Raw genomic sequence first — 72089 nt, 5'->3', positions numbered from 1 at the left:
CCTTGTACCGGTCATAGGCCATCACGGCCAGCAGGAGACACTCAGAATCCGCAAAGGTACAGAATACCAAGAATTGCAGATCACAGCCATAGGAGGGGATTACTTTGTTCTTGGAAAATAGGTCCACGATCATCTTGGGATAAACTGCAGTGGAATAGCAGAGGACACAGAAGGAGAGGTGACCAAGGCAAAAGTACACGGGTGTGTGCAGCTGAGGATCCATCTTAATTAAGAATTTCATCCCAAGATTTGCCAAGTGGCCACTGAGATAAACAGTTAGAACCATGGTAAATATGGTCACTTTGTCCTTGGTGTTATCAGTAATTCCCAAGAAAATGAATCCAGTCATGGAGGAGCAACTCCCTCCATCCATTTTTCTTTGTTCTTGTCTAAGCTTTCAGAAAATGATCAAGAAAAGGACAAAGGGATGTGTAACACTTCTGCACATCTGCAATATATCATAAGATAGAACACAATTCTACCTGCAATTGTCTTCATATTCAGAAAATTATACATTCATGCACCCACTCTTGAAAAAGGCATAACTGTTATTGCTCAATAAAACAAATACCTGGTGTAGAACGTTGAGAAACTGAACATCTAAATGTAATTTGTGAGGCATGTTACTTTCTACAATCTTGTCTCTGAACCTTCCTTTCTTTACTTCAGAGAATACATTTGATTAATTTACCTGTCTTCTCCTCTTCAAAGTAATATGGATGAGACTCTAATGTTAGAGATGCCTAGCTGTAAGCATCAGGACTAAGCGTTTTCTATGAATATTCATGTGGATACATGCGGGGAGCCGGCCTGAACAAGGCCCCAAATGTTGGCCCTGGGAATGCCTTGTAAGTGCTGTTCCCTGTCCTGCCACCCCCTAAGAGAGTCATAAAACGTTTACCAGGCCTTATTTGTTCTTCCCTGAGAAAAACAGAGCAAACAATCCTTTGCTAGGTTTCTTGTTTATTCCCCCAGATTTATGTAGGTATGTTTTCCTTATCTCTTAAAATAGATTAAGAATGTACCCCCTAATCTTTATAGCCTGCTGACTAGTTTTTCTTATCTCGTGAGCATTACTCTAAATGCCAAGCTTGTCTTAGAAAGCAAACAAGCCTTTGTAATCTTCTATAGATGCAATAACTAACCTGGTAAATGACTTGGTATTTTTATGTACCCTGTTCCCTGTCTCACTTTGTATAAAAACTCTGGCCCTTTTCAATAAAGTCACTGATTTGCCTCACGAGAATTCAGTCCTCTCGACCCCATTCTTTACTCCTTAATTCTTTTCTCAGGCTTCTACGTCGTTGCGGTCCGGACCTGTTCTCTTTGCCGGCTGGCACCGGCAGATACAAACCAAGATAACAATTTTAATATTTCTCAAAACCATGATTGTTTTAAGAGTATCTGTATCAGTTCCAGAAATAATGAGCATATCATGGATTGATCATAATAAAATAATTATGTTTCTGGTTTTGGTTTATGTTATATTCAGTATTTGGTGAGACATTAAACAAGTATTAATGAACAGTTCTCTAGGTGTGTTTTGTCATAATATTAATTACCTTTATGTGGGAATTGTCTGGTGCCAAAGAAAGAATCTCTTTACTCATGGAAGGGAAACATTTCTACGAACTTATTTAACATATATATTTTTATCTCTTGAGCTACCCTTAGCTCAGCTGGTAAAGAATCAGCCTGCAATACAGGAGACCCTGGTTCGATTCCTATACCAGGAAGATCCCTGAAGAATGGGTAGGCTACCCACTCCAATATTCTTGCGCTTCCCTGGTGGCTCATATGGTAAAGAATCTACCTGTAATGTGGGAGATCTGAGTTCAGTCCCTGAGTTGGGAAGACCCCATGGAGAAAAGAACAGCTACCCACTCCCGTGAAATATAAAAAAGACTTTTTCTTTATAAAATGGAAGTGAGATGAGTGATAATAAATGCTGTGGCCTTCCCTCGTAGCTCAGCTGGTAAAGAATCTGCCTGCAATAAGGGAGACCTGGGTTTGATCCCTGGGTTGGGAATGAGCTCTTGGAGAAGGAACTAGCTATCCACTCCAGTATTCTAGCCTGGAGAATTCCATGGACTGTATAGTTCACGGGATCACAGAGTCAGACATGACTGAGTGACTTTCACTTTCAATTGTTTCTGAAATATATAGACTTATCTCCATTATGTTTGCATGCATTTATATGTGTGTCATGGGGCAGATTCATGTCAATGTATGGCAAAACCAATACAATAATTAGCCTCCAATTAAAAAAAAATTATATGTGTGTCACATGTTTCCATGTGTGTGTGTCTTGGATAATATGTGAATTTGGAATATGAGTGATGTGTATATTTTTTAGACCTAAAAAATATGGCATATTGTTTATATGAAGTTCAGTTTTTCAAAGGTTGTTACTTGTAAGATGGAACCTCAACTACTTTTGAAATAAAGCAACAAGAACCTTCAAACTAATGTTTATACTTGGTTGTTGTTGTTGTTTTGAGACCCCCCCCCGGACTGTAGCCCACCAGGCTCCTCTGTCCATAGGATGCTGTATGGTACAATACTGTCTGACCATGGTCAGTATGAAGAATAACAGAATACAGCCCAGTTATTTAACCTGTGCCATTCTGAGACAGTGGTTATTGAGCAAACGAGAGCTTTAGCAGTGTGAATAGAATATAAGCGGAGGAGAAAATGTGTTGTTCATTATTAATTATTCCTGTTATAATTTTATGAAATCATTTTTATTATTTTATATTTTTATGTAATGCTATGTATTATTATGTAATATAGATCGATGTTAGATTTATAGATGAAGTGAAGAAAATATATGCAAAACATTTTTGCAACAAAGAATTTGTAGCTAAACTATACAAAAATGTTTATAAATAATAAAAACATAACCTAATTAAAAATAGGGACAGGATTTGAACAGATACCTCACCAACAGATATATAAATGGCAATTAAATAATGATATAATAAATAATAATGATGAAAATGATAATAAACAGAAAAAACATAAGTTATAGAAATATATTTTACAATTATACATGTCCTTTTATGTCCAGGCTTCAAGTGCATGTTCTCTGTAGTGCTTCCCAATGTCACGTCAGTTGACTGGCTATTGAAGACACAGGTTATACGCTTAGTAGCTCATTGTGTTTCTGATACCAGAGAAGGATGCTCCATACTTTCAGTAGTACTTTCACACATAAAAATAAAAGATAGGGAGGAAAACAAATACTTTGCTTGCAATTAACCTTTAGTCTACAAGATGCCACTTGGAAAATGTTTTCAAATTAATTTGGATTAGCTTGGGTATAGAAGGTTCTTGACTTGCTATTGGACAGCACTTAAGAAAAGGTATTTGATTTGGTATTATTGCTTTCCTAGCACCCCTGTCTCATATCATCTGGTTGCACTTTATGTATTTTAATTTATTAAAGAAATAGATGTATTTAAGATCTATCAAGTGTTTAAAATGATTCAGGCATGATTCTCAGTATTTAGTCAAACATGTAGCAGTCACTGATGTAGGTATTATACTCTCCTCATTTTACAGGTCAGACAATTGAGACGAAAAAATAACTTGATCAAACTGCAGTTGGCTAGTTGGGTATAAGAGATAGCACAGAAACCAAAGGAATCTGGCTTCCTCCCTAATCCAGTAATTTCATAAATGCAATCTTGTTAATGAGATATTCTACACATGAAAACACACACAGACACAATCTCTGAGGTTCTTACTATATCTTTTAAGACAACTTAATACAATCTGTTCTAGAATTAACTCCCAGCTCCTAATGATTGCAAGTGACAGACTTTATTTTCTTGGGCTCCAAAATGACTGCAGAAGGTGACTGCAGCAATGAAATTAAAAGACGCTTCCTCCATGGAAGAAAAGGTATGACAAACCTAGACAGCATATTAAAAAGCAGAGACATTACTTTAGCAACAAAGGTCTATCGAGTCAAAGCTATAGTTTTTCCAGTGGTCATGTGTGGATATGAAAGATAAACCATAAATAAAGCTGAGTGCCAAAGAATTGATGCTTTTGAACTTTCATGTTGGAGAAGACTCTTGAGAATCCCTTGGCGTGTAAGAAGATCAAACCAGTAAATAATAAAAGAATATTCATTGGAAAGACTGATGCTGAAGCTGAAGCTCCAATACTTTGGTCACCTGATATGAAGAACTGACTCATTGGAAGAGACCTCATAGCTGGGAAAGATTGAAGGCAGGAGAAGGAGACGACAGAGGATGAGATGGTTGAATGGCATCATCAACTCGATGGACATGAGTTTGAACAAGCTCCAGGCGTTGGTGATGGACAGGGAAGCCTGGCATGCTGTAGTCCATAGGGTTGCAAAGAGTCAGGCACAACTGAGTGACTAAACTGAACTGAATAGTTGGAAAGTTATCCAACTATTAGTTTGCAGCAATTTTGAAACTTTTAAACCTTTCTTTTATCTGGGGGCTATGAAATGTGTTTGGCTCTGTGAAAACAAGTGTTTGATAAAATGCTTGTGTGAAAAATGTGTATGCGCTGGCAAGGTTGTTGCAGGTTCTTAGCTACAGTTTGTCCCAGGCATTGCAGGGGTAAAGAATCCATCTGTCAATGCAGGATGAGCAAGAGATACAGGTTTCATCTCTGGGTGGGGAAGATTCACTGGAGGAGGAAATGGCAACCCACTCCAGTATTCTTGTCTGGATAATTCCAAGGACAAAAGCACCTGGTGGGCTATAATCCATGGGGTCGCAAAGAGTTGGACACGACTGAGCATACACACAGCTGGACTTCGTAATCAGGGATTTAGATGAATCCTGGAACCTTATATTTCAGGAGGAATTTATCTTTGGTTTTAAGAGTTTTTTAGCATCGTCTTTTACATCTTTGTTTCTCAAACTATAAATCAGGGGATTCAGCACTGGGATGATGATGGTGTAGAGCACTCAGATGATTTTATCAGTGTTGGGAGAATACAGGTAGCTGGGTCGTGAGTAAATGAAGAGCAGAGTTCTCTGGTAGATGGCCACGAATGTCAGGAGAGAAGCAGATGTAGAGAAGGTCTTCTTCCTCCCACTGGAAGAATGGATCTTTAAGACTGAGAGGAGAATGTAAAAGTAGGAGATGATGATGATGATGATGAACCTGATCATTTCCACTGAGCTGCCGTATGTGGAGAGAAGCCACTCATTAAGTGACGTGTCTTTGCACGATAACTTAAGCAAGGGAGGGAGGTCACAGAAAAAATGATTAATGACATTTTTATCACAGTATTTCAGAATAAACACAAAGGATGTGTGCACCAGGGAACTCATATTTCCTCCAAAGTATGACAAGACGATCAACCATATACAGATGCCCCGAGACATTACACCCATGTACAGTAAAGGGTTACAGATGGCAACATAGTGGTCATATGCCATGGCAGCCAAGATCTGCGAAAGTATAGAAGAAATAAAACTGCAAGGCACAGCCGTGATAGGAAATTGACTTGTTCTGAGAGAGGAAGTTGACAAGCATTTTGGGAATGATGACTGAAGAATAGCAAAGGTCTACAAAGGATAGGTTACTAAGGAAAAAATACATGGGCGTTTGAAGGTGCGGATCAACCTTGATTAGCATCATCAATCCAATGTTCCCCATTAAAATCATAGAGTACAAAGTCAGAAACAGGAGAACAGGAAAATCTGCAGTTCAGGGCGAGCTGGAAACCCTAACAGAAAAAACTTAGTCACCAAGGAATAGCTTCCATCTAAAAAGTCCATATTCTGTGCTGTTTTCTTCTTAGGAGAATTCTAACATCCTAAGATGCTATGTTGATACAGAAAAAAATTAGGTATAATTATAAGGTGATTTTATTATTTCAATAAACAAACAAGCTATCAAGTCAAGAATCCCAGACAAAATCTTCCAAATATAAATTCTGAGAAACATATTTCAAAATTTAGTAGCTTTATCTCATGCTTGATAGTTTTATTTTATTTGTTTGATTAATAGCTAGTTCTTCCACTGGACAGATATGTGCAGATAACATCTCATATTTCTTACTTTTTAAATTTTCAAGTACAGTACTATAGCTAATACAGAGGATAAATGAATAATGAAGCAATAAATGAAATGATGATAAGAGGAAAAATATATCTCTTATTAAAACTGTGATAACTTGAGTACATCTTGCAATGATAACTCTAGAATAATGTACTCCTTCTGTCCAGTATTTAATAGATAGTAGTGTGTTGTACTCTTGACTGTGATCAGTGATGCAATGAAATGTACTTCAGCTATATAAAAATTAAAAACAAAAATAATACTAGTGAAATGAAAGCAAATGTTAATAAACATAAGCTGAGAGCATGTTTTAGACAGGGACAAGTTTAAGTCAAGTCCTTAAATCCTGTCAAGATACTAAGTCAAGGAGATTAAAGTAATTAACTGCTTTTCTCTTTGGCATTCTTTATCATTCTTGGCTTCTTTAAGCACAGCATAAATATTAGATGACTGAGTAAAGTGGGCAAAAAATGAGTATTAACTTCTCATCTTTAAAAATCACTCTATATAGCCTCCTCACTAATTATATATGTGAGCAAACACAAATAGCTGCGTTTAGTTTTTATCCTAGTATAATTCAGGCTGTTGAGGCTAAGAATTTTGTCAATTTCTGTTTCTGTAATTTCAGAAATTTTCTGGAAGCAAGGAGAATTTGAACATGATTTTGAAATATAAGACTTCTTATTGTAACCTTGAAGGATTACCTCAGTTCAGTTCAGTTCATTTCAGTCGCTCAGTCGAGTATGACTCTTTGCGACCCCATGAATCACAGCAAGCTAGGCCTCCCTGTCCATCACCAACACCTGGAGTTCACTCAAACGCATGTCCATCGAGTTGATGATGCCATCCAGCCATCTCATTCTCTGTCATCCCCGTCTCCTCCCTTCCCTAATCCCTCCCAGCATCAGAGTCTTTTGCAGTGAGTCAATTCATCGCATGAGGTGGCCAAAGTATTGGAGTTTCAGCTTTAGCATCAGTCCTTCTAATGAACACCCAGGACTGATCTCCTTTAGAATGGACTGGTTGGATCTCCTTGCAGTCCAAGGGACTCTCAAGAGTCTTCTCCAGCACCAGAGTTCAAATGCATCAATTCTTCGGCAATCAGCTTTCTTCACAGTCCAACTCTCACATCCATACATGACCACGGGAAAAACCATAGCCTTGACTAGATGGACCTTTGTTGGCAAAGTAATGTCTCTGCTTTTTAATATGCTATCTAGGTTGGTCATAACTTTCCTTCCAAGGAGTAAGCGTCTTTTAATTTCAGAGCTGCAGTCAGCATCTGCAGTGATTTTGGAGCCCAAAATATAAAGTCTGACACTGTTTCCACTATTTCCCCATCTATTTCCCATGAAGTGATGGCACCAGATGCCATGATCTTTGTTTTCTGAATGTTGAGCTTCAAGTCAACATTTTCACTCTCCTCTTTCACTTTCATTAAGAGGCTTTTGAGTTCCTCTTCAATTTCTGCCATAAGAGTGGTGTCATCTGCATATCTGAGGTGACTGATATTTCTCCCAGCAATCTTGATTCCAGCTTGTGCTTCTTCCAGCCCAGCGTTCCTCATGATGTACTCTGCATAGAAGTTAAATAAGCAGGGTGACAATATACAACCTTGATGTACTCCGTTTCCTATTTGGAACCAGTGTGTTGTTCCATGTCCAGTTCTAACTGTTGCTTCCTGACCTGCATACAGGTTTCTCAAGAGGCAGGTCAGGTAGTCTGATATTCCCATCTCTTTCAGAATGTTCCACAGTTTATTGTGATCCACACAGTCAAAGGCTTTGGCATAGTCAATGAAGCAGAAAGAGATGTTTTTCTGGAAGTCTTTTGCTTTCTCCATGATCCAGCTGATGTTGACAATTTGATCTCTGGTTCCTCTGCCTTTTCTAAAACCTTCTTGAACATCTGGGAGTTCACGGTTCACATACCGCTGAAGCCTGGCTTGGAGAATTTTGAGCATGACTTTAATAGCATGTGAGATGAGCGCAATTGTGCGGTAGTTTGATCATTCTTTGTCATTGCCCCTCTTTGGTATTGGAATGAAGACTGAACTTTTCCAGTCCTGTGTCCACTGCTGAGTTTTCCAAATTTGCTGGCATATTGAGTGCAGCACTTTCACAGCATCATCTTTCAGGATTTGAAATAGCTCAATTGGAATTCCATCACCTCCACTAGCTTTGTTCGTAGTGATGCTCTCTAAGGCCCACTTGACTTCACATTCCAAGATGTATGGCTCTAGGTGAGTGATCACACCATCGTGATTATCTTGGTCGTTAAGATCTTTTTTGTACAGTCCTTCTGTGTATTCTTGTCACCTCTTCTGAATATCTTCTGCTCTGTTAGGTCCATACCATTTTTGTCCTTTATCGAGCCCATCTTTGCATTAAATGTTCCCTTGATATCTCTAATTTTCTTGAAGAGATATCTTGTTTTTCCTATTCTGTCGTTTTCCTCTATTTCTTTGCATTGATCACTGAGGAAGGCTTTCTTATCTCTCGTTGCTATTCTTTGGAACTTTGCATTCAGATGCAGTGGTTAGGAGTCAAGCTGAAGGATGACTTGGAAATCTATAAAACAAGCAAGTGAAACGTCCAATGAACTTTGTTACTACTGCCAGAGTCGGCTAGAACAAATGGTTGGAGTCATTCTGTCACTTATATAAAATGATTGAGACACTACAGGGCTAAGAACTTCATTGTTGTAATATCATCTAATCATTAAAAGTATGCTGTAACATAGGCACAGAAAAGTCTTAAGAGAATTAGAAGGGTTTGGATGCTGTCTTATGTTATTACCTCAAAGAGTGTGAATGAGATGTAGTACCGTGTTCAGTTCAGTTCAGTAACTCAGTCGTGTCCGACTCTCTGCGAACCGATGAACCACAGCACGCCAGGCCTCCCTATCCATCACCAACACCCGGAGTTCACTCAAACTCATGTCCATCGAGTCGGTGCTGCCGTCCAGCCATCTCATTCTCTGTCATCCCCGTCTCCTCCTACCCACAATCCCTCCCAGCATCAGTCTTTTCCAGTGAGTCAATTCGTCGCATGAGGTGGGCAAAGTATTGGAGTTTCAGCTTTAGCATCAGTCTTTCCAATGAACACCCAGGATTGATCGCCTTTAGAATGGACTGGTTGGATCTCCTTGCAGTCCAAGGGACTCTCAAGAGTCTTCTCCAGCACCAGAGTTCAAATGCATCAATTCTTCAGTGATCAGCTTTCTTCATAGTCCAACTCTCACATCCATACATGACCACGGGAAAAACCATAGCCTTGACTAGACGTACCTTGGTTGGCAAAGTAAGGTCTCTGTTTCTTAATATGCTATTTAGGCTGGTCATAACTTTCCTTCCAAGGAGTAAGCGTCTTTTAATTTCATGGCTGCAATCAGCATCTGCAGTGATTTTGGAGCCCCAAAAAATAAAGTCTGACACTGTTTCCACTGTTTCCCCATCTATTTCCCATGAAGTGATGGGACCAGATGCCATGACCTTCGATTTCTGCATGTTGAGCTTCAAGCCAACCTTTTCACTCTCCTCTTTCACTTTCATCAAGAGGCTTTTGAGTTCCTCTTCACTTTTTGCCATAAGGGTGGTGTCATCTGAATATCTGAGGTGATTGATATTTCTCCCAGCAATCTTGATTCCAGCTTGTGCTTCTTCCAGCCCAGCGTTCCTCGTGATGTACTCTGCATAGAAGTTAAATAAGCAGGGAGACAATATACAACCTTGACGTACTCCTTTTCCTATTTGGAACCAGTCTGTTGTTCCATGTCCAGTTCTAACTGTTGCTTCCTGACCTGCATGCAGGTTTCTCAAGAGGCAGGTCAGGTGGTCTGGTATTCCCATCTCTTTCAGAATGTTCCACAGCTTATTGTGATCCACACAGTCAAAGGCTTTGGCATAGTCAATGAAGCAGAAATAAATGTTTCTCTGGAAGTCTTTTGCTTTCTCCATGATCCAGCGGGTGTTGGCAATTTGATCTCTGGTTCCTCTGCCTTTTCTAAGACCTGCTTGAACATCTGGGAGTTCACGGTTCACACACCGCTGAAGCCTGGCTTGGAGAATTTTGAGCATGACTTTAATAGCGTGGGAGATGAGTGCAGTTGTGCGGTAGTTTGAGCATTCTTTGGCATTCCCTTTCTTTGGGATTGGAATGAAGACTGAACTTTTCCAGTCCTGTGTCCACTGCTGAGTTTTCCAAATTTGCTGTCATATTGAGTGTAGCACTTTCACAGCATCATCTTTCAAGATTTGAAATAGCTCAACTGGAATTCCATCACCTCCACTAGTTTTGTTAGTAGTGATGCTTTCTAAGGCCCACTTGACTTCACATTCCAAGATGTCTGGCTCTAGGTCAGTGATCATGTTATCGTGACTATCTTGGTCGTGAAGATCTTTTTTGTACAGTTCTTCTGTGTATTCTTGCCACCTCTTCTTAATATCTTCTGCTTCTGTTAGGTCCATACCATTTCTGTCCTTTATCGAGCCCATCTTTGCATGAAATGTTCCCTTGATATCTCTAATTTTCTTGAAATGATCTCTTGTTTTTCCTCTTCTGTTGTTTTCCTCTATTTCTTTGCATTGATCGCTGAGGAAGGCTTTCTTATCTCTCCTTTCTATTCTTTGGAACTCTGCATTCAGATGCTTATATCTTTCCTTTTCTCCTTTGCTTTTCACTTCTCTTCTCTTCACAGCTATTTGTAAGGCCTCCTCAGACAGCCATTTTGCTTTTTTGCATTTCTTTTCCATGGGGATAGTCTTGGTCCCTGTCTCCTGTACAATGTCATCAGCCTCCGTCCAGAGTTCATCAGGCACTCTATCTATCAGATCTAGACCCTTAAATCTATTTCGTACTTCCACTGTATAATCATAATGAATTTGATTTAGGTCATATCTGAATGGTCTAGTGGTTTTCCCTGCTTTCTTCAATTTAAGTCTGAATTTGGCAATAAGGAGTTCATGATCTGAGCCACAGTCAGCTTCTGGTCTTGTTTTTGCTGACTGTATACAGCTTCTCTATCTTTGGCTGCAAAAAATATAATCAATCTGATTTCGGTGTTGACCATCTGGTGATATCCATGTGTAGAGTCTTCTCTTGCGTTGTTGGAAGAGGGTGTTTGCTATGACCAGTGCGTTCTCTTGTCCAAACTCTATTAACCTTTGCCCTGCTTCATTCCGTGCTCCAAGGCCAAATTTGCCTGTTACTCCAGGTGTTTCTTGACTTCCTACTTTTGCATTCCAGTCCCCTGTAATGAAAAGGACATCTTTTTGGGGTGTTAGTTCTAAAAGGTCTTGTAGGTCTTCACAGAACTGTTCAACTTCGGCTTCTTCAGCATTACTGGTTGGGGCATAGACTTGGATTACTGTAATATTGAGTGGTTTGCCTTGGAAACGAACAGAAATCATCCTGTCATTTTTAAGATTGCATCCAAGTACTGCATTTTGGACTCTTTTGTTGACCATGATGGCTACTCCATTTCTTCTAAGGGATTCCTGCCCACAGTAGTAGATATAATGGTCATCTGAGTTAAATTCACCCATTCCAGTCCATTTTAATTCACTGATTCCTAGAATGTCAACGTTCACTCTTGCCATCTCCTGTTTGACCATTTCCCATTTGCCTTGATTCATGGACCTAACATTCCAGGTTCCTATGCAATATTACTCTTTACAGCATTGAACCTTCCTTCTAGCATTAGTCACATGCACAAGTGGGTATTTGTTTTGCTTTGGCTCCATTCCTTCATTCTTTCTGGAGTTATTTCTCCGCTGATCTCCAGTAGCATACTGGGCAACTCCCGACCTAGGGAATTCCTCATTCAGTATCCTATCATTTTTGCCTTTTGATACTCTTCATGGGGTTCTCAAGGGAAGTATACTGACGTGGTTTGCCATTCCCTTCTCCAGTGGACCACACTGTGTCAGACCTCTCCACCATGAGGAGATACCCCTCATCCAAGGTAAGGTACAGTGGCTGCACTTTGCTGGAGCAGCTGTGAAGAGATACTCCACAAACAATGCAAGTGAAACCCAAATAAGACGTTAGGTATTGGGAGGGGGCATTAGAGGGCAGACACACTCAAATCATAATCACAGAAAACTAGTTGATCTGATCACATGGGCCACAGGCCTGTCTGACTCAATGAGGCTGAGCCATGCCATGTGGGGCCACCCAAGACGGACGGGTCATGGTGGAGAGGTCTGACAGTACCTTGTTAGGATAGTAATTAATTTATTCTTATTTTGCTTGTTTGCAAGGTAATCAGTGTTCAGAAATGATAAGACCTAAATTGAGAGTTAATAAGCATTTGGTTAGAATGTCATATTAGCCACATGGACTGCATGACCTTGCACAATCATGTGTGTGTGTGTATGTGTGTGTGTGTGTGTGTGTGTGGAGAGAGAGAGAGAGAATCTGCTACACTTAATACATATACCATGTGCATATTATTATATATAACATTATATATATTTTAAATTTTACTATAATGATGACAACAATATTTCACATGGTTTCTCTGCCAGGTTAAATTAGGAAAACTATCTGTCTATACTTCTGTGTTGTCTCACTTTAGATAGACTGGCACATAATAGGTAAAGAGTGAAGATTAGTTTTAATTACTCCACTGCTCTCTGCTCAGCAGTAAAGGATCCATTTGCCAATGCAGGAGATGTGGGTTCAGTCCCTGATCTGGGAAGATCTTCTGGGGAAGGAAATGGGAACCCACTCCAGTATCCTTGCCTGGAGAACCTCATGGACAGAGAAGCCTGACTGGCTACAGTCCATGGGGTCACAAACAGTTGGACACAACTTAATGACTAAACAACAACAGAAACAACCCCACTGCTCTAGCTTCTCCCTAGCTAATAATTAGAACTATGTCACTAGATTTTTTAAATAATAGTTATCATTTATATAATGATTGCAATGTGAAATGCAATATTCTGAGCACTTTACATATAATTTAGGTACTTGTCACACAAAAGTACTGTAACACAGTTTCACAGCAGTTGCTGTCACAGTCGTCTTCCTCTTAGAGTTGAGGGAGCTAACGTACAGAGAGCTGAAGAGCTAAGACGTGATGAAGACAGCACTGGAGCCCGGGCTCCTGCCTCCAAAACTTCAAGACAGATTGGCTGTGTAAGCTAGATTCTCATTACTGATTCCATATGTTGCATGGGAACATTGAAGCTTAATGTTCCGAGTCACTCCACAAGCAGTTGACAGGTATAATTCAAATCCAGATATGTATAAAGTCAAAGCTCACAAGGACAACCATGAAGGTAGTTAGAGAATTAACAGTGTGGCCTCCGTGAGACAGGCTGTGGTGCAGACTTGCTGAAGGCAGGGCAGAATGACTCAGCTATTTCCTAAAAACATAGTCCATTACCCTCAGGGACTCACAGAAAGCATCCTTCCAATAGCCTAAGAAAGGTTTCCCTGGTGGCTCAGACCTTAAATAATCTGCCTACAATGCAGGAGAATGCCTATAATTCAGGAGACCTGGGTTTGATCCCTGGTCAGGAAGATTCCCTGGTGAAAGAAATGGCAACCCATTCTAGTATTCTTACCTGGGAAATTCAATGGACAAAGCAGCTGGGCGGGGCCACATTCCATGGGGTTGCAAAGAGTTGAACACGACTTAGTAACTAAATCACCTCTGCCACCACCACCACCATCCATGTAGGGAAACATGAGAAGAGAACACGAGGGGAAAAGTTGGAGATGTGAGTGAATCTTGGATTCTTGCTTTCAATGGGAATGAATGAAAAGTTTCAATCAAACTGAAATGATTCGCTAAATTTTTCATAAATATATAGCAAAACAATGTTAGAACAGAAAATAAATTAATTGAAAATATCAGGTAGCCAATCATGTTTCAGTTTTTTTCTGTTAACAAAAAAGCTTATTTAAACGAGGTGAGTGTTTCAGATCCCTGTAGAAGCTATAGAAGAATGACACAGGTAGATTTATTTGTGGGTAATATGCTAATACATATGACTTTGTAACTATTTTGACACATGTCCGTGGTCTCAGGTCCATAGAAGTCTATTTTTGCATCAATAATGTCAATCTGGTAAACACAGGAGCTACTTACCAAAGGAGACATTTTCCTATTACCTAGATTAATAATTTCACCAATAGAACCAAGGACTTTTATATATATTCTCAAGTCACTCAGTTCAGTTCAGTCGCTCAGTCGTGTCCAACTCTTTGCAACCCCATGAATCACAGCACAGCAGGCCTCTCTGTCCATCACCAGGGCCTAATAACTGAAGATTCCAAGCATGTTCATTTCCAAGAGACTCCTAGGGGATAATTAGTAGGTTATTGTGACTTATTATTTTGAAACAACTTCATGATTATCATAGCAATTCTGTTAGTTTTGAGAGGCAATTTTTGCTCTCAGTAATATTGTGGTTGTTTTTTTTTTTTTTTTTCTGACACTTGAAATCCCATGAGATTCCTACACTCTAATACTGTAGAGGCTCTTTTAAATAGTTCATATATTTTAACATGTAGCTTTAATTTAAATTATTTCAAAAACCACATGGAAGTTCCTAAAAATGTTACTTGATATCTTCAGCTCTGAAATGTAAAATTTTTTGTTGCACTGAAGGGTGAGACCAGCGGAGGCTACTATAAAACCTATCATAGATGCTTTCTGAGAAGATGAAAGTACTTTATTTCTTAAAGTTATCTATCTATCTATTTACTTTTGGCTGTGCAGGGTCTTCCTTGCTGTGCATGGGCGTTCTCTAGTTGCAGACACTGGGGCTACATTCTGTTGCAGACGATGGGCTCTAATATCACAGGCTCAAAAGTTGCAGTGCATGGTTTAGATGGAATGTGGCTTGTGGTTATCTTCCTGGACCAGGGATTGAACCCACGTCCTCTGTAGTGGCAGGTGGACTCTAAACCACTGGACCACCAGGAAAGTCCCAGAAGGACTTTTAAATAAGAGTCTTATGCCTGAGAGCATCAAAAGGAGGCAAAAATCATCCCAGTAAGGAAATAGTTTTTCATCTTCAACTTGATTGCTCTTATGTGCGTTTTGTATGACAGTTTCACTAAAACAATGGTATTTCAGCTGCTCTCAGAAAAACTTGCAGAACTTTTACTAATTACACAGTACTAGAGTACCCAACAGAGAAGACAATGGCACCCCACTCCAGTACTCTTGCCTGGAAACTTCCATGGATGGAGGAGCCTGGTAGGCTTCAGTCCATGGGGTCGCTAAGAGCCGGACATGACAGAGCGGCTTCACTTTCAATTTTCACTTTCATGCGTTGGAGAAGGAAATGGCAACCCACTCCAATGTTCTTGCCTGGAGAATCCCAGGGACGGGGGAGCCTGGTGGGCTGCCATATATGGGGTCAAACAGAGCTGGACACAACTGAAGCGCCTTAGCAGCAGCAGCAGCAGAGTACCCAAACGGGAAATTTGTATGGCTACAAACACAGACCTGTCTTCCCTTCATAGCATTTGCCAAATTTTAAATTGCTTGGAGTTGGGGGTTAAAAATATATCAAAAACCTCTGAAATACAAGAGTAGACAATTCTATATTACTTTCGTTCTGTACTTATGTGAAAGTCCTAGATCGCTATGCCCTAGTCAGAGGGGTGAAATGGAGATACAGTCAGTCAGTCACTTCAGTTCAGTCGCTCAGTTGTGTCCGACTCTTTGCGACCCCATGAATCACAGCACTCCAGTCCTCCCTGTCCATTACCAACTCCCAGAGTTCACGCAAACTCATGTCCATCGAGTCGGTGATACCATCCAGCCAACTCACTCTCTGCCATCCCCTTCTCCTCCCGACTCCAATCCCTCTCAGCATCAGTCTTTTCCAGTGAGTCAACTCGTTGCATGAGGTGGCCAAAGTATCGGAGTTTCAGCTTTAGCATCAGTCCTTCCAATGAACACCCAGGATTGATCTCCTTTAGAATGAACTGGTTGGATCTCCTTGCAGTCCAAGGGACTCTCAAGACCCTTCTCCAACACCACAATTCAAAAGCATCAATTCTTCGGCGACCAGCTTTCTTCACAGTCCAACTCTCACATCCATACATGACCACGGGAAAAACCATAGGCTTGAATAGACGGACCTTTGTTGGCAAAGTAATGTCTCTGCTTTTTAATATACTATCTAGGCTGGTCATAACTTTCCTTCCAAGGAGTAAGTGTCTTTTAATTTCATGGCTGCAGTCAGCATCCGCAGTGATTTTGGAGCCCAAAAAAATAAAGTCTGTCACTGTTTCCACTGTTTCCCCATCTATTTTCCATGAAGTGATGGGACCAGATGCCATGATCTTTGTTTTCTGAATGTTGAGTTCAAGCCAACCTTTTCATTCTCCTCTTTCACTTTCATCAAGAGGCTTTTGAGTTCCTCTTCACTTTTTGCCATAAGGGTGGTGTCATCTGTATATCTGAGGTGATTGATATTTCTCCCAGCAATCTTGATTCCAGCTTGTGCTTCCTCCAGCCCAGGGTTCCTCATGATGTACTCTGCATAAAAGTTAAATAAGCACGGTGACAGTATACAACCTTAACGTTCTCCTTTTCCTATTTGGAACCAGTCTGCTCTTCCATGTACAGTTCTAACTGTTGCTTCCTGACCTGCATACAGGTTTCTCAAGAGGCAGGTCAGGTGGTCTGGTATTCCCATCTCTTTCAGAATTTTCCACAGTTCGGTGTGATCCACACAGTCAAAGGCTTTGTCATTGTCAATGAAGCAGAAATAGATGTTTTTCTGGAACTCTCTTGCTTTCTCCATGATCCAGTGGATGTTGGCAATTTGATCTCTGGTTCCTCTGCCTTTTCTAAAACCTGCTTGAACATCTGGCGTTTCACGGTTCACATATTGCTGAAGTCTGGCTTGGAGAATTTTGAGCATGACTTTACTAGCGTGTGAGATGAGTGCAATTGTGCGGTAGTTTGAGCATTCTTTGGCATTGCCTTTCTTTGGGATTGGAATGAAGACTGACCTTTTCCAGTTACAGTACATGTTGCCAAAACCTAAAGAATCAGTTTTCTATTGAATGAAGTTTATCTCTCTTAATAGCATCAGAAAAATAATTGAAGCTTCATTGATTGATTTGAGTAATCCTGTAGAACATATTTGTAGTCTGTATGGCATGTAGTAAACAAATTACTAAGCATGATAACAGGAAAGATTTTATGCCCATACAAGAGGGAAAATGCCAAAAGCAAACACACATTGAACCAAAATTGGAGTTGGCAAGCAAGAATTTTAAAATAATTCTAAAAACATCCTAAAGAAAATTGTCCAAAAACAATGAAAATGACAAAAGTTGGGAGACATTCAGCAAATGATTGGAAACCTTAGAAAATAAATTAGAATTGAAAAATGTATATAATTTAACAACTTATTGAATGGATTTATTGATACATTGAATTTTTAAAAGCAAAGAATTGGATGAAAAGTGACAAGGTCAAAAGGGTTTGAATTAAGGATCTTTGGTTTGGAACTTGCAACTAATGTGGTAAAAGAGGTCATCAGGAAAATATATGCTTAGTTCAGTTCAGTTCAGTCGCTCAGTTGTGTCCGACTCTTTGCGACCCCATGAATCACAGCACACCAGGCCTCGCTGTCCATCACCAACTCCCGGAGTTCACTCAAACTCATGTCCATCAAGTCGGTGATACCATCCAGCCATCTCATCCTCTGTCGTCCCCTTCTCCTTCTGTCCCAGTCCCTGCCAGCATCAGAGTCTTTTCCAGTGAGTCAACTTGAAATATATGCGGCTGCTGCTAAGTCACTTCAGTCGTGTCCGACTCTGTGCGACCCCATAGACGGAAGCCCACCAGGCTCCCTCGTCCCTGGGATTCTCCAGGCAAGAATACTGGAGTGGGTTGCCATTTCCTTCTCCAGTGTGTGAAAGTGAAAAGTGGAAGTGAACTCGCTCAGTCGTGTCCCACCCTTAGTGACCCCACGGACTGCAGCCTACCAGGCTCCTTCATCCATTGGATTTTCTAGGCAAGAGTACTGGAGTGGCTTGCCAGTGCCTTCTCCGGAAATATATGCTACTTCCACTCAAATATTTAAATGCTCTCCATGAACCAGCCTTAAGAAAACAGACTTTCCTAGCAAATACTCTTTCACATTGGCACTGCTTGAGAGGAATGAGCTTAAAAAAGTGTTTTCCCATGTAGCATAGAACCTAGAATTCTTCCATCTTTCAGACAATAGATGGTACCAGAGACAACTATCTAAACTAGTTAGTATGCCTCTAAGTCAGTCCTGAAAAATAAACTCTCAGTGTTCATAGAGATTTTTGTGTAGTTGAGATTTCCAAGTATGTTAGTACTCTGTTTCTCACTGTGTATATATATTTTCTTTCAGAAATTTAAATTTTCTTTTAAGAAATTCTCCCACTACTTGGTAAATTGATAACACTCCTCTCTGTGCAGGAAACTGTGACTCTCAGGTTCTAATAAGCCATCATCAAACAAAAAGTCCTGATTCTTCTCATCCTTGGTGTCAATACCCAAATATTCTTGTTGTTTAGTCTCTAAGTCATGTCTGACTCTTTGCAACCCCATGGACTGTAACCCACCAGGCTCCTCTTTCCATAGAATTCTCTAGGCAAGAATATTGGAATGGGTTGCCATTTCCTCCTCCAGGGGATCTTCCTGACCCAGTGATCAAATTTGGGTCTCCTGCACTGTAGGTAAATTCTTTATCACTGAACCACTGGGGAAGCTCTTATACTCCAATAGGTTGAATTAATTTTACAGCAGGTCAGTAAAATACAATTGAATTAAAGTTGAACTCTTTCTAGAATCAGCATCAAACTATGGCTTATAGTCTCACATATAGGGCTTTTCATGGGAAGCTGTGAGACAAGTGGATCTCAATACCCACCACTCAGAAATTCAAATATTTATATAGTGGTCTTAACAAACTTCAAGCATGCACACTGTCCAGGTGGTCTCAACAGCAAGTTGCTCTCTCAAGGCCTCTTGTGACTTTGACAATATCTCTCACTGTAGGAATGCTGGACAGAATGTACATTCAAAAGACAAAGGAGAGGTTGAGGAGCACCCAGGTCCAGTTTGCCAGTCAACCAGATGTCACCTTCTTCAGATGACCTCCTCCCATGGTCCTAAATGAATCTGTCAAATTAATCCCTTTATGTGCATGAGTCCTAAGTTGCTTCAGTCCTGTCCGACTCTTTGTGACCTTCTGGACTGCAGCTCAACAGATTCCTTTGTCTATGGGACTCTGTAGGAAAGAACACTGAAGTGGATTGCTATGCTCTCTCCCAGGGGATCTTCCTGACCCAGGGACTGAACCGGCATCTCCTGCAGCTCAGCAGGCAGACTCTTTACTGCCGAGTCACTAGAGAAGCCTGAATCCATTTATACACAATGTCATATCCATTCCAGAAAGAGTTGAATGCAGTTAATATCTTGAAAAAATTGTATGAGATGGCCGAGCTACTGAGATACCCTATGAGTAGTCAAGTAAAGTATCTTGTGTCCCTTTAGAGGTGAAAGCAAACTCCCTCTGAGAGGCAGTCAAAATAGGCACTGAACAGAGTATATTAGCTAAATCTATGGCTGCAAACGACGAGTTGACTCACTGGAAAAGACTCTGATGCTGGGAAAGGTTGGGGGCAGGAGGAGAAGGGGACGACGGAGAATGAGATGGCTGGATGGCATCACCGACTCTGTGGTCATGAGTTTGAGTGTACTCCGGGAGTTGGTGATGGACAGGGAGGCCTGGCGTGCTGTGATTCATGGGGTCGCGGAGAGTTGGACACGACTGAGCGACTGAACTGAACTGAACTGATGGCTGCAAAACACTTGATACTTGCTAATGGAATGAAGTTGGTAATTTCATTGTTATTGCCTATGGAGCCTTCATAACTGGGGCTATGGCATTAAGGTTGTGATCATATGGTGTCATTCATTATTTTCATTTTATGGACCGGCCTAACTGGGTTGTAAAATGGAGAAATGTTTGGAGCTAATCCCCGCCCCCCCCCTTCCTGAATCAACTTGATCTGGAGAAAGGGGATGGATGAAGGTGGAAGACAAAGCAGGGACACAAACCAAGGGCCCCAGGGCATCGTTCGGCTCCTCACTGCCAGGTGGGTGGATGGGTGGGTGGATGGGTGGGTGGGGGATGAGTCCTTCGTCCCTATTCCCTGCAGATTGTTCCCTGGGACTGGGAAGACGGCCTCTGGACCAGCCTATACTCTCTGAGCCCAGACTGCCTGAGCAGAGGCAAAGCAATGGTCCTTCTGCCTTCCTGAGGAGGCCAGGACTGCTAGGGCCCCCATCATCCCCGACTACAGGAGGATACAGCTTATGGCCATTCTCTCCCAGATGATCCCCAGCCTGAAGCTGGGGCTGTGCAAGGCCAGCCCCCAGGAGGGGGTGTGCAAGGAGCCTGAGGGCAGACAGGTCTGCGCAGGCTCGCTGAGTCCTTGACACCGCAAGCTGCCCAGAGAGTCTGCTCCCCAGGGTCGGGCTGCGGAGGCTGGTGCAGATACAGAAGGAAGGGGAAGGCGAGAAGAAGAAGGAGCTTTCTGGCCCCAATTACTTAAAAAAAAAAAATTCCCCTTCTCTTTCAAATGGTTCTTGTATAATGAGTTTAAGTCTTAGAGGATCCCATTTTATTTTACACTGTGCCATTTCAACTGTTTTAACTGTGTGCTTTAAAAGCTGTCCGCAGTCAAATATCAAATATGGAGTCAGACTCCATGTTACAAGTCTCTTTTCACGAAACATAGCATACATGTGCAGCTGAGCAGTTCTATCAGCTGAATTCCTGCCAGTAAAATTTTTGGATAATGGCTTTCTTTCATTTTGTAATCTGTTAATGAATATTGTTGTTGTTGTTTAGTCCCTAAGTCATGTCTGACTCTTTTGCAACTTCATTTGCAACCTCATGGACTATAGCCCACCAGGCTCCTCTGTCCATGGGATTTCCCAGGCAAGAATACTGGAGTGGATGGCCATTTCCTTCTCCAGGGGATCTTCCCCACCCAAGGATTGAACCCTTATATCCTGCTTGGCAGGTGGATTCTTTACCACTGAGATTCCAAGGAAGCTTGTCAGTGAATATAAACATATATGAATACATATACACTGCATATATTCTTTTTATATTTACATATAAATATATAGAAATCTTAAAACTTCGTAATAAAGAAATCAACAGCACAAGTAAAATGTTAGAAAACAATTTGAACAGATAATTCATCAAAGAAGATATAGAGATGACAAATTACACCATGAAAAACTAAGTGTGAAATTACTGAGATTGATTAGGAAAATCAAAATTAAAAATGAAGTATCACTAGACACATTATAGTTGAAAAAAATCTAATAAAAACAAAACAACAAAAAAAAATAATGCACAGATAATATTTAATGCTGGTGATGATTTAGAACAAGTGAACTTCTGTGCATTTCTCGTAGGAATGGAAAATTGAGACAGTTTCTCTGAAGGTTAGTAGTTTATTATAAAGTTAATTGCACACTTACAAAATACATTTATCCAGAAGTCCCACTTTATAGAAAAATGGAAACTTGTATTTACACAAAAATCTATTACCAAACATTCAGGGCAGCTATAACAGTGAAATTCTGGAAACAGCAACGTGTTCTTCACCCAAGGAATGAGTAAACAAACTCTGGTATATTACATAGTGTGAGACACTACAGAGAAATATAAATAAACAAACTATATTGATGCAGGCAGCAATATGCTAAATGCTCTATGCAAAGTGAAAATTCAGACTTAAAAGGCTTTATGATTCCATTTATATGACATTTTCAAAAAGGCATATGGACAGAGGACTGGTCAGTTCAGTTCAGTTCAGTTCAGTCGCTCAGTTGTGTCCGACTCTCTGTGACCCCATGCTGGTAGCAAATTGGTGGGGTATTAACTAGAGAAACAAAAAATGAGAATTTTGGAGATTCATCAAGCTGTTATGTATTTTGACCATGTTTTTGGTAACATAACTCTGGATTTGTCAGACTTCTCAAAAAGTTTACAACAGAAAAGTGCATTTTAATTTGCATGCAAATTTAAAATATTATAGAATATGTTTTTAAATGCTATCAATTAATGAAAACATCTCTGTAGTATTATACATGGCCATTCCCCTGAACCTTTTATCCTCATTTAACAATCAATTACCTTTGACAACTAGACTGCCATGGTCAGCCTATGGGTTGAGAAGTAATCTCAGTTAGATGCTGGCAGGAGGTCTTTGTCGTTCCTGAGTCACTGTTTTGTCACAGACACTCTCATATACCTAATTGATACAGTTTGCAGACAGGGACACACAGAGGATGACAGTTAAATTTAATGTTAAAACAAAACATGTTTGTATGTCACTGTTGTTTGAATGATACATGCACAATACTGTTAAAATTGTTGTATATTTCAAATACCAGAAAGTGATACTTTCCAGACTAGAGAACAACCCATTCTTCCTGAAAGGCTATTTATAAATATTTAACTATTTAATCTTAATGATAAAATTTTAGTCTTAGGAACTTATTATCATGATTGGTTGAACATTCAAAGGAAAGATAGATTGAAACATAACGATAGGTCAGTACCAATATAGGTATTGTTAATTAGAAGCAGAGCATATCAAGAAAAGGTGGCGAGAATACACAGAAGAACTAAACAAAAAAGATCTTCATGACCCAGATAACCACGATGGTGTGATCACTCACCTAGAACCAGACATCCTGGAATGCGAAGTCAAATGGGCCTTAGGAAGCATCACTATTAACAAAGCTAGTGGAGGTGATGGAATTCCAGTTGAGCTATTTCAAATGCTAAAAGATGATGCTGTGAAAGTGCTGCACTCAATACGCCAGCAAATTTGGAAAACTCATCAGTGGCCACAGGACTGAAAAAGGTCAGCTTTCATTCCAATCCCAAAGAAAGGCAATGCCAAAGATTGTTCAAATTACCGTACAATTGCACTCATCTAACATGCTAGCAAAGTAATCGTCAACATTCTCCAAGCCAGGCTTCAGGAGTACATGAGCCATAAGCTTCCAGATGTTCAAAACTGGATTTAGAAAAGGCAGAGGAACCAGAGATAAAATTGGTAAAAGTTGGATCATTGAAAAAGCAAGAGAGTTCCAGAAAAAATCAACTTCTGCTTTATTGACTACACCAAAGCCTTTGACTGTGTAGATCAAAACACACTGTGGAACATTCTTAAAGAGATGGGAATACCAGACAACCTGACCTGCCTCCCGAGAAATTTATCCAGGACAAAAAGCAACAGTTAGACCTGGGCATGGAACAACAGACTGGTTCCAAATTGGGAAAGGGGCATGTCAAGCCTATATATTGTTACCATGCTTATTTAATTTATATGCGGAGTACATCATGAGAAATGCTGGGCTGGATGAAGCACAAGCTGGAATCAAGATTGCTGAGAGAAATATCAATAACTTCAGATACTCAGATGACACCACTCTTATGGCAGAAAGCAAAGAAAAACTGAAGGGCCTCTTGATGAAAATGAAAGAGGAGAGTGAAAAAGTTGGCTTAAAGCTTAACATTCAGAAAACTAAGATCATGGCATCCCATCCCATCACTTCATGGCAAATAGATGGGGAAACAATAGAAACAGTGACAGACTTTATTTTGAGGGGCTCCAAAATCACTACAGATGGTGACTGCAGCCATGAAATTAAAAGATGCTTGCTCCTTGGATGAAAAGCTATGACCAACCTAGACACCGTATTAAAAAGCAGAGACATTACTTTGCCAACAAAGTTCCTTCTAGTCAAGGCTATGGTTTTTCCAGTGGTCATGTATGGATGTGAAAGTTGGACTATAAAGAAAGCTGAGCCTCAAAGAATTGATGCTTTTGACCTGCGTTGTTGGAGAAGATTCTTGAGAGTCCCTTGGACTGCAAGGAGATCCAATCAGTGAATCCTAAAGGAAATCAGTCCTGAATATTCATTGGAAGAACTGATGCTGAAGGTGAAACTCCAATACTTTGGCCACCTGATGCTAAGAGCTGATTCATTTGAAAAGACCCTGATGCTGGGAAAGATTTAAGGCAGGAGGAGACAAGGATGATAGAGGATGAGATGGTTGGATGGCATCACTGACTTGATGGACCTGAGTTTGAATAAGCTCTGGAGGTTGGTGATGGACAGAGGAGTCTGGCGTGCTGCAGTCCATGGGGTCACAAAGAGTTGGACACAACTGAGTGACTGAACTGAATTGAACTGAATCATAAGCTGTGTAAATAGTTCTCCTGGCTTTGGTTTTATCATGATTTCAAATAATGATGATGCGGTCATATTCTTTGTGAGCCAAATTGTAAATAAAATCTGCAAAGCCTGAATGTTCAACAACGTTTTTTAATGTTAAAATCATATAGGAGTAGCAACAAACTGGATGACAAAATGAAACTTTTTTTTAAATAGTAGATATTTGTGCAAAAATGCTGTCAAATATCTAGCTATAGGATTTTTAATTATGAAATCCACACTTACAGAAGCATGCAATTTTTTTTCTTTACAATAAAACCTCTTTAACTGCTCTCGCATTGATACCATGAGTATATTAAATTCTTGCAAAGTACTAATGAGATGTGTCTGTAGTTACAGTTGATTCTATTCACAGAAGTTCATATAGCAGATGAAGTTGTGTTGAATACATACACAGCAGAGGAAAGCACTGTTTAAACACTGAAGTGCTCAGTCATAACACACAAATTAAAATGCCAAAACCTGCATTTCTGAGAAACATTTCCTACCACAAAAGAGCTTCTGCAACAGCTGAAAAGCTACTAAAAAGGTACTATCTATCACCACCAAACACTGTGAAACATGAATGTGTATTTTCTTCTTTAGAATCATATTCAGGCCTGTGTGACAAAACACGTTTATTCATTTCACACAGCAACACTTCTGGTGGGATGATATGGCTAGCCATGTGCTTATAATAAGCTTCATACTCATTTTAATTTTGTTCTTTAGAAGAACGAAAGGAAAAAATAGTAGCTAAATGACTTGCTCTACATCTGGTAAAGAGAAGATTAAAAACCAGTGATCGAACTCCTGGGACAGCAGTGTTGCAAAATTTTGTAAAAATTTCTTTACTAAGTAATACATATATATGGAATCTAAAAAAATGATACTGATGAACCTATTTGTAGGAAAGGAATGGATACACAGATGTAGGGAATGGACTTACATGTGGGGAGAGAGAGTGTGAGATGAATGGAGAAAGCAACATCAGCATACATACACAATCAGGCGTGAGATGGCTGGCTGGTGGGAAGCTGCTGTGCAGCACAGGGAGCCCAGCCTCAGGTGATGACCCGGAGGGATGGGCGGGGCGGGGAGGGAGGAGACTGAAGGCTGGAGGAGAAGGGGATGACAGAGGAGATGGCTGGATGGCATCATGGACTCAATGGACATGAGTTTGAGCAAACTCCAGGAATTGGTGATGGACAGGGAGGCCTGGCGTGCTGAGGTCCATGGGGTTGCAAAGAGTCAGACATGACTGAGCAACTGAACTGAACTGAAAAATATAGTATAAAAAGAAATGGTTAACTTCTAAACTGGGAAATGTAGACATCTTTAAAAATTTCTCTGATAACCCTGTGGCCAGCATTTAAAGCATTTTAAAATAAACTCATCACATTACTCTTTTTCAATAATAATTTTCTCAATGCTGCAATCACATCCTTGATTGAACATTGGAGTCACCATGGTGTAGAACAGAGAGAGCAGTCTGTCAGTTCCTGCAGAATGTCTGGATTTGGGCCTTAAGTAGGTAATAGCAGCAGATCCAAAGGATAAAAGCACAACCAACAGGTGAGGATAGCATGTGGAGAAGGCTTTGGCTCTTCCTCTGGCTGTTGGAAACCTCAGAATGGTGGAAATGATTTTGCTGCAAGAGGCAAGGATCAGCATAAAACGTACAGTAACAAACAACAGAGCTCCTGCATAGACTGAGAGCTCGTGTGCAAAAGTGTCCCCACAGGCCAGCGTCAGAATGGGGGAAATGTCACAGAAGAAGAGGTGAATCTCCTTCGAATGACAGAGACGCAGAGAGAAGATCCGGCACGTTTGCCCTGTCTACACTGGGATTCCACTGACCCAGGAGCCCACAGCCAGCTGGAGGCACACCTTTGGGGTCATGACCAGGGGATAGTGCAGAGGATCACAGATGGCCACGCAGCGGTCACAAGCCATCACCGCCAGGAGGAGGCATTCAGTGTCTCTGAGGAGTAGAAAGAAATACATTTGGGCAGCACAGTCCAGCACAGAAATGCTTCTGCCCTTAGTCCAAAGGTTCCAGAGTCCTAGGGAGAGTGAAGAACACGTAACAGATTTCCAAGCAGGAAAAGTTTGCCAAGAAAAAATACATGGGTTTGTGCAGTGCTGGGTCAAGCCTGCTGCTGCTGCTGCTAAGTCACTTCAGTCATGTCCAACTCTGTGCGACCCCATAGATAGAAGCCCACCAGGCTCCCCCGTCCCTGGGATTCTTCAGGCAAGAACACTGGAGTGGGTTGCCATTTCCTTCTCCAATGCATGAAAGTGAAAAGTGAAAGTGAAGTCGCTCAGTAGTGTCCGACTCTCAGCGACCCCATGGCCTGCAGCCTACCAGGCTCTTCCGTCAATGGGATTTTCTAGGCAAGAGTACTGGAGTGGGTTGCCATTGTCTTCTCCATGGATCAAGCCTAGTTAGCCTAGTTGGTATTAATATGAGACTATTTCCAGTTAAGATAATGATGTAAATGATGGAGAACACCCCAAAGAATAGCCCTTAAAGGTTTGGAAGGTCAGAAAACGTCAGGAGTACAAATTCCATCACTTTGGATATGTTGTCTCTTGCTTCCATATCTTAATATTTCATCTGTGGGAATGATCCAATCAGAGGTAGTGTAATTTCATTTTTATTAGCTCTTGTTTTCTTATTTATAAAACAGGATGTTACAACTTTCTATTTTTCAATTTCCTATAAAAACCAAACCTATAACACCAGGTGCTTTAAATGTGTGATAAAGTGTGTTTTTCATCATTATTAAATCTATCTGTAAATTTAAAAAAAACTTTAATCTTTTTATTTCTGGTGTATAAAATATTTATTTAGTTCTGAAGACACGTGATTGTAATTTTGCTAATAGTCTGAACACTCAAAAATACAAATTCTGAATTTAAGTTACTTTGTGAAATAACTTGATATTTGCATTTGATGTGTTATTCTTTTCACCTCTCCATTCTGTTTTTCATTATCAATTCAAAATTAATTCTTTTGCTCTTTTAAATGTCTTCAGTTCAGCTCAGTCGTGTCAGTGAGTCAACTCGTCGCATGAGGTGGCCAAAGTATTGGAGTTTTGGCTTTAGCATCAGTCCTTCCAATGAACACCCAGGACTGATCTCCTTTAGAATGGACTGGTTGGATCTCCTTGCAGTCCAAGGGACTCTCCAGAGTCTTCTCCAGCACCACAATTCAAAAGCATCAATTCTTCGGCGATCAGCTTTCTTCACAGTCCAACTCTCACATCCATACATAACCATGCAATATAAAATAGTCTTAGGGATACATACAGTTAATTTTTTAAAATGAGATATTTTCTGTTGTATTTTCAATGTCTTTTTACCTTTGACATTCTGCATATTTAGCTGTTTTATTGTAAAACAAAATTCATCAGCTAACCACTCAATATTTTTGAATGGTATTTAATTTTTAAAAACTGTATATTTCAATATAGTGTCTACAAATCCAGCATTCATAATTTTTATTCAGATTTTTCTGCTCAAAGAATTCTAAGCTGGTCTTCCTGTCCAGGAACTCTCATAAGGGTAAGAGGCAGGTTCATCTAGCATTTATATTCATTAAAGCATTCAAACTAGAATGTTCACCTGTTACACACTTATTGTAAGAAATACATCCACCACAATAGCTATCTCAGAGCCTCCTAAATTACAAAGGACTTCAATAATTGCAACAACTCTGCTGAATACCTCTAATTAATTGTTTTTTGGTGTTTTTTTGTTTGTTTGTTTGTTTGTTTTTTGCCCCTATGTGAGTGTTAGTTCATGCGTGTGAAAGCTTTAGGTTGAGATTGTCCATCTTTAAGTCATCTTTTTTCTTTGCTATATCTAGATTTCAAGCATTTGATCATCAGTGTATCTTTGTATGAAATGTGTATTATGTTTCTTCCGCAAAAAGTGATTTACTAACTTCTTGAATTAATAATTAAAATGAACCAACTTGCTTACTTTGACAAAATAATCCTCAACGTGTAAGCAAGGGTACTTACCCAAAATTCAAACTGGCCACCCTTCCCTCCTGGTCTAGCTCAGCCATGCCTTCTCTGCATATATGTCTGTGTGTGTGTGTGTGTGTGTGTGTGTGTGTGTGTATTTAGAAATTGCACTCTTTTCACTTTTGCAAAATATCAAGTTATTTCATTATTTTCAGTATCTCACACATAGCTCTCATGGTATGTGTTAATTAATTTGGATGTCCACGGAAACAGTCACTGCAAAGCAGAGGCACACCTATATCCATATCTAAGTGTTTTAAGTCATAATGAATGATCAACATTTCAGCTACAGAAATGTAGACAAACATGGGGCAGAAGCAACAGTCCATCAAAGATGTGGGCTTGCCAAGGAATTCTGTGACTTAGAAAAGGAAAGCTAATAACATTTCTCTATTTAATTCAGTGTAGAGTATATTACTGGAACACTGATTAAAAAATTTTTTTAATTAATTCCCAATCTTTTTAGGCTGGCTCCCATCATGCACCTACGTTCAGAAAATCCCACCTGCTTGATTCTCTCTATTGTCTCTGCTCTTTATGTAAGGTCTTCTCTTCTTTGGTCCTGTCTCTCAATTCTTCCTACTATTCAAGTAGGGTAGTACATTTGAAAATAATACTGAATCTAAGGTGCCAAAAAAAAAAAAAGCCAGAAAAATCAAGAATAACAGAATCTGATATTGAGAACGGTGTTCCACATTTACTGAAATCCTTTTTAGCTTCAACTTTTTTTTTTTTGTCAAATGGAACATTTTGTTAATAATCAATGGAATTATCAATGCAAAATCATTTATAATGTAAGACATATTGCAATTATTCAAGTCCCATCCAAATTATACTTAATCTGAACTCAACCTCATCAAATATGCTTTTCTCAAATCTCATAGCATAGCTGCTGGTTTCTGACTTATGGAAACGTTTAGATGCTTTTATTTCTACAACTCAGGAAGAAAAATACTAAATGATCCAGCATACATAGCCACTTTTGTACTTGCTCAAATAATTTATGTTTCTTTTTCTGGCCTTTCCACTGAAATGTTTATCTTTGGTGTGAGATTTATTATTAATATATACACCATCTTCAAAATGTATTCAGTTCAGTTCAGTTCAGTCACTCAGTCGTGTCTTACTCTTTGCAACCCCATGAATTGCAGCACGCCAGGCGTCCCTGTCCATCACCAACTCCCGGAGTTCACTCAAACTCATGTCCATCGAGTCAGAGATGCCATCCAGCCATCTCATCCTCTGTTATCCCCTTCTCCTCCTGCCCCCAATCCCTCCCAGCATTACAGTATAGGCAAGTTTAAAAAATCAAATTGAAGACAGGAAATAAAAATCTAGAATTTGTGACTAAAATTCAGCAGCCTGTATCATTAGGATAAGCATGTAAATATAAAAATGAAAGCATTTCAATGTCTCATTATTATTTTCCATTTCATTTACCATAAAATTTAAATTTAACAAATATAAAGTCTCTTTAATAATACGATGCAAACCCATTTTAGGAAAGTTCATTTATTATTTTTCTCTTTGCTGCTGCTGCTGCTACTGCTAAGTAACTTCAGTCGTGTCAGACTCTGTGTGACCCCATAGACGGAAGCCCATCAGGCTCCCCCGTCCCTGGGATTCTCCAGGCAAGAACACTGGAGTAGGTTGTCATTTCCTTCTCCAATGCATGAAAGTGAAAAGTGAAAGTGAAGTCACTCAGTCGTGTCCGACCCATAGCGACCCCACGGACTGCAGCCTACCAGGCTCCTCCATCCATGGGATTTTCTAGGAAATAGTACTGGAGTGGCTTGCAATTGTCTTCTCCAATTTTTCTCTTTAGTTATATACAATTAATTTTAATGGAATAGCCCCAGATTTAATACATGAAAACTACCTAAATATATGTGTAACAAAAAATCACTACAAGTGTTAGCATTTAAAAAGATTATAAATGACAAAAATGTTAAAGAGGTCAGTAATCATTGGAATATTAGCCCAGCTATTACAAAGTATTTTATTATTTCTCATTTGATAATATAATGATGACAATCAAAAAAGCATCAAAATGTTATCTGAATTTGGTTTGAAATTAAATAGCAACAATTACTTTTTTTTAAATTTTCCAAAATGAATATTCTCTTGCTGATGTTAAATACCTACATATATGTGCAAAAATAAGTTGATATTGGACAAAAATGATTCACACTTACCTGTTTGAATTGTGCAGTATAATGCTTCCCCTTATAGGTAGAGTTAAATGACAGAGAAAATGACAAAGATTTTTTGTTGTTGTTTATTTTGACAGTTGAGAAATTCACATTCACTCGAAATGAGGATCACTTCAGCTCAGTTCAGTTGCTCAGTCGTGTCCGACTCTTTGCGACCCCATGAATCACAGCACTCCAGGCCTCCCTGTCCATCACCAACTCCCAGAGTTCACTCAAACTCATGTCCATCGAGTCGGTGATGCCATCCAGCCATCTCATTCTCTGTCGTCCCCTTCTCCTCCTGCCCCCAATCCCTCCCAGCATCAGAGTCTTTTCCAGTGAGTCAACTCGTCGCATGAGGTGGCCAATGTATTGGAGTTGTAGCTTCAGCATCAGTCCTTCCAACACCAGGATGAACACCCAGGATTGAACTCCTTTAGAATGGACTGATTGGATCTTCTTGCAGTCCAAGGGACTCCCAAGATTCTTCTCCCACACCACAGTTCAAAAGCATCAATTCTTCGGTGCTCAGCTTTCCTCACAGTCCAACTCTCACATCCATACATGACCACTGGAAAAACCATAGCCTTGACTAGACGGACCTTTGTTGGCAAAGTAATGTTTCTGCTTTTTAATATGCTGTCTAGGTTGGTCGTAACTTTCCTTCCAAGGAGTAAGCGTCTTTTAATTTCATGAATGCAATCACCATCTGCAGTGGTTTTGAAGCCCCCCAAAATAAAGTCTGACACTCTTTCCACTGTTTCCCCATCTATATCCCATGAAGTGATGGGACCAGGTGCCACGATCTTTGTTTTCTGAATGTTGAACTTCAAGCCAACCTTTTCACTCTCCTCTTTCACTTTCATCAAGAGGCTTTTTAGTTCCTCTTCACTTTCTGCCATAAGGGTGGTGTCATCTGCATATCTGAGGTTATTTCTATTTCTCCCGGCAGTCTTGATTCCAGCTTATGCTTCCTCCAGCCCAGCATTCCTCATGATGTTCTCTGCATAGAAGTTAAATAAGCAGGGTGACAATATACAGCCTTGACATACTCCTTTTCCTATTTGGAACCAATCTGTTATTCCATTTCCAGTTCTAACTGTTGCTTCCTGATCTGCATACATATTTCTCAAGAGGCAGGTCAGGTAGTCTGGTATTCCTATCTCTTTCAGAATTTTCCACAGTTTTGTGTGATCCACACAGTCAAAGGCTTTGGCATAGTCAATAAAGCATAAATAGATGATCTTCTGGAACTCTCCTGCTTTTTCCATGATCCAGTGGATGTTGCCAATTTGATCTCTGGTTCCTCTGCCTTTTTTAAAACCAGCTTGAACATCTGCAAGTTCACGGTTCACATATTACTGAAGCCTGGCTTAGAGAATTTTGAGCATGACTTTACTAGCGTGTGAGATGAGTGCAATTTTGTGGTAGTTTGAGCATTCTTTGGCATTGCCTTTCTTTGGGATTGGAATGAAAACTGACCTTTTCCTGTCCTGTGGCCACTTCTGAGTTTTCCAAATTTCCTGGCATATTGAGTGCAGCACTTTCACAGCATCATTTTTCAGGATTTTGAAATAGCTCAACTGGAAAATGTATTACACTGACATATTAAATAGAGCCCTTTAAGTAGGAGATATTATTTGCTCTTGGGAAGAGCTCCTTTCCAAGCTCACTTTCTAATTGAATAAAGCAATTTTTCCTGCCACTCAAGAAGTTTGGAGACGGCAATGGCAACCCACTCCAGTACTCTTGCCTGGAAAATCCCATGGACGGAGGAGTCTGGTAGGCTGCAGTCCATGGGGTCACTAAGAGTCAGGCATGACTGAGCGACTTCATTTTCACTTTTCACTTTCATGCATTGGAGAAGGAAATGGCAACCCACTCCAGTGTTCTTGCCTGGAGAATCCCAGGGACGGGGGAGCCTAGTGGGCTGCCGTCTATAGGGTCGCACAGAGTCGGACACGACTGAAGCGACTCAGCAGCAGCAGAAAGAAGTTTAGTATAACAACCAAAATCATATCTGTGCACACCACACCTTTTCAAAACTCTCTACTTCTCTAACAGCGTTTTGTGATTGTTAAGGAAGATAAACATTGTAAAAGCAGACATTTATGTATTACTTATGATATAAAATAAAGATTTCTTAAAAATACAATTGCACAATGTCTCAAATTAAAGAGAAATTTACTTTTCTGTCATTAAAATTTTAGAAATAAGAGTCTTCCCTTGTAGTAGAGTGGATAAGAAACTGCCTATCGATGAGGGAAATACAGGTTCGATCCCTGGTCCCAGAAGATTCCACATGCCACAGAACAGCTAAGCCCGCACCTCAACTACTGAGCCTAAACTCTAGAACCTGCAAGCTGCAACTGTTGAAGCCCATGCTCCACAGAAACAGAGAGACCACCACAGTGACAAGCCCCATGACGCACACATACACAAACACACATAGACACTCACTCACAGAATACAATGGAAAACAATGTTATATTTAACTATAAAAAGCAGGAATACTGCTATACTTAAAAAGATTAATGATCAGAAAGATGAAAAACGTATTTTAGAAACATTATGTCCATACATGGAATGATATCACTGTTCAACGTTTATATATTTACTCACAAATTTTGTTATATTATTTTGAGATTTTTTAATTTTAATTCTAGCCATTAAAGTACATGCGTATCATAATTTTACTTTAATTTTAATTTGCATTTCAAAATGCAAATTCTGAAGATGGTGAGCAAGTTTTATGCTATTATTTGAATTCTGTGTATCCTTTTAGTAAAGTATCTATCAAAGAGTTTTGTATGTTTGTTGATTAGGTTGCTTCTTCTCTTGCTACTGATCTTCGGAAGTTTTTGTATTATCTATATACATTTCACTTTTTTGAATATGTGATTCACAAATACTTCCACACCTCAGTTTTATATTAATATTTTATTGAGACAAGAAGACAACTTATTTTCTCCTTATGAGTCCCTTTTACGTATTTAGCATATAGGAACTTACTATGACTCGTTGATTGTTCAAAGGAAAGACATTGAAATAACCACAGATCAGTACTGATGTAGCTACTATTAAACACAAGCTCTTGAACTAGTTTCCACTATTTTGGGATGCTATTTCAAATAGTCGTGAAAGTGTCGTACTTGCTGTGAGCCAAGTTTTAAGGAATCTGCAAAGCCTACATATTTAACAATGATTCTTAATATCAAAGATCATGTAACAGCAGAACAATGTTGATGGCAAAGTTAAATATTATTTTAAAAATAAGGAATTTTCCTAAAAAAAAAAAACTTTTAGATCATCAAATGTATGATTGTAAAAAACTACATTTATGAAAAACAAAGTAACAGAAACATGCAACACTTTTCTTTAAAATATCAATGATCGATAGGTCTTTCTAAAGTTAGACCTTTCTTGCTAATCTCCCATTGACTCTGGAAGCATATTAAACTATTACAAAATAATAGTGAACCGTGTCTGTATCCTCAGCAGTTCATATCCCAAGAAGTTCATATATCAATTGAAAGTGTTTTGATTACACGCATACCAAAGCAAAGCATCCTTGAAACACCTGAAGTACTCAGCGACAATACACACATGATCATCATTAAAATCTACAAACAATAAATGCTGGAGAGAATGTAGAGAAAAGGGAACACTGTTGCACAGTTGGTAGGAATGCACGTTGGTATAGCCACTATGGAGAATAGTATGGAGAATTCTTAAAATAAAAAAAAAGTAGTAATAAAACTACAATATTGTTGCTCAGTCACTCAGTATGTCCAACTCTTTGAGACACCATGGACTGCAGCACACCAGGCTACCCTGTCCTTCACTATCTCGTGGAGCTTGTTCAAGCTCATGTCCATTGAGTTGGTGATGCCATCCAATCATCTTGTCCTCTGTCGTCCCCTTCTCCTGCCTTCAGTCTTTCCCAGGAACAGGGTATTTTCTAATGAGTCAGTGCTTCACATCAGGTAGCTAAAGTATTGGAACTTCAGCTTCAGTATCAGTCCTTCTGATGAATATTGAATACAACAATCATTGGGAGCTGTGGAATACTTTTGAAGGTCACCATACTGTCATTACCCCTACCATGTGCCAAACTACAGGGAGGGAACACAGCCTCACCCATCAGTAGAAAAGTGGATTAAAGATTTACTGAGCATGGCCCCGCCCATCAGAGTAAGATCCAAATTTCCCCACAGCCAGTACCTCCCAGCAAGAAGCTTCCACAAGCCTCTTACCCTTATCCATCAGAGGGCAGACAGAATGAAAACCACAATCACAGAAAACTAACCAAACTTACCACATGGACCACAGTCTTTTCTCACTTAATGGAACTATGAGCCGTGCCCTGTAGGCCCACCTAAGATGGAGAGGTAATGGTGGAGATTTCTGACAAAGTGTGGTACAATGGACAAGGAACTAGAAACCACTTCAGCATTCTTGCCTTGAGAACCCCATGAACAGTATGGAAAGGAAAAAAAATATGACACTGAAAGATGAATTTTCCAGGTAGGTAGGTACCCAATATGCTACTGAAGAGTGAAGAAATAGCTCCAGAAGGAATGAAGAGGCTGAGCCAAAGTGGAAACAATACTCAGCTGTGGGTGTGTCTGGTGGTGAAAGTAAAGTCCGATGCTGTACGGAACAATATTGCCTAGGAACCTGGAATGTTAGGTCCATAAATCAAGGTAAACTAGAAGTGGTTAAACAGGAGATTGCAAGAGTGAACATTGACATTTTAGGAATCAGTGAATAAAATGGATGGGAATGGGTAAATTTAATTCAGATGATCATTATATCTATTACTGTGGGCAAGAATCGCTGAGAAGAAATGGAGTAGCCCTCATAGTCAACGAAAGAATCTGAAATGCAGTACTTGGGTGCAATCTCAAAAATGACAGGTGTCTGTTTGTTTCCAAGGCAAACCATTCGATATCACAGTAATCCAAGGCTATGCTCCAACCACTAATGCCAAAGAAGCTGAAATTGAATGGTTCTATTATGACCTCCAATAAACTGTGGAAAATTCTGAAAGAGATGGGAATACCAGACCACCTGACCTGCCTCTTGAGAAACCTGTATGCAGGTCAGGAAGCAACAGTTAGAACTGGACATGGAACAAGAGACTGGTTCCAAATAGGAAAAGGAGTACATCAAGGTTGTATATTGTCACCGTGTTATTTAATTTCTATGCAGAGTACATCATGAGGAACGCTGGGCTGGAGGAAGCACAAGCTGGAATCAAGATTGCAGGGAGAAATATCAATAACCTCAGATATGCAGATGACACCACCCTTATTCAGAAAGTGAAGAGGAACTAAAGAGCCTCTTGATGAAAGTGAAAGAGGAGAAAGGTTGGCTTGAAGCTCAATCAGAAAACAAAGATCATGGCATCTGGTCCCATCACTTCATGGGAAATAGATGGGGAAACAGTGGAAACAGTGTCAGATTTTATTTTTGGGAGCTCCAAAATCACTGCAGATGCTGACTGCAGCCATGAAATTAAAAGATGCTTACTTCTTGGAAGGAAAGTTATGACCAACCTGCTGCTGCTGCAGATAAGTCACTTCAGTCGTGTCCGACTCTGTGTGACCCCCATAGACGGAAGCCCACCAGGCTCCCCCGTCCCTGGGATTCTCCAGGCAAGAACACTGGAGTGGGTTGCCATTTCCTACTCCAATGTGTGAAAGTGAAAAGTGAAAGTGAAGTAGCTCAGTCGTGTCCGACCCTTAGCGACCCTACGGACTGCAGCCTACCAGGCTCCTCCATCCATGGGATTTTCTAGGCAAGAGTACTAGAGTGGCTTGTCATTGCCTTCTAGATAGCATATTAAAAAGCAGAGATATTACTTTGCCAACCAAGGTCCGTCTAGTCAAGGCTATGGTTTTTCCTGTGGTCATGTGTGGATGTGAGAGTTGGACTGTGAAGAAAGCTGATCGCCGAAGAATTGATGCTTTTGAATTGTGGTGCTGGAGAAGACTCTGGAGAGTCCCTTGGACTGCAAGGAGATCCAACCAGTCCATTCTAAAGGAGATAAGTCCCGGGTGTTCATTGGAAAGACTGATGCTAAAGCTGAAGCTCTAATACTTTGGCCACCTCATGCGAAGAGTTGACTCACTGGAAAAGACTCTGATGCTGGGAGGGATTGGAAGCAGGAGGATAAGGGGACGACAGAGAATGAGATGGCTGGATGACATCACTGACTCGATGGACATGAGTTTGAGTTATCTCCGGGAGTTGGTGATGGACAGGGAGGCCTGGCCTGCTGTGATTCATGGGGTCACAAAGAGTCAGACACAACTGAGCGACTGAACTGAACTGAACTGATTATGGCCTCCAAGACTTTCTAGAACTAACACACCCAATATATGTCCTTTTCATCATAGGGGACTGAAATGCAAAAGTAGGATGTCAAGAGATACCTGGAGTAACAGGTAAGTTTGGTCTTTGAGCACAAAATTAAGCAGGGCAAAGACAAACAGAGTTTTGCAAGAGAATGCACTGGTCATAGCCAACACCCTCTTCCAACAACACAAGAGACAACTCTACACATGGACATCACCAGACAGTCAATGCTAAAATCAGATTGACTATATTCTTTGCAGCCAAAGATGGAGAAGCTGTATACAGTCAGCAGAAACAAGATGTGACTGTAGGTCTAATCATGAACACTTCATTGCAAAATTCAGACTTAAACTGAAGAAAGTAGCGAAAACCACGAGGCCATTCAGGTAAGACCTAAATCAAATCCCTTATGATTATACAATAGAAGTGACAAATCAATTCAAGGGATTAGATCTGATAGAGTGCCTAAAGAAATATAAATGGAGGTCTGTAATGTTGTATAGGAGGTGGTAATCAAAATCATCCCCATGAAAATTTCCATAATACCCAGCAATCCCACTCCTGGGTATATACCCTGAGAAAACCGTAATTCAAAGAGATATGCAGCACTATTTACAATACCCAGGACATTGGAGCAACCTAGATGTACGCTGACAGGTGAATGGATAAAGAAGTAGCAGTATATATATTTAATGGAATGTTGCTCAGTCACAGAAAGTAATGAATTTGTGTCAGTTCTAATTAGGTGGATGAATCTAGAGCATGCTATATAGAGTGAAGTAAGTCAGAATGAGAAAAACAAATATTGTGTATTAATGCAAATAAAATGGAATCTAGAAAAATAGTACTGGTGAATCTATTTGCAGGGCATGATTAGAAAGGTGGACATGGAGAACAGACTTGTGAACATAGCAGGGGAAGGAGAGGGTGGGGAAAATTGAGAGAGCAGCACTGAATCATTTACATTACCATGTGCAAAGCAGATCTAACGGGAAGTTGCTCTGTAACAGAGCTCAGCCTAGTGCTGTAAGACAACCTAGAGAGGTGGGGTGGGGTGGAGAATGGGAGGGAAGTTCAAGAGAGAGGGGATATGTGTATCCTTAGGGTTGATCCACCTTGTTGTGTAGCAAAAACCAATACAACATTGTAAAGCAATTATCCTCCAGTTAAAAAAATAAAAAAGCACCAAAATCTACATTCCTGAGAAACATTTCCTGCCACAATACAGATTTTCACCAGATGAACAGACACAAAAGAGGTACTATCTACTACCACAAAACATTGTGAAACATTAATATGTATGCAGATATATTCTCCTTTAGAATTTTATTTAAGCCTGTAAAATAAAACACATTTATTTACTTCACAGAGCACTTCTGGTGAGGTGATATGACTAGTATTATACTTTAAAAATAAAGACATTGGAGTGTCAGGTTCCTTACGCTTTCCTGCTCTTAGATATGACTTCTGCACCCTTCCAAGGATGAAAGATGGAGAAGGAAATGGCAACCCACTCCAGTATCCTTGCCTGGAAAACCCCATGGACAGAGGAGCCTGGTGGGCTGCAAAGAGTTGGGTATGACTGAGTGACTAACAATAAGGATGAAAGCAGTGGAAACAAAAGACAACGCTTGTTGACATCTATCTTCATGTTATTAGCCAAAATTGAGTCATCGCTTCATTCTCAGCTGAAAAAGAGGCTAAGAAATTGGATATTTCAAATCCTCATAGTACAGCTAAATTGGTTATGAGATTGAAGTTTTGAATTTGTATATCCTGAGCAGGTGTGCGCCATCTCTTATATTATTTTCTGCGAACATCATTATCTTCTGTGTATTAGTTGTCTCTTGCAGTTTTAGTAAATTACCACAAACTGAGTGCCTTAAAATTTGTTATCTTAGAGTTCTGTAGATGATAGGTCAAAAGTGTTGGGAGGGCCACATTCCTTTTTTATGCTCTAGTGAGTATTCCATCTTTCTTGTTCAATTAAATTATTGGAAGAATTTACTTCCTTGAGGTTGTGGGACAGAGTACTGATTTCTTGCGAGCGACTGGTCAAATGCCATGCTCACTTTCTAGAGATCAGGACAGTCCTTGCTCTTTGTCCCAACAGACTTTGGAGTCAACAATGACAAAAATGAGCCCTCCTTTTCTTGGCTCCATCTGTGGTAACCTATTTTTTGAATATTGCTTTTCTTTCTTTTTTGTTTTTAAAGCTTATGTGATCAGATTGGTTCTACCTGAATAATCTCCCAATCTCAATGATTTATGATATTAATCATATCTCTAAAGCCCATTTTGTCAACTAATGTACTGTACTTGTTTCCAGGGATTCTAGTTCATCTCACCTGGAGAGATATGTATCACAATCTCCCAATGAAATAGCATGACTGGCTTATGTGGTCTTCATTTGATTGAACCATTAACTTCCATAAATTATTCTCTGATACATCATATGATAGTACATCCCAGGATAAAGCCAGTTAGGTTATAATTAAAACTAAAACTGCTGCTGCTTCTGCTAAGTCACTTCAGGCATGTCCGATTCTGTGGGACCCCATAGACGGCAGCCCACCAGGCTCCCCTGTCCCTGGGATTCTCCAGGCAAGAACACTGGAGTGGGTTTCTATTTCCTTCTCCAATGAATGAAAGTGAAAAGTGAAAGTGAAGTCGCTCAGTCGTGTCTGACTCTTAGCTACCCTGTGGACTGCAGCCCACTAGGCTCCTCCATCTGTGGGATTTTCCAGGCAAGAGTAATGGAATGGGGTGCCATTGCCTTCTCTGAAACTAAAACTGGAGAATGGAATAATTTTCAAAAGAACTGTAGCAGAAGTTCTCAGGGACGGCTACACCAAATCATCTCTTAATGTTGCTGAATTTGAGGATGGAATTGGGAAGATGGGCATTAATAATCCTAGTGAAATATGTTCACTTTCCTTGATTATATCAGTCAATGATTTAAAATTTTCAACACTAAAGGAGGGGATAAAGACATGGAAAGTGAGTCCAGACACACTAATGTAATGCAATTGTATGGACTGTGGGTAATTCTGAAAACAACTTCTAAAACTTTTCTTCACCTTTATATCCATATATATTTTCTTTTAAAAATTCAAATTGACATAGATTTAGCAGTTAGAATGCAGTTATGTAATGGATGAAATAATGCAAAGCAAATTATTGTGGATCAAATTTGCTAAGTAGAATATGCAAATATGTGCAAAGCAAACCAGTTAAGATGAGTAGGAAGGTACTGTTTTACCATGCACTTAGTCTGTGGGGTCACACAGAGTCGGACACGACTGAAGTGACGCAGCAGCAGGAAGAGAACAAAGTCTATGAATGCTATTCTTTTGGTTTTATGATTGGAGTAATTTCATGTGAGTTTATAGTAGATAAGCAAATATGCTCCCAATACTATTAGCTCTCTGAAAAATCTAGATTTTTTTTTTGCTAGCAGTCGGATGTTGGCACTAGCGATATTCATTTACCCATTCACTCATTCAATCCCTCCTTCAAATATCCAATTTTCAACTGCTAGTGGTCATTTTCTGTGCTATAGAATCAAAGAATGCCAAAAAATACAAGTGTGGAGATACAGATAATTATTTAGATAAGTAAACATATATTTTCCAGTATATTTAAGCCAAAAAATGTAACTGATTCAATTCTGTTTTAATTTTTTTAATATGTAAATTACTATGTAATTCATAAGGAAGGATTATTCTTATGCATGGAGGATTGACGACTCATTTGTCTGGTATATATCCAAGCCCAGTAAATTGTGGATTTGTTTTTTAAAGTATTCGTAAGTGCATCTGAGAAAAGAAGTGGTGAGTCCTTTGGACTGCAAGGAGATCCAACCAGTCCATTCTAAAGGAGATGAGTCTTGGGTGTTCATCGGAAGGACTAATGCTAAAGCTGAAACTCCAATACTTTGGCCACCTCATGCGAAGAGTTGACTCCCTGGAAAAGACTCTGATGCTGGGGAGGACTGGGGGCAGGAGGAGAAGGGGATGACAGAGAATAAGATGGCTGGATGGCATCACCAACTCGATGGACGTGAATTTGAGTGAATTCCGGGAGTTGGTGATGGACAGGGAGGCCTGGCATGCTATGATTCTTGGGATCGCAAAGAGTCAGACACGACTAAGTGACAGAACTGAACTGAACTCCTTAAAAAGGGAAGCTATAAGCTGAAAATATTTCTCTGTTAACTGTTTAGCAAGCAAAACATTTATAATTAAAATCACCAAATTATTTTTTGAGCAATAATTTTCTCAGAGCTGTAATCACATCCTTGCTCTGAAGGCTGTGTATCATGTGTTGAACATTGGAGTCACCATAGTGTAGAACAGAGAGAACAGTTCTTCAGTTCCTGCAGAATGACTGGATTTTGGTATTGAGTAGGAAATGGCCAAAGAAAGGAAATGCCAAAGAATGCTCAAACTACCGCACAATTGCAGTCGTCTCACACGCTAGTAAAGTCATGCTCAAAATTCTCCAAGCCAGGCTTCAGCAGTATGTAAACCGTGAACTCCCAGATGTTCAAGCAGGTTTTAGAAAAGGCAGAGGCACCAGAGATCAAATCGCCAACATCCGCTGGATCATGGAGAAAGTAAGAGAGTTTCAGAAAAACATCTATTTCTGCTTCATTGACTTTGCCAAAGCCTTAGACTGTGTGGATCACAATAAACTATGGAACATTCTGAAAGAGATGGGAATCCCAGACCACCTGACCTGCCTCTTGAGAAACCTGTATGCAGGTCAGGAAGCAACAGTTAGAACTGGACATGGAACAACAGACTGGTTCCAAATAGGAAAAGGTGTACATCAAGGTTGTATATTGTCACCTTGCTTATTTAACTTATATGCAGAGTACATCATGAGGAACGCTGGGCTGGAAGAAGCACAAGCTGGAATCAAGATTGCTGGGAGAAATATCAATAACCTCAGATATGCAGATGACACTACCCTTATGGCAGAAAGTGAAGAGGAACTCAAAAGCCTCTTGATGAAAGTGGAAGAGGAGAGTGAAAAGGTTGGCTTGAAGCTCAACTTTCAGAAAACAAAGATCATGGCATCTGGTCCCATCACTTAATGGGAAATAGATGGAAAAGCAGTGGAAACTGTGACAGACTTTACTTTTTTGGGCTCCAAAATCGCTACGGATGCTGATTGCAGCCATGAAATTAAAAGACGCTTCCTCCTTGGAAGGAAAGTTATGACCAACCTAGACAGCATATTAAAAAGCAGAGACATTACTTTGCCAAGCAAGGTCCGTCTAGTCAAGGCTATGGTTTTTCCCGTGGTCATGTATGGATGTGAGAGTTGGATTGTGAAGAAGGCTGATCGCCAAAGAATCGATGCTTTTGAACTGTGGTGTTGGAGAAGACTCTTGAGAGTCCCTTATACTGCAAGGAGATCCAACCAGTCCATTCTAAGGGAGATCAATCCTGGATGTTCACTGGAGGGACTGATGCTAAAGCTGAAACTGCAATACTTTGGCCACCTCATGCGACGAGTTGACTCACTGGAAAAGGCTCTGATGCTGGGAAAGGTTGGGGGCGGGAGGAGAAGGGGACGACGGAGAATGAGATGGCTGGATGGCATCACTGACTCTGTGGACATGAGTTTGAGTGTACTCCGGGAGTTGGTGATGAACAGGGAGGCCTGGCATGCTGTGATTCATGGGGTCGCGGAGAGTCGGACACGACTGAGCGACTGAACTGAACTGAACTGACGTCATGGCAGCAGATCCGAAGAATAAAAGCACAACCATCAGGTGAGGAGAGCATGTGGAGAAGACTTTAGCCTGTCCTCTGGCTGTTGGTGACCTCAGAATAGTGGAAATTATTTGGCTATAGGAGGCAAGGATCGACATAAAAGGTACAGCAACAAACAACAGAGCTACTGCATAGACTGAGAGCTCATGTGCAAAAGTGTCTCCGCAAGCCAGCTTCAGAATGGGCGGGATGTCACAGGAGAAGTGGCTAATCTCGTTCGAATGACAGAAACACAGAAAGAAGATCTGGCACATTTGCCCTATCTTCACTGGGATTCCACTGACCCACAGCCAGCTGGAGGCATACCTTTGGGGTGATAGCCAGGGGTAGTGCAGAGGGTCACAGATGGCCACACAGTGGTTGTAGGCCATCACCACCAGGAGGAAATGCTCAGTGGCTCCAAGGATAAGGAAGAAGCACATTTGGGCAGCACAGTCCAGCACAGAAATGCTTCTGTCCTGAGTCCAAAAGTTCACCAGAATCCTAGGAGAGTAATGGACACGTAACAGATTTCCAAGGAGGGTAAATTTGCCAGGAAAAAATACATGGGTTTGTGCAGTGCAGGGTCAAGCCTAGTTAGTATTATTATAAGACTGTTTCCAATGAAGATTATTATGTAAATAATGGAGAACACCCCAAAGAATAGCCCTTGAAGGTTTGGAAGTTCAGAAAACCCCAGGAGTACAAATTGTATCACTGTGGACATGTTGTCTTCTGCTTCCATCTCTTCATATTTCATCTGTGGTAATGATCCAATCAAAGATACTGTTATTTCACTTTCTTTGGCTTTTGTTTCCTCATCTATATAAAAGATGATACACCATTCATTTTTTCCAATTCCATTAGAAAACAAGCCTATAATTGCTAAGTGTCTAACAGTTTGTGAATTACATTTTTCATCATTATTAAATTAATTTGTAAGAAAAGTTATCCATTTAAACTTTATTTTCTGCCATGAATTATCACTTTTTCTGAAGATATGTGATTATAATTTTGCTCTTCATCTGAAAGCTCAAAAATGCAAAAATTTGAGTTAAGTTCATTTACATAGTTATTTTGCTCTTTCAGGCTGTGTTTTTCTCTTCACCTCTCAATTCTGTGTTTAATTATTATCAATTGAAAGTTAATTTGATTGCATGGTGAAATACATTGTAAGTGACCTAAAATAGTTTTAGGGATGAATATAGTTCATCTTTAAAGTGTTGGTTTTCCTGTGGTATTTCCAAAGTCTTGTTTGGCACTGGCATTCTATATATTTCATTTTTTTCTTATAAATAAAATTGATGAGCTGACTATATAATATTATGGGATATTGCTAGTTTTCAAACATGTGTATTTCAGTGTAAAGTCCATAAATCAGTAGTGATAAGTTCTATTCAGATTTCTCCGTTGAGAGAAAAGGAATTTTAAGCTATTCTTTTGGCCCAGGAACACTCCAGACATAAGAGGCAAATATATCCAGGTTTATGTCCATGAAAGCAGTGCTAGCTAGAATGTTCACCTGTCACTTACTGACTGCATGAAAGAGACACCTTGCACAACTCATCTGTGAGATCTTCCTAAATTACCCACATCCTCAGCAATTCCTGTTTTATTGATGATCCCATTCAACTTATTCATTCTTTCTTTTTTGCATGTGTTTTTGTTAGTCATGTATGTGACTGAGATAGGTTGAGATTACCCAACTTTTTTGCATTTTTCTTTGTATTTTAACTATATTACTAGCTTCTTTTGGTTTTTCTGTAGATCTTTTTTGGCAATGCATAGTATAATTCTTCCACTAAATGTGATTCATTAACTTCTAGAATATATTAAAAATGAATCAATTTGATTGCTTCTTTGGAATTTCCCCCAAGGTATAAGAACCCGATGCTCAGTCAGTAGAGCATCAGACTTTTAGTCTGAGGGTCCAGGGTTCAAGTCCCTGTTCAGGCGGAGGTTATTTTGGGCTTCCCCGATAGCTCAGCTGGTAAAGAATCTCTCTGCAATTCAGGAGACCCCGATTTGATCCTGGTTGGGAAGATCCCCTGGAGAAGGGAAAGGCTACCCACTCCAGTATTCTAGCCTGGAGAATTCCATGGACTGTATAGTCCGTGGGGTCACAAAGAGCCAGACACAACTAGAGACTTTCACTGCACTTCACTTCACTTCACTTCACTTCACTTCCAAAGTATAAACATGGATTCCCACTGAAAAGGTAAATCTCTCCTTCCTCTCTTTCCTGTTAGAGATCAAGCATATTTTTCATGGGGCTTGCATGTGTGTATATTTAGAAATTATACTCTTTTTATTCATTCTTGCAGAAGTAGTAAATTGCTTCATTGTTTTCAGCATGTTATACATGTATTTTTCATATTATGTGCTAACTTATTTAGCCATTCCCCAGTGGCTCAGATGTTAAAGAATCTGCCTACAATGCAGGAGACCCCAGTTCGATCCCTGGGTTGGGAAGATCCTCTGGAGAAGGAAATGGCTACCCACTCCAGTATTCTGGCCTGGAGAATCCCGCAGACAGAGGAGCCTGATGGACTACAGTCCATGGGGTCACAAAGAGTCAGACACGACTGAGCAATTAACACTTTTAGTTAACTTATTTGAAAGCCAATAGAAAATAAGTCACTGAAAATAAGATGCACAACTAAATACATATTCTAAGGGTATTAAGTGAGGACAAAAGTCAAGATTTCTGCTGCAAGGGGAACACATGTACACCCGGGGCAGATTCATGTCAATGTATGACAAAACCAACAAATATAATATTGTAAAGTAACTATCCTCCAATTAAATAAATACATAAATAAATAAAAATGTAGACAGACATGGGGTAGAACCAATAGTCCATACAAAAGCAAGAATACTGGGGTGGGTTGCCATTCCCTTCTCAGGGGATTTTCCCTACCCAGGTGTCAAACCCAGATCTTCTGCATGGCAGGCAGATTCTTAATTGTCTGAGCCATCTGGGAAGCCATACACTATTTATATATGTACTATCTACAATATCTTAAACTACACATTACAGTACTAAAGATATTCAAACTTTTTCCATTATCATACAATTTTGTCAATAAAAATGTCATTGGCAGAAATGCAAAAATGCTATGAATGAGTCATTTAAATTGTCAGAAGCTAGTGGCTGACAGATGCATCATATATGAGTCTATGAAATCATGCCTCCTTTTTTCAATACCTTGTCCCAACACCGTTACCAAATTTTATTCACATACTTAAATCAATGTAGAGTGTAGTACTTGGATACTGATTAAAATTGCTTGCTGAATGAATCATCAGTCTTTTAGCAAGCAGCATGCACCTACATTTGATTGGTGCATCCATTTCACGCAGAAACTGCCATTTGTTTTATTCTTTTTATTGTATCTGCTGTTTATGTATGTAAGGTTTTCTCTCATTTTTTAATCCCCTTTGTAAATTATTCCTTGATGTTCAGGTAGGATAGTGCATTTGAAAAGCATACTGAAACTAAGATGTCAAAGAAAAGCCAGAAAAAGTAAGAAAGCAAAACTTAATATCAAGAATGGAGTGTTCCACATTTATTAAAATATTTTTATCTCTAAAAAAGAATTTTATTAAAAAAGCACAAATGCAAAGAAATGAACAGAGGAAAATTTATGCGTCGAACCTGGACTGGTCACTTATGATAATATACATGCTACAATTCCATTCTCCCCAATCATTCTAAATTCTTTTTTAGAAATAAAAAAAAATTAAAAAAATTTAAAAAATAAAATATTTTTATCTCAACTTTTTATCTGTCAAATGGAAACTTTTTATGAATAGTAAATAGAATTGTCAGTATAAAACCATTTCTAAAATAAGAAATATTATGATTATTCAAATTCTATACAAACTGTATTTATATTCTAAACTCAATCTCACGTTCAAAGATTTCCTCAAATCTTGTGACATATTTTTTGGTTTCTCTGACTTCTGAAAACTGTCAATGCTTCTCTTTATACAATTCAAAGAGAAAATCACTATATAATTCATCTAAATAGAGCCACTTTCGTTTTTGCTAAAATAATTCATGTTTATTGTTCTGGTATTTCCACTGAAATGACAATTTTCTTTGATGTAGGGATTATGATCTCATGTAAATCAGGTATATCACAATGCATGTAATACTGTTTAGAGCAAGTTTATGAAATCAATTTGAAATAGGAAATGAAAACCTAAAATTGGTGAATGCAGTCTGAAGCTTGCTTCCTTTAGGATAAAAAAGAAAACAGGCCAATATTACTTTAATATTTTCTCATTCATTTGCATAGAATTTAATTTTAACAAACAAATGATTCCCTTGGTATTGGATGAGAACACATTTTAATAACTCCTTTTACTGTCGTACAACTTAGTTAAATAATTTAAAAAATTTTTGTGATATATCCTGATTTAATACTACATGCAAACTACTTAAACATATGCTTCAGTTCAGTTCAGTTCAGTTCAGTCGCTCAGTCGTGTCCGACTCTCCGCGACCCCACGAATCACAGCACGCCAGGCCTCCCTGTCCATCACCAACTCCCGGAGTACACTCAAACTCATGTCCACAGAGTCGGTGATGCCATCCAGCCATCTCATTCTCCGTCGTCCCCTTCTCCTCCCGCCCCCAACCTTTCCCAGCATCAGAGTCTTTTCCAGTGAGTCAACTCGTCGCATGAGGTGGCCAAAGTATTGGAGTTTCAGCTTTAGCATCAGTCCCTCCAAGGAACATCCAGGATTGATCTCCTTTAGAATGGACTGGTTGGATCTCCTTGCAGTATAAGGGACTCTCAAGAGTCTTCTCCAACACCACAGTTCAAAAGCATCGATTCTTCGGCGATCAGCTTTCTTCACAGTCCAACTCTCTCATCCATACATGACCACGGGAAAAACCATTGCCTTGACTAGACGGACCTTGGTCGGCAAAGTAATGTCTCTGCTTTTTAATATACTATCAAGGTTGGTCATAACTTTCCTTCCAAGGAGCAAGCGTCTTTTAATTTCATGGCTGCAATCAGCATCTGCAGTGATTTTGGAGCCCAAAAAAACAAAGTCTGACACTGTTTCCACTGTTTTTCCATCTATTTCCCATGAAGTGATGGGACCAGATGCCATGATCTTTGTTTTCTGAATGTTGAGCTTCAAGCCAACCTTTTCACTCTCCTCTTTCACTTTCATCAAGAGGCTTTCGAGTTCCTCTTCACTTTCTGCCATAAGGGTAGTGTCATCTGCATATCTGAGGTTATTGATATTTCTCCCAGCAATCTTGATTCCAGCTTGTGCTTCTTCCAGCCCAGCGTTCCTCATGATGTACTCTGCATATAAGTTAAATAAGCAAGGTGACAATATACAACCTTGACGCACTCCTTTTCCTATTTGGAACCAGTCTGTTGTTCCATGACCGGTTCTAACTGTTGCTTCCTGACCTGCATACAGGTTTCTCAAGAGGCTGTAGTAATCACTTAATAAATCTTAATACTTAAGATGACTGATGATAATGATAATAAGATTGCAATCTTTTATATTTTGGCCAAATATATTACAAGACATTTCCTGGTGGCTCAGTGGTAAAGAATCTGCCTGGAATGTAAGAGATGAGAGACGTGGGTTCAGTCCCTGGGGCAGAAAGATCTCCTACAGAGGGCATGGCAATCCACTCCAGTACTCTTGCCTGGAGAATCCCAAGGACAGAGGAGACTGGTGGACCACAGTCCATAGGTTCCCAAAGAGTCAGACGACTGAAGCGACTGAGTGCACACATGCATATTACAAAGTACTCTGTGATTTCTCACTTGATAATATAATGATGAGAATCAGAAAAGTAAAAAGATCATTTGAATCAGGGTTTTCTAAATTAATTAGCAGTAAGAAGAAAGAACTGAACTGAACTGAAGAAGAAAGGATCTATTTTTAATTCTTCTGAAATGAATGCCTTTTTTGCTGATGCTAAATCTACATAGATATTTGTAAAGCTAAATTTGCTATTGGAAAAAATGATTCATGCTTACCTGTTTGAACTGAAGCTAAATGCAATGCTTACCTTTATAGATAGAGTTAAAAGACAGAAAAAAGTGAGACTTTTCTGTTTTGGCAATTAGGCAATTTACATTTATTTGGAACAGAGGCTAACCACAGTCTATAATATATTCCTTGTCATAAAAATTAGTGCTCTTTAAATAGAAAATATTCTTTACCCTTCAGTTCAGTTCAGTTCAGTTCAGACGTTCAGTCGTGTCCGACTCTGTGACCTGATGAATCACAGCACGCCAGGCCTCCCTGTCCATCACCAAATCCCAGAGTTCACTCAAACTCATGTCCATCGAGTCGGTGATGCCATCCAGCCATCTCATTCTCTGTCGTCCCCTTCTCCTCCTGCCCCCAATCCCTCCCAGCATCAGAGTCTTTTCCAGTGAGTCAACTCTTCATATAAGGTGGCCAAAGTATTGCAGTTTCAGCTTTAGCATCAGTCCTTCCAATGAACACCCAGGACGAATCTCCTTTAGAATGGACTGGTTGGATCTCCTTGCAGTCCAAGGGACTCTCAAGAGTCTTCTCCAACACCACAGTTCAAAAGCATCAATTCTTCGGCCATCAGCTTTCTTCACAGTCTAACTCTCACATCCATACATGACCACGGGAAAAACCATAGCCTTGACTAGACGGACATTTGTTGGCAAAGTAATGTCTCTGCTTTTTAATATGCTGTCTAAAGGAAATGGCAACCCACTCCACTATTCTTGCCTGGAGAATCCCAGGGACAGAGGAGCCTGTTGGGCTGCTGTCTATGGGGTCGCACAGAGTCGGACACGACTGATGCCAATTAGCAACAGCAGCAGGTTGGTCATAACTTGGGATCAGCTTATTCCCCATGTCACTTCTTAATTAAACTAAACCTTTCTGTCTGACACTGGAGGGGTTTGGTACCACAACCAAAATCATATCTGCCCATATTATTCCTTAAAATTTTCGACCTCTTTTCCTGTATTTTGTGATTATTAAGAAATGGAAGTGGTGTAAAATCAGAAAATTATTATTACATATTACTGACTCTATAAAATAAAAATAAAGATGTTCTAAAAAAGATTTAAGTGAATAATGTCTTGAAGAGAATTGTCTTTGTCATTAAAAATTCAAAAGTAAGAATTCCAGAAGACTTGGGACAATTAGATCATGTTCAACAAGAATTTTCCATCTCCACATTCACACTAAGCAGGTAGACCTCACCGTCTCCTAGACTACAGAAAGGGGAGTAAGGGGAAGGGGACACACACTCATTCCTTTTCAGTGAACACGCTGAAAGCAGGAGCCCAGTGGGCTACAGTACAGAATGTCGCACAGACAACTAAGCATGCACACATATGTTGCTGCTGCTGCTGCTGCTGCTGCTAAGTCACTTCAGTCGTGTCCGACTCTGTGTGACCCCATAGACGGAAGCCCACCAGGCTCCCCCGTCCCTGGGATTCTCCAGGCAAGAACACTGGAGTGGGTTGCCATTTCCTTCTCCAATGATGCACACATATAAGCAGGAATAAATAGACTTGTATAAAGAATAATGAAAAGAGAGTTAGAACAATACATTTTAGAAATATTTTGTCCAGGATTTGAGAGATATCACTATTGAAGGTTTATATGTTATGTAATTTTTCAAGTATTTGGTGGTCTTCCTCTTATTGATCTACATTTTTACTTAATATAAATGCAACATATCACAATCTATGAGATGGAGCCAAAGCAGTAGTTAAATAAAATATTATAGTACTGAACACTTAGAATATTAAAATAGCATCTTAAGTCAATAAATTAAATTTTCACCACAATAAATTCTAAAAGTCATAGTAAAATAAATCCAAATCAAACAGAAGGAACAAAAAACAAAAATAATAGAAATCACTCAGTTCAGTGCATTTCAGTCGCCCAGTTGTGTCCAACTCTTTGCGCCTCCATGAATCACAGCACACCAGGCCTCCCTGTTTATCACCGACTCCTGGAGTTCACTCAAACTCATGTCCATCGAGTCGGTGATGCCATCCAGCCATCTCATTCTCTGTCGTCCTCTTCTCTTCCTGCCCCCAATCCCTACCAGCATCAGAGTCTTTTCCAGTGAGTCAACTCGTCGCATGAGGTGGCCAAAGGAATTGGAGTTTTAGCTTTAGCATCAGTCCTTCCAATGAACACCCAGGAATGATCTCCCTTAGAATGGACAGGTTAGATCTCCTTACAGTCAAGGGACTCTCAAGAGTCCTCTCCAGCACCACAGTTCAAAAGCATCAATTCTTTGGCCATCAGCTATCTTCACAGTCCAACTCTCACGTCCAAACATGACCACTGGAAAAACCATAGCCTTGACTAGACAGACCTTGGTTGGCAAAGTAATGTCTCTGCTTTGTAATATGCTATCTAGGCTGGTCATAACTTTCCTTCCAAGGAGTAAGCGTCTTTCAATTTCATGGCTGCAATCAGCATCCGCAGTGATTTTGGAGCCCCAAAAAATAAAGTCTGACACTGTTTCCACTGTTTCCCCATCTATTTCCTATGAAGTGATGGGACCAGCTACCATGATCTTAGTTTTCTGGATGTTGAGCTTTAAGCCAACTTTTCACTCTCCTCTTTCACTTTCATCAAGAGGCTTTTTTAAGTTCCTCTTCACTCTCTGCCATAAGGGTGGTGTCATCTGCTTATCTGAGGTTATTGATATTTCTCCCTGCAATCTTGATTTCAGCTTGTGCTTCTTCCAGCCCAGTGTTCCTCATGATATACTCTGCATATAAGATAAATAGGCAGGGTGACAATATTCATTGTTGACATACTCCTTTTCCTATTTGGAACCAGTCTGTTGATCCATGTCCGGTTCTAAGTGTTCCTTCCTGACCTGCATAGAGATATCTCAAGAGGCAGGTGAGGTGGTCTGGTATTCCCATCTGTTTCAGAATGTTCCACAGTTTATTGTGATCCACAGAGTCAAAGGATTTGGCATAATCGATGAAGCAGAAATAGATGTTTTTCTGTAACTCTCTTGCTTTCTCCATGATCCATCAGATATTGGCAATTTGATTTATGGTTCCTCTGCCTTTCTAAAACCAGCTTGAACATCTGGAAGTTCACGGTTCATGTATTGCTAAAGCCTGGCTTGGAGAATTTTGAGCATGACTTTACTAGCGTGTGAGATGATTGCAATTGTGCGGTAGTTTGAGCATTCTTTGGCATTCCCTTCCTTTGGGATGGGGATGAAGACTGACCTTTTCCAGTCCTGTGGCCACTGCTGAGTTTTCCAAATTTGCTTGCATATTGAGTGCAGCACTTTCACAGCATCATCTTTCAGGACTTGAAATAGTTCAACTGGAATTCCATCACCTCCACTAGCTTTGTTCGTCATGACTCTCTCTAAGGCCCACTTGACTTCACATTCCAAGATGTCTGGTTCCAGGTGAGTGATTACACCATCGTGATTCTCTTTGTCGTGAAGATCTTTTTGGTACAGTACTTCGTGTATTCTTGCCACCTCTTCTTAATATCTTCTGCTTCTGTTAGGTCCATACCATTTCTGTCCTTTATCGAGCCCATCTTTGCATGAAATGTTCCCTTGATATCTCTAATTTTCTTGAAATGATCTCTTGTTTTTCCTATTCTGTTGTTTTCCTCTATTTCTTTGCATTGATCGCTGAGGAAGGCTTTCTTATCTCTCCTTGCTCTTCTTTGGAACTCTGCATTCAGATGCTTATATCTTTCCTTTTCTCCTTTGCTTTTCACTTCTCTTCTCTTCACAGCTATTTGTAAGGCCTCCTCAGACAGCCATTTCGCTCTTTTGCATTTCTTTTCCATGGGGATGGTCTTGGTCCCTGTCTCCTGTACAATGTCACGAACCTCCGTCCAGAGTTCATCAGGCACTCTATCTATCAGATCTAGTCCCTTAAATCTATTTCTTACTTCCACTGTATAATCATAAGGGATTTGATTGAGGTCATATCTGAATGGTCTAGTGGTTTTCCCTACTTTCTTCAACTTATGTCTGAATTTGGCAATAAGGAGTTCATGATCTGAGCCACAGTCAGCTCCTGGTCTTGTTTTGATAACTGTATAGAGCTTCTCCATCTTTGGCTGCAAAGAGTACAATCAATCTGATTTCGGTGTTGACCATCTGGTGATGTCCATGTGTAGAGTCTTCTCTTGTGTTGTTGGAAAAGGGTATTTGCTATGACCAGGGCGTTCACTTGGCAAAACTCTATTAGCCTTTGCCCTTCATTCTGTGCTCCAAGACCAAGTTTGCCTGTTACTCCAGGAGTTTCTTGGCTTCCCACTTTTGCATTCCAGTCCCCTATAACGAAAAGGATATCTTTTTTGGGTGTTAGTTCTAAAAGGTCTTCTACGTCTTCATAGAACCATTCAACTTCGGCTTCTTCAGCATTACTGGTTGGGGCACAGGCTTGGATTACTCTAATTTTAAATTGTTTGCCTTGGAAACGAACAGAGATCATTCTGTCATTTTTTAGATTGCATCCAAATACTACATTTGGACTCTTTTGTTGACCATGATGGCTACTCCATTTCTTCTAAGGGATTCCTGCTCACAGGAGTAGATATAATGGTCATCTGAATTAAATTCACCCATTCCAGTCCATTTTAATTCACTGATTCCTAGAATGTCTACGTTCACTCTTGTCCTAATTCCCCTAGGATACTTATGTGCTTGTGTACTAAGTAGCTTTCAGTCGTGTGTGATTCTTTGTGAAACAGTGGACTGTAGGCCACCACGTTCCTCTGTCCATGGGTTTCTCCAAGCAAGAATCCTGGAGTCAGTTACCTTGTTATTTAAAGCACTACAGAATAAAGTAATACATCACTGAAAAGAAATGCTACGGCTAGGGACATTTTTGGTTGCTTTCCAAAATATTTGAATGGCTAGTGTAATGAGCTGGTTCAATTGTACATTGACACGTGAGAGAACTAATTTCCAAGGCCGAAAGAAATCTATTTCTACTTAAAGAGCACTATTTGCTTTGGAGAGAGCAAATGATTTAGAAAGACATTTGCAACACCTAACCTTCAAATTGTTTAAAGTTGAATATCAATAGAACAACATTTAAAATACTCCGTATCAAAGAAAGAAATAACTTCATTCCAATCCAGGAAGATAAGCGTGAACTCTTACATCAAAAGAGTTGTTTACATTTTAGATTGATTTTCTTAGCTAATCATGCCGTAAATATCAAAGTTTATTAAGCCAGATTTTTACAGGCTATTAAGATAATATATTAAATTTGATAAGTTAGACTATATTTCAGGCAATGTCTTCATTATTCTGTTAGAAAATTAGAGAGATAAATGACTAAAAGAATTTTGAAATGTATTGTTAGTTTTAATGTAAAAAGTTATTAAAATAGTTGAGGCAGTTTTGAAGAAAATTCTAAACATAAGAAAACTTACTGAAGAAAGCAGTAATTGGCTTCTTTTTAAATGTTCTAAAAGTGTTTGCATACTACCATCAATGAAATGTAGTATTATTTCTGAAGAAACACTATTTTGAAAAGTATTAGTTGCTCAGTTGTGTCCAACTCTTTCTCCTCATGGACTGTAGCCCACCAGGCTCCTCTGTCCATGGAATTTTCCCACAAGAATATTGGAGTCTTCAGTAGCTATTCCCTTCTCAAGTGGTTCTACCTGACCCAATGGTCAAACCCAGGTCTCCTGCACTGCAGGCAGACTCTTTACCATCTGAGGCAACAGGAAAGTCCTCTTGAATGGAATCTAACATTTTAAGGCATTAAAAGAAAAATCAGTGATGTTATACTTTTCTGATTAAACAAATACTACAAAATCAGACTACAGATATAACTGTCTTTGTCCTCATCCAGAGGGAGTTAGAGCCATGAGGTCATTAGCTAAGTAAAAGAGAAATTGGCCTGTGTCCCTAAGAAAAGAAGCCAACCTAAAGGAAAAAACAAACAAACACAAAGCCTCAGTTAAAAGAATCAAGCCTGTTTACTGTTCACTTGGAAGGACTTCTGCAAAAGAAAAGTTTGAGTAGAATTAATTTTAGAGTAATGACGTGACACTGCCTTTCTCCATCTACAGTGAAGGGCTATAAGTATACAATCAAATCACAATACTACTTTCATGTCCAGTATTAGGTGTAGATTGAAAACACTGGTGCTGGTTTAGTCACTATCCTGTCTGACTCTTGCGATCCCCATGGACTGCAGCCCAACAGACTCCTCCACCCAAGAGATTTCCCCAGGGGATCTTCCTGACCCAGAGATTGGACCCATGTCTCCTCCATTACAGGTGGATTCCTTATTGCTGAGCCACCAGGGATTCACTAAGGTGAATATTTTGTTATGAAAATACTGAGAATAATTCATAGGTTGTGACATTTCCATATCTTTCTCTCCCTTCTTTCTTTTCCTCCCTCTCTCCTTCCCGCCCTTCTTCCTTCTTTCTTTCCTCCTTCCCCGTCTCTCCCCCTCTCTTTCTCTCGTCCTCTTCTTTCTTTTCTCTATGTTGCTTGAATTTCATCCAGCTCATAATCATTTTATTGCTTAAGTATCATTTGAGAAAATAAAATGTGGAGAGCCTTATAATAGATGTGGTGGATAATAACACCATCTCTGTATTGCATGTGTGAATGCGTGCTCAATTGTGTCTGACTCTTTGCAATCTCCTAGACTTTAGCCCATCAGGCTCCTCTGTCCATGGAATTTTCCAGGCAAGAATGCTGGAGAGGGCTGCTATCTCCTCCTCCAGGCAATCCTCCAGATCCCGGGATCGAACCTGCAACTTTTGCATCTCCTGCACTGGCAGGTGGATTGTTTACCACTAGTGCCATGTGGGAAACCCCTCTGTATTGCAGAACACTGTAATTTCAATTAAACTGTTTTGGAAAGTAAATATAAAATCATTTAACACAAATAGAAACTGTTAATCAAAGTCTGAAATAAATAGTGGACTTGGAATTTATAGTCACCAACTGTTCGGTTTGTACACTTTTTCTTCACAACTCCGTTCTTAGTGTTTTAGGTTATTAAAACAGAAATAATGAGTCCAACACAACATGTGATCAATATATACATCGTTTGCTGTCATAGATGAACACATAATATTTTTCAATATTATAATAAAACCATGCATGAATGGTATCCCTGACACCACCTGGAAAACATTCCAAATTCATGGAGAAAATCCTCGGTATTTTTATATGAAGGAAAGATTTTATGCTACTATAATATTTAAGGAGGGAATTAGAAATTGGATAGAAATTGCTTAAGAACTTCTCTACATTTCAAAAGGTTTTATCATGCAATTTCTATTTAGTATTCATAATACATGTGGAAATTTCAAAAATTACTTATCATTGCATCTTATTAAGAACTTGTCTCAAATCTTAGTTAAGCAAATTAGTACTCAGTCGTAGACTGCTAATTTCCAACTTGTTTTTCAATTGCTTTTTTACTTTTCTCTGATTTGATTTTTCCAAAATACTTAAGAAAAATATGGAAGAAGGTTATTGTTACAATATTGGAGAAGAATTAAGACGAGACTTCAATGTGCAGAGAGAGAGGTGAACACAAAACACAATAATGAGAATAGTGCATCCCATTGGCAAATCATTAGTGGAGGATATAGTAATATAATTAACATTGGATACTGTTATCCATTCATAAATCAAATACTTATTGGGTTATTTATATATGTTAGTTCCCAGGAAGGAGAAGTATATATAAATGATACAGTCTATGTTCCCCTGAAATTACCTGTTGCAGTAAAAGTAACTTGGATTTTGAGTTGTACATGCCTAAAATTGTCTTAATAATGCCTTCTATTTGCTTTGATCTTAGACTATTTATATAGCATTTTTAAGTTGAAATTTATTGAAAGCATGGCTGTCAATTGCAGGAATTACCACTCAAATGCAAAATCAGTATTTGAGATGTGATTAATAGCTCTTTGGCTGAGTTCTTTATGACTCTTTCAATTGAAATAAACTGACTATACCAACTATTACAACACAAAAAAAATCACAAAGGTCATCCCCCAAATCACTTTTTCTGGCTTATTTTTAAATTATAGTTGCATGATGACTCAAAAATATTTGATAGCTTAAATCAAAATATAAATAAATGCAATTCAAAAGAAATAACATGAGAAAGGAGAATTGATGGAAAGGTCTTCTAAATAAAATTGTCAGATTTCTGTCTATAAATTCATCTCACAAAGCTGAATTACAGAATGCAGCATCGATTATTTCATTATCAGTAACGGGAAAATACAGCCATCTATCAGCAGACCTAATTTCTGATACTACTCTTTTCTGATGGATTGTTTTTTGTAAAAGAATGAATTTCTTTAAACTACGGCTTAATATCAAGTTTAGATGCTTTTTTAGAACTCAAATTAGTGAGTTTTGAAAGTACAGTGTACACATTTTATTACTTGGCAAATGCAACTAGAGAGATAGAGGACTTTACATTGATTATATATATATATATATATTGCAGGTGCTTTCAGGAGACCAAACAGCAGAAGGCAATTTCTCTCCAGTCATGGCATTTGTTCTCCTGGGATTTGGAATTTTCTTTCTCATCTACATATTCATCTAAATAGAATAATCACGACGGTAGACGCTGTGCTCCAGAAGCCCCTGTATTTTTTCCTTGCAAATTTCTCGTCACTCGAAATCGGTTACGTATCTGTCACTCTCCCTAGGATTCTAGTGACCCTTTGGACTCAGGACAGAAGTGTTTCTTCGCTGAGCTGTGCCATCTGACGCTCTTCTTCCTTGCTCTGGGAGCCCCGGGGACGCTCCTCCAGGGAGCGAGGTCTGTGCCCTGTGCGTCCATGTGCAGCCTCTGCGCCATCAGAGGCGCCTCTTCCTTGCTCCGGGAGCCCTGGGGGCGCTCCTCCTGGGGGCGAGGCCTGGGCCCTGAGCATCCACGTGCAACCTCTGCACGCCCTTCCCTCACAACCCACAGGACGGGCCTGCAGTCAGCTGCTGGCGCCTGGGTGCGGGAATTCCAGTCCCGACAGCACAGACATGCCGGTGTACTTACTGCTCTTCTGTACTTCACACCAGATCGACCGCTTCTTCTGTGACATTCCCCATTGATGACCGTGGCCTGTGGGGACACTGCGCTTAATGAAATGTGTGTCTCTCGGTTGGTGTGCTGTTTGCCACGATTCCTTTCCTCCTGATACTGGGCTTTGATGTCAAAATCATTTCTGCCGTCTGAAAGCTGCACTCAGCCACAGGCTGGTCCAAAGCCTTCTCCACCTGCTCTTCCCATCTCACCATTGTGCTATTATTCTCTGGTTCCGTGACTATTACCTATTTATGCCCCAAATCAAATCATTCCGCAGGAACCGACAAAACGCTCTCTCTTTGCTACACTGCTGTGACGTCAGTGTTTAACACCTTGATATACAGTCTTAGGAATAAGGATATGATTGCAGTTTTGAAAAAACTATTGCTTAAGAAAACACTGCAAAGATGTGAAAGGTCACTTTTCAATATTTGTCTCAGAGGGCTCACAGAAATATAGTTTAATTTCACTCTTCCCATGTTCACTGATAATGTTCATTTCAGTTCAGTTCAGTCGCTCAGGCGTGTCCGACTTTCTGCGACCCCATGAATCACAGCATGCCAGGCCTCCCTGTCCATCACCAACTCCCAGAGTTCACTCACACTCATGTCCATCGAGTCGGTGATGCCATCCAGCCATCTCATTCTCTGTCGTCCCCTTCTCCTCCCGCCCCCAACCTTTCCCAGCATCAGAGTCTTTTCCAGTGAGTCAACTCGTCGCATGAGGTGGCCAAAGTATTGCAGTTTCAGCTTTAGCATCAGTCCTTCCAATGAACACCCAGGATTGATCTCCTTTAAAATAGTCTGGTTGGATCTCCTTGCAGTCCAAGGGACTCTCCAGAGTCTTCTCCAGCACCACAGTTCAAAAGAATCAATTCTTCGGCGATCAGCTTTCTTCACAGTCCAACTCTCACATCCATACGTGACCACAGGAAAAACCATAGCCTTAACTAGACGGACCTTAGTGTTAAGTATTCCTAATTATTATGTTGTCATTTACAATTATTACGTATTTTGGGTTTTCTGCCTGAAGTCATTTTGACTATATTTTAAATAAGAAAATTTATTAATTGTGTTTTATTCTTTAAGACAAATCCACTTTTTCATAGCCATTTTAAATTTACCCAACTATAACACTTCAGAAAACTAAGATCATGGCATCTGATCCAATCACTTCATGGGAAATAGATGGGGAAACAGTGGAAACAGTGTCAGACTTTATTTTGGGGGGCTCCAAAATCACTGTGGATGCTGATTGAAGCCATGGAATTAAAAGACGCTTACTCCTTGGAAGGAAAGTTATGACCAACCTAGACAGCATATTAAAAAGCAGAGACATTACTTTGCCAACCAAGGTCCGTCTAGTCAAGGCTATGGTTTTTCCCGTGGTCATGTATGGATGTGAGATTTGGACTGTGAAGAAAGCTGATCGCTGAAGAATTGATGCCTTTGAACTGTGGTGTTGGAGAAGACTCTTGAGAGTCCCTTGGACTGCAAGGAGATCCAACCAGTCCATTCTAAAGATCAATCCTGGGTGTTCATTGAAAGGACTGATGCTAAAGCTGAAACTCCAATACTTTGGCCATGTCATGCGATGAGTTGACTCACTGGAAAAGACTTTGATGCTGGGAGGGATTGGGGGCAGGATGAGAAGGGGACAAGAGAGAATGAGATGGCTGGATGGCATCATCGACTCGATGGAGGTGAGTTTGAGTGAACTCTGGGAGTTGATGATGGACAGGGAGGCCTGGCATGCTGTGATTCATGGGGTAGCAAAGAGTTGGACACAACTGAGTGACTGAACTGAACTCAACACTTTCAGATAAGTAAACCACTAGAATTTTGCTTAAAATATGTAGAAAAAATATACTTTGCCTTGATAACTGGTAAATTATTTACAAATATGCTGGTAATGCCATTTGTATTTGTGACACATTCATTTTTCATAGGAGATTTTTTATTAGATATGTGATGCGGAATGAACACAAGACTAAATTAAAAGTCATATATTTATGAACAGTAATTTTAAAATAGAATGAAAACCTTTTATTGCATTCACTTTCTCAGTATAAATTAAGAAAATTGTTCCATGTGTAATCAGAGGGAGCTGTATATCTGGATCTTTTCTTCCCACTTCTTCCAAGAGTGATAAAAATTGAATATCAAACATCTGACAGTGCTGTCATACTGCTTTCATTACTGTGCTTCATAACAATTTCCAAAATGCATTTCCTACATAGAATCTTTGCTAGAGCTTACTTAATTAACAAAGTTGCAATGAAAAAGAAAATCTATGTATGAATTCTTTTTTTACACTTAATATCAAGGAACAGATTAGTAATTTAGATGAAAATTCAGAGCTTCCCTGATAGCTCAGATGTTAAAGAATCCACCTGCAATGCAGGAGACCCCATTTCAATTCCAGGGTCAGGAAGATACCCTGGAGAAGGGATGGACTATCCACTCCAGTATTTTTGGGCTTCCCTTATGGCTCAGCTGATAAAGAATCTGCCCACAATGCGGGAGACCTGGGTTCGATCCCTGCGTTGGGAACATCCCCTGATGAAGGGAAAGGCAACCCATTCCAGTATTCTGGCCTTAAGAATTCCATGGACTGTATAGTCTCTGGGGTTGCAAAGAATCCGACACGACTGAGCAACTTTCACTTTCCAAGCAAAGATTTACACACAATTACTTAATATCACAAATAGTAATATATACATAAAAAATGCCTAACACTGCCTCCCTATAAGCTGTATTTAAATTAGCATAAATATAACTAACCTTTTTTTATTTATTAAAAAGTTAGTTATCTTTATACCTTTACCAGTTGATCTTTCAGCAATGTATATGAAATTAACCAGAGGGTACAGATAAAATTAAGAATTATTCCATCATAAATATCCTAACAGGAAAGAAAAAAGAGAGAATTTATCACCACTTCACTATACAGCTGCTTCTGTCTTTCGAATGTGTAACTCAAGGGATACTCAGTCTCTGTAACTAAAAATTATTACTAATACTTGTAGACAACATCACTTATTTATCTAATGATAATGTCACTTTATAGGTTTAATTTCTTTTGTAGATTTTCTTCATTCAGATTAATTTCTCTTTAAAAGAGTTAACAGTTTAATTATAACATTTGATTTATAAATTTGGATTTTTATTTTTCTAGGGCTTGTGAGGATTCCTAGGTGTTTCATTGGTATAGAATTTGCCTGCCAATGAAGGAGATACAGGTTCGATTCCTGGGTCGGGAAGATCTCCCGGAGAAGTAAATGACAACTCACTGCAATATTCTTGCATGAAAAATTCCATGGACAGAGTAGCCTAGGGGGCTATATAGTCCATGAGTTAGCAGGTGTCAGACGTGACTGAGTGATTGAGTATGCACACATGAGTGTAAATATCTTAACCTACTTCATCTATTTTTTGTATGTGTCAAAAATTAAATACATTACTGATGGTGATAAAGAAAGTGAAGATATAATAGTTGCTGCTGCTGCTAAGTCGCTTCAGTCGTGTCCAACTCTGTGCGACCCCATAGACGGCAGCCCACCAGGCTACCCCGTCCCTGGGATTCTCTGGGCAAAAACACTGGAGTGGGTTGCCATTTCCTTCTCCAATGCATGAAAGTGAAAGTGAAGTCGCTCAGTCGTATCCGACTCTTAGCGACCCCATGGACTGCAGCCTACCAGGCTCCTCCATCCATGGGATTTTCCAGGCAAGAGTATTGGAGTGGAGTGCCATTGCCTTCTCCGATATAATAGTTATGGGATTGCTATTCTTTCCCTTTCAAACTGTGACACTAAAGAAGTCTCTTGGATGAAATTAGGTCAAACCAGTCAGTCCTAAAGGAAATCAACCCTGAATATTCATCGGAAGGACTGATGCCAAATTTGAAGCTCCAATACTGGCCACCTGATACAAAGAACCAACTCATTGGAAAAGACCCTGATGCTGGGAAAGATTGAAGGCTAAAGGAAAAGGAGGTGGCAGAGGATGAGATAATTAGATAGCATCATGGACTCAATGGGCATGAACTTGAACAAACTCTGGAAGACAGTGGAGGACAGAGGAGCCTGCCACGCTATAGTCCATACGGTCACAAACAGTTGGACATGACTTTGAGACTGAACAACAATAGTAATTCTTTCCCTTAACTCTTAGATAAGCAAATTGTAATGAAATGAAACAGTATCAGTCCTATAATTAAGATAACTGAGTTTTGTTTTGAATTTATTATAATCTGTGCATTCTAAAGTATCTCAACTGTTCTTTTTGTATCAATTTCTCTGTCTATAAAATAGCAATAACACCTGCTGCTAAGTCACTTCAGTCGTGTCCGACTCTGGGTGACCCCATAGACAGAAGCCCACCAGGCTCCCCCGTCCCTGGGATTCTCCAGGCAAGAACACTGGAGTGGGTGGCCATTTCCTTCTCCAAGCAATAACACCTACTACCATTAATTATGTCAAAGCAATGAACACAATATCTTGGATTCAAGGAGTCTTTTGCAAATTAAAAAAATCTTGGAGAAGGAAGCATTTGCCAACCTCTAGTTTTCCATAGAATAAAGGCTACTCATTTAAATATTGAAATTATTTTTAACAATATTATTAATACAAATTCTCTTACAACAATGTTCACACTTCCCTGCCTTCTTAAACCTTCAGGCAGAGTTCATTCTGCATTAGTGTTTCATGATATGCATGCATGAAGAAATAGCTGCTCTTATCCTTCGTTTACAGCGCCTGCCACTATTTGCTGACATGGAATATTTAATTTTGCACTGAATTTCTATAGAACACACATTCGTCTATCTCCTTTCCTTTCTTGATTCTCATCACTTGATCTTCAAGATTCTAGAAACATTCTTTAATTCACTAACTATTTTTTCCTAATATGTTTTTCATTGTCATCTATCATTCTTTATCCCACTGAAAAAGAGTAGACAGCTTTTTGTTGGTCATTTTATTTTATTTACAATTCTAAATGAGACCTCACTTGAAAGAAAAAGACAGAGATTATCTCAAGGCTCTTTCTCTTTTTATTTGATCTAAGATAGGAAAGTTATGACCAGCCTAGATAGTATATTAAAAAGCAGAGACATTACTTTGCCAACCAAAGTCCGTCTAGTTAAGGCTATGGTTTTTCCCATGGTCATGTATGGATGTGAGAGTTGGACTGTGAAGAAAGCTGATCACAGAAGAATTGATGCTTTTGAACTGTGGTGCTGGAGAAGACTCTTGAGAGTCCCTTGGACTGCAAGGAGATCCAACCAGTCCATTCTAAAGAAGATCAATCCTGGGTGTTCATTGGAAGGACTGATGCTGAAGCTGAAACTCCAATACTTTGGCCACCTCATGCGACGCATTGACTCACTGGAAAAGACTCTGATGCTGGGAAAGGTTGGGGGCGGGAGGAGAAGGGGACGACAGAGAATGAGATGGTTGGATGGCATCACCGACTTGATGGACATGAGTTTGAGTGAACTCCGGGAGTTGGTGATGGACAGGGAGGCCTGGCGTGCTGTGATTCATGGGGTCGCAGAGAGTCGGACATGACTGAGCGACTTAACTGAACTGAACTGAATTGAACTGAACTAAAGATATCCAGTAGTTTGCTAATGTTTACACATACTTTCAGTATGGAACTGCAATATATGAGGCAGTTATTAATTGATTCTCTGTTTTTTCAAGTATGCTGGCTGTCACAGAATAATGATCCTCAAAGACACATTTTATAAGGAAGGCTGAGTGCCGAAGAATTGATGCTTTTAAGTTGTGGTGTTGGAGAAGACTCTTGAGAGTACCTTGGACTGCAAGAAGATCAAACCAGGAAATCCTAAAAGAAATCAATCCTGATTATTCATTGCAGGGACTGATGCTGAAGCTAAAGCTCCAATACTTTGGCCACCTGATGCGAAGAGCTGACTCATTAGAAAAGACCCTGATGCTGGGAAAGATTGAGGGGAGGAGGAGAAGGGGATGACAGAGGACAAGATGGTGGGATGGCATCACCAATTCTATGGACATGACTTTGAACAAGCTCCGGGAGATGGTGAAAGACAGGGAAACCTGGCGTGCTGCAGTCCATGGGCTCACAAAGAGTCGGACACAACTGAGCGACTGAATAGCAACAGCAATATATATATGTGACAAACTTGTGTGTGCATGCTAAGTCACTTCAGTTGTGTCTGATTGTGTCACCCTGTGGTCTGTAGCCAGCTAGGCTCCTCCTCCTGGCAAGAATACTGGAATGGGTTGCCATGCCCTTCTCCAAGATATCTTCCCAATCCAGTGATCAAACCCACGTCTCCTACAGTTCCTGCACTTCAGGCAGATTCTTTACAACTGAGCCACTGGGGAAGGCCATATATGACAACCTTAATCATTCTAAATATAATTACTTCAATGAATCCACCTAGGGAAGTTCGCATCTGTGTTATTACATGCACATACACAAACTCTTTTTATCTATGTATCTATCATCTATCTAAATGCTTTAAACACAAAATATAAATGTACATATATAAATATGTATATCTTTTGTGTGTAAAGCTTATTATGGCAAAGCTCAATCATCTTACTTTTTGAAATTTTAACATCTCTCTAAAAGTTTGTTTCATATTTTTTCCAACTCTTCCCTTAGACCATCTGTTCACCTTCTCTTTATCTTCCAGTTCTATTATTCTATTATATATGTTCTCTGTACTAATTTTAAGATAGTGAAATAAGCTTATATGCTTTCATGTCACAGCTAAAGAAATAGTTATCAATATAAAGGTTACATATAGCAAAACACTATTCCAAGAAACAATTATATGTATGATACTTATGTAAATATAAATATGCAGATATCTTTAAAAGAAAGAAAGAGAAGATATCTACCATTATTCCCTGAATATTCTTTTCCAGCAAGCAATCCATAGCTATTAATACAATCCAGATGCACGATTAAGACATATTCACTTTTCACTTTCCCTGAATCAGGCTATTAATCTTGGAAAGATTTTGCACATATTATTGACCTTCTCATCCTTCGTTGTCAGTTGGCTTCAGTCCATAAGAGTGATATTCTCCTAAAGTAAGCACACAAATACACACACAGAGACAAGCATGTAGGCCTACATAAATGAATATCTGTTTTTGTGTTTCTAAATAATAAAACTGTGTGTGCTTAGTTTCTCAGAATTATAAGTGACTTGTTCTGGAAATGGCACAATGTAAAGTAGTAACAAAAGATTATCTTGCTAATAAAGATATTTATTTGAGCATGACTTTACTAGCGTGTGAGATGAATGCAATTCTGCGATAGTTTGAACTTTCTTTGGCATTGACTTTCTTTGGGATTGGAATGAAGACTGACATTTTCCAGTCCTGTGGCCACTGCTGAGTTTTCCAAATTTGCTGGCATATTGAGTGCAGCACTTTCACAGCATCATTTTGCAGGATTTGAAATTGCTCAACTGGAATTCCATCACCTCCACTAGCTTTGTTCGTAGTGATGCTCTCTAAGGCCCACTTGACTTTACATTCCATGATGTCTGGCTCTAGGTGAGCGATCATGCCATCGGGATTATCTTGGTCTTGAAGATCTTTTTTTACAGTTCTTCTGTGTATTCTTGCCACCTCTTCCTAATATCGTCTGCTTCTGTTAGGTCCATACCATTTCTGTCTTTATCGAGCCCATCTTTGCATGAAATGTTCCCTTGGCATCTCTAATTTTCTTGAAGAGATCTCTTGTTTTTCCTATTATGTTGTTTTCCTCTGTTTCTTTGCACCAATGGCCGAGGAAGGCTTTCTTATCTCTCCTTGCTATTCTTTGGAACTCTGCATTCAGATGCTTATATCTTTCCTTTTCTCCTTTGCTTTTCACTTCTCTTCTTTTCACAGCTATTTGTAAGGCCTCCTCAAACAACCATTTTACTTTTTTGCATTTCTTTTCATCTCACACGCTAGTAAAATCATGCTCAAAATTCTCCAAGCCAGGCTTCAGCAATATGTGAACCGTGAACTTCCAGATGTTCAAGCAGGTTTTAGAACAGGCAGAGGCACCAGAGATCAAATTGCCAACATCTGCTGGATCATGGAGAAAGCAAGAGAGTTCCAGAAAAACATCTATTTCTGCTTCATTGATTATGCCAAAGCCTTTGACTGACTGTGTGGATCACAATAAATTGTGGAAAATTCTGAAAGAGATGGGAATACCAGACCATCTGACCTGTCTCTTCAGAAACCTGTATGCAGGTCAGGAAGCAACAGTTAGAACTGGACATGGAACAACAGACTGGTTCCAAATAGGAAAAGGAATTCGTCAAGGTTGTACATTTTCACCCTGCTTATCATGAGGAACGCTGGGCTGGAAGAAGCACAAGCTGGAATCAAGATAGCCAGGAGAAATATGAATAACCTCATATATGCAGATGACACCACCCTTATGGCTGAAAGTGAAGAGGAACTCAAAAGCCTCTTGATGAAAGTGAAAGAGGAGAGTGAGAAGGTTGGCTTGAAGCTCAACATTCAGAAAACAAAGATCATGGCATCTGGTCCCATCACTTCATGGGAAATAGATGGAAAAACAGTGGAAACAGTGTCTAACTTTATTTTTTTGGGCTCCAAAATCACTGCAGATGCTGATTACATCCATGAAATTAAAAGACGCTTCCTGCTTGGAAGGAAAGTTATGACCAACCTAGATAGTATATTAAAAAGCAGAGACATTACTTTGCCAACCAAGGTCCGTCTAGTCAATGTTGTTTTTTCCAGTGGTCATGTATGGATGTGAGAGTTGGACTGTAAAGAAAGCTGATTGCCGAAGAATTGATGCCTTTGAACTGTGGTGCTGGAGAAGACTGTTGAGAGTCCCTTGGACTGCAAGGAGATCCAACCAGTCCATTCTTAAGGAGATCAATCCTGGGTGTTCATTGGAAGGACTGATGCTAAAGCTGAAACTCTGATAATCTGGCCACTTCATGTGACGAGTTGACTCACTGGAAAAGAGCCTGATGCTAGGAGGGATTGAGAGTGGGAGGAGGAGGGGAGGACAGAGAATGAGATGGCTGGATGGCATCACCGACTCGATGGACATGAGTTTGAGTGAACTCCGGGAATTGGTGATGGACAGGGAGGCCTGGCGTGCTGTGATTCATGGGGTCACAAAGAGTTGGACACGACTGAGTGACTGAACTGAACTGAATGGAAAGATATTTATAATTTATAAAACAGAGGTAGTAATTGCACACATTCATTGTGTTTTAAAAGCAAGTGATACAGATACAGATTTTTAGCAAGCTATTACTAGTTTAGATATGGTTTGTTAGTTGCCAAGCCAAAGAGAAAATTATTTCTGAAGCTGTCCACTTACATTTTTAGCTTGTGGAGCTTCAGTATCTACCCAAAAAAGTGATAGTGCTCCAAGATATCACTGTTATTTCCCCTTCTCTATAAAAGGAGATAAATCCAGTCACATCTATTTGATATATCAATGTTTTTAAATGTTGTCCCCCCCCCCGTTAGTTATCTCTTCTCTCTAAAAAAGGTTTTTGTTTTTTTTCAATTAGGCAGGAGGGAGAGGAAAAAGAGGATTCTTAATTTCTGCCTCAATCTTTTCAACATATAATAGTTTCAGGATTTATCCAACTTCTGCCTAGAAATTTTCCTGGAATTTTGTTGTTGCTGTTATTATAATTCTCTTTCTTTTAACCTTCCCTGTATTCAATCATTTCCATTAGATTTTAGCAGGTTATAATGACTGTATTATCTGAGAATCTTGGTAATTTGTTGTTTACTTGGTTCTCAATAAGAGTTGGTTTTTCTTTCTTCACTTTATTATCAGAATTGGTCACATGTCATCTGCTTGTTTTCTCCCAAGGAGAAAGTGGTACTGCACCTCCCTATCCATCTGGAAATAACCAGCTCCATATAAATGTGAACAAAACTGACATATATTTTTATGGGAATAAACTTTAAAAGCAATGGTTCAAGCTTCATCATATTTTTTAACTTTGAGTATTGGTGACAAGTCATATTTCTGCAATGATCTGTTGCCTGTCTATATGAAGGATGATTATATATACATGGAGTTTTGAAAATTATATAACTACAGAAATAACACACACAACTAATAATTGTGATTTTCCTTGTCCAGAATGAATACAAATTTATTGTTTGTTATTTTGATTACCTGAATAACAAAAAGCTTATTGTAATAAACTGCACAATCTCAATAAAACAAAGGGAAAAATAGAATGATTTACTCTGTGATTTCCATAATTAACAACGATGATGATTTTTGCACTGACCGTTTCTAATATGTGTATGTGTAAGGTTTAAAGTGTACAATACTTGTGCTTTTATAGCAGATATTTACTTTTACAAAAATTTAAATCCTTTGCCTTTATCCCTTACTTTCCTATCCACACTCTCATCTCTAGGAAAATATATTTTTAAAAAACCATGACTTGTGAATATTCTCATCACTTTTTCCAAGCTCATCTTATTATATATAAAGTTTTCAATAATATCTTTTATCAACTCAACAAAGCATATTATGGATTTGATCTGATATGCACATCAATGATGCCTAATAATTACTAGTATCATTGTACAGCATCATTTATTAAACTACATTCCCAGTGAGAGGCACTTTTCAATCTAAGAAATTATTTCTCTGTAGAATAATTGCTGGGCCAAACTATGCATAACATTTTAATTAATATATATTACTTAGTTTTTAAAATTTCTGTGACAACTCTATGGAACTGAATAATATGCTTTCAAATAAATGATATAACAGTCTGTAAAATCCCAGACCACCTGACCTGCCTCTTGAGAAACCTGTATGCAGGTCAGGAAGCAACAGTTAGAACTGGACATGGAACAACAGACTGGTTCCAAATAGGAAAAGTAGTATGTCAAGGTTGTATATTGTCACCCTGCTTATTTAACTTATATGCAGAGTACATCATGAGGAACGCTGGGCTGGAAGAAGCACAAGCTGGAATCAAGATTGCTGGGAGAAATATCAATAATCTCAGATATGCAGATGACACCACCCTTATGGCAGAAAGTGAAGAGGAACTAAAAAGCCTCTTAATGAAAGTGAAAGAGGAGAGTGAAAAGTTTGGCTTGAAGCTCAACATTCGGAAAACAAAGATCATGGCATCTGGTCCCATCACTTCATGGGAAATAGATGGGGAAACAGTGGAAACTGTGTCAGACTTTATTTTTTTGGGCTCCAAAATCAATGCAGATGCTGATTACATCCATGAAATTAAAAGACGCTTCCTCCTTGGAAGGAAAGTTATGACCAACCTAGATAGCATATTAAAAAGCAGAGACATTTCTTTGCCACCCAAGGACCATCTAGTCAAGGCTATGGTTTTTCCTGAGGTCATGTATGGATGTGAGAGTAGGACTGTGAAGAAAGCTGATTGCCGAAGAATTGATGCTTTTGAACTGTGGTGATGGAGAAGACTCTTGAGAGTCCCTTGGACTACAAGGAGATCCAACCAGTCCATTCTAAAGGAGATCAATCCTGGGTGTTCATTGGAAGGACTGATGCTGAAGCTAAAACTCCAATACTTTGGCCACCTCATGCGTCGAGTTGATTCACTGGAAAAGGCTCTGATGCTGGGAGGGGTTGGGGGCGGGAGGAGAAGGGGACGACAGAGAATGAGATGGCTGGAGGGCATCACCGACTCTCTGGACATGAGTTTGAGTGAACTCCGGGAGTTGGTGATGGACAGGGAGGCCTGGCGTGCTGTGATTCATGGGGTCGCAAAGAGTCGGACATGACTGAGCGACTGAACTGAACTGAACTGAACTGAACTGAATATAACTGGGCCTATTATAGCAATTCTTGTCTAAAGTTCTTACTACAATAGGACATTTCACAATAAGGTTATAGAATTCCCAAGTGAATGATTTGTTATTTGTTGACCCATACAGAACTATATAACTGGAGAAAGAAAGGTCTCTCAGTGTTACAAGTAATTTTTATTTTGATAATAACTAACACTTTATAGACAGATAAATTGAGCTTAAGATAAATATTGAAAATTTATAACAAATATATAAGAAATAAAGTTCTGAAATACAACTTATTATTTCAATGAATGAACTAAGGTATTTGCATGGCCATTGTCTCAGTGCCATCATGACATCCTTGTTCCTTAGACTGTATATCATGGGTTTAAACACAGCCATCACAATCGTGTAGAAGTGAGAAAGCACTTTGTCAGTTACTGCTAAGCCCTGGGGTTTGGGTCTTAAATATGTGACAAGGCCTGATCTGAAGAACAACACCACAACCATAAGATGAGATGAGTAGGTGGAAAAGGCTTTGCCCCAACTTGTGGCTGATGGCAATTTAAGGATTGTGGAGATGATTTTGCCATAGGAGACAAGTATCAACAGAAATGGAACCAAAAGAGTGCAGCAACTGTGAAGACTAACATTTCACTCAGAAAAGTGTGCCCACAGGCCAGCCTGAGTATGGGAGGGATGTCACAGAAGATGTGGTTGACAGGGTTATAACCACAAAAGGGCAGAGAGAAAACCTGCCCTGTCTGGCCTATTTGAATTGGGATTCCACTGATCCAGGAGCCAGCCACCAGCTGCACATGCCAGCCACACACTTTGTAGCTCATGATTATAGGATAGTTCAGAGGGCTACAAATGGCCACGTAGTGGTCATAGGTCATCACAGCCAGATGGAAGCATCGGTGGCTCCAAGTATAAGAATGAAGCACATTTGTGTGGCACAAGCAACTAAACAATCTGTTCTTCTTTGTGTCCAAAGACTAACGAACATTCTGGCGAGTGTAATAGACACACAGCAGATTTCCAAAAGGGAAAAGTTGCCAAGGAAAAAATACATGGGGGTCTGGAGACCAGGGTCTAGTTTTGTTATCAGAAATATGATGCCATTGCCCATCAAGATAATTATATAGATGAGTAAGAACAGTCCAGATAAAAACATCTGGAGATGAGGAACATCAACAAAGTCCAAGAGAACAAACTCCATCAGTTTAGTGAGATTACCTTCTGGTGCTTTTTTTGGTGTTCCATCTGTGTAAAGGTGGAAATGTATAATCTGCTTTATATTTTTCCATCAGGGATCAGTGCCTGTTTTATAAATTGTATCAGGATATCCAGATTGATTTCCAAGATCAATGCAATTGTTTCTAATTTAAGAATTTTATTATATATGCATTTCTCCTTTCTCAGTTTATAACCCATGTGTTATCACCATATACTCTCCCTTGAAATATCTTTTAGGGCATTCTTTTCGAATACAGTCCAAATTCAAAAAAGTTCAAGTGTTAGTCGTTCAGTTGTGTCTGAATCTCTGATCCCATGGACTGTAGCCCACCAGGCTTCACCGCCCATAGGATTTCCTAGGCAAGAATAGTGGAGTGGGTTGTCATTTCCCTCTCCAGGGGATCTTCCCCACCTAGGGATCAAACCCGGGTCTCCCACAGTGCAGGTGGATTATCAACTGAGCCACCAGGGAAACCCCAAATGCCCTGATCAGCATAGGCATTGGACAAACTGATAATCATTGAAGATAGACCCACAGTGTTGCTACGTGATCCCAGTTTTAAATACTTACATTATTTTGTGGCCGTGTCTCATGGCTTATCGGATCTTAGTACCCCAACCAGAGACTGAAGTGAAAGTACAGAGTCCTAATCGTTGGACTTCTAGGGAATTCCCTTAAATATTTACATTTTTTTGGCAAATTTACTGTATATCTCTATAACTTTCCTTTACATTCTTCAGTAGAACTATTAATATAACAGAAATTACCTTCCTTATATATTTTCAGCTACATATTTCAATTCTTCATTTCCTTCCCATCACTTGATGATCTTGATCATACATGTTCTTATATACAATTCACATTATTAGGCATTTTACAAAAAAATGAGAGGATATTTTATTTTATTGTACATAGGGGAATAAAATACATATATTTCTGTAAGATAGTATGTGGGGGCTATAAGAGGGGTTTATTCTGGAAAAGTTGTGTGGAAATAGATACAGATAGAAGCAATTAAGAGGGTCACTCTGAGAAAACAGAAGTCACCTGGAATGTGTTCACTAGCTGTGTAAGATACTTCCTATTATGCTTTACCCTGTGTTTTGTGTGTTTCTCTGATGTCTTTGTTGTTCCTCAAAAAATAATAATAATAATTCAGATAACAGTTTCTAAACTCACTTTTCTTGAACTAGGATACTGAGATTTAGCAATGATGGATATGTTGATCATTTGCACATTGGTTCTGTGATTGCAAATC

The 72089-nt window shown here is 39.5% G+C and overlaps 5 pseudogenes; all 5 read right to left on the bottom strand.

Moving 5' to 3' along the window:
• Positions 1-376, bottom strand: part of LOC148777212 (olfactory receptor 5W2-like) — a 2059-nt pseudogene extending 1683 nt beyond the window's left edge.
• A 4465-nt stretch (positions 377-4841) lies between these two features.
• Positions 4842-5774, bottom strand: LOC129557583 (olfactory receptor 5I1-like; annotated as a pseudogene).
• Positions 5775-20381: 14607 nt separating this feature from the next.
• LOC129538943 (olfactory receptor 10AG1-like) lies at positions 20382-26956 on the bottom strand (annotated as a pseudogene).
• Positions 26957-41185: 14229 nt separating this feature from the next.
• LOC129557396 (olfactory receptor 10AG1-like) lies at positions 41186-43453 on the bottom strand (annotated as a pseudogene).
• Positions 43454-57401: 13948 nt separating this feature from the next.
• On the bottom strand, positions 57402-70813 carry LOC148777211 (olfactory receptor 10AG1-like; annotated as a pseudogene).
• Positions 70814-72089: the final 1276 nt, after the last annotated feature.

The sequence above is a fragment of the Moschus berezovskii genome, chromosome 8, assembly GCF_049115385.1.
Source record: "Moschus berezovskii isolate FMDL1 chromosome 8, NW_MosBer_1.0, whole genome shotgun sequence".
Lineage (NCBI taxonomy): Eukaryota > Metazoa > Chordata > Mammalia > Artiodactyla > Moschidae > Moschus > Moschus berezovskii.
The sequence above is the reverse complement of the archived record's forward strand: the minus strand, read 5'-3'. Positions and strand labels throughout refer to the sequence as shown.